At 37.6% G+C, this 61,325-nt stretch overlaps 1 protein-coding gene across 1 annotated transcript; it reads right to left on the reverse strand.

Annotated features, from left to right (window-relative positions):
* Positions 1 to 21,465: 21,465 nt before the first annotated feature.
* Positions 21,466 to 60,651, reverse strand: LOC137274533 (protocadherin gamma-A3-like). The gene is made up of 5 exons (XM_067807774.1): positions 60,429 to 60,651; positions 34,490 to 34,631; positions 24,153 to 26,926; positions 23,795 to 23,993; positions 21,466 to 23,653 (listed from the first exon to the last, which is right to left on the reverse strand). Exons 3-5 carry the CDS (start codon positions 26,850 to 26,852, stop codon positions 23,058 to 23,060), a joined length of 3,495 nt encoding a protein of 1,164 aa, XP_067663875.1. The 5' UTR covers positions 26,853 to 26,926; positions 34,490 to 34,631; positions 60,429 to 60,651; the 3' UTR covers positions 21,466 to 23,057.
* Between the last annotated feature and the right edge of the window lie 674 nt (positions 60,652 to 61,325).

The raw sequence follows: 61,325 nt of genomic DNA on the forward strand, positions 1-61,325 counted from the left end.
GATGTCCCAAGTGATTTCCGACTGCACTAGGTTATAAGACAATAACAAACAATAATAATTATGATAGTGGTAATGTGACATAATCTAGTGTGGCCTGACCAATGGTATTAAATACTTAATATAATCACGAGATCCCGCTTTTCCATTTACGTAGGTAGGCACTGAATAAGACAAAAAGATGACATATCAGATTTCTCGTTGACACATAGAGCATTCTGTCTTGACAATACATTTCCACTTCTTACAAAGTATATGGAAGACCGTCTTCACAGTAAGAAGTTCTAGCCTCATAACATTTCCACACTTTAAACCAATGCTCGGACATCAAAAGTTCGTTGAACTTATTCAAATTCATAAACATTTGAAACACATATCATTGGAGAAAAATCTTTCCCTACACTGCTATGGATTATTAAGGAGGTGGTGAGACGTTTCACGTAAGAGTCTTCCTGACCTTGACCCTAACATTTGTCATATAACTCCGTCACTGAGTGGTGCCTTTCTGTCAGAGATCGGTCTTCTGAATACCCAGTAGACTATAAGAAAATGTGGCTTTGGCTAGAGACAAATGAGTTGTTGATATTCAAAGACAAAGCTGCCTTTCAAGTGACACGTATTCTCCAAAGGTTTCAGGTTTTGCTGTCATTAATAGAAAAGCAATAAGCTCCAGTTAGTTGAATGTTGTATTACAATACACAATTTAGATCTAATCTTCGCGCGGCGATGACGTATGCGACGTCTGTGGGAACACAGTTGACGAACGCTTTGACCTCGTCTCATGTTGAAAAACGTTTAAAAGAAAAGTAAACACAGTTTTCATCAAATCATTTATAACTGGTATATCTCTGCGAGTTATCTCGGTATCAGGCCTGGAATTGGCTAAAGGGGAACGGGTTATAGGTTTATGCACATTTGGGCAAACGTGCACTGTATCGCGTTGAAATGTTAATTCGTTTTATGTCTGTTTAAAGACTTGGAACAGCGTCACAGAAATACTGCATTTTTAAGATAAAACAAAACCAAATGTCACTTGTATGAGGGTTGTTCTTTTTAAAAGTGAAAATGTGTTCTATTGTTTGTGAAACCCGGGACCAGAAGACAGGCTTAAAGACTCTGTCAGTGCTAGAACTACCAGATCATTACGGTCACTATCCATGAAATATTAGTAATGTTACGAGCTGTCGTAACTCTATAGCTTATTAGGGGCCCGGCGAATGACGTAGTTCTACGAACGGACCTCTCGGTCCCATTGCACAATGCGTTAGCAGCCTAACGGAATTCGTAAACCTATGATAAATTATGGTGTTACGACAGGTCGTAACCTTATGAATGTTCACTGGATGGCGACACTACTTCCTACTGGATCTGTTTTCAAGGCGAATTGAGTCTATTTATTTATTTAAGCTACTGGTCTGTATGTACAGGGTATATTTATCATAAACCTGGTCTATGAGCGGAGGGCGAGTTTGTTTCTACGCCGCTTTTGTAATATCCCAGCGATATCACGGCGTTGAGAGATTAGTAATGGGCTTCACACATGTATCCATATGCGGAATCGAACCTGGGTCTTCGCTGTGACGAGAGGAAGTTTTAACAATTAAGCTATCGCACCGCCCTGAACCTGTTAAATCGCTCTTCCGTTACTTAGGTACATTTTACATGACAGGGAAACAGTCCGACATTGCTGGCCAGTAACTGGGTGACTGTCCTCGTTTACAGTGAATTACTTGGGTTTACCTCGCTCAGACTCGATTCCGTACATTACAGTCACTCAGGTGGGATATTGCCTTGTGCGATATGGACATTGTAGATACAAAAAAGACCCAAGACAATTCATTGGAATGTCGGTCTTTTTGCGTATTCCAGGACAGGTTGAAGGCGATAGTGTAAGAACACGTGGCTTCAAAACGACTTTCCTTGCACATGACTCAGCTGATATAAATGTCAGCGGGGAACACTCGTGAGCAGTTACCAAAATTCCTCATTTGTAGCCAGGGAAAGACTTCAAGCATAAAATAAAGAAATAAATAAATATTTCTTTAAATACGAATCCTGGGACTTATAACATATGCATTCAGTCGAATATGTTTACCGAGAACATTTGTAACTAATAACGGAAATGAGTGTTCTAAAAACTTTTCAAACTTGCAATTTGTAATAAAATTTAATAACTTATCAATTTCACCGTTTCAACTTCAAAATCATGACAAGACAAGGTAAGATAAGATATTTCATTGCATAGCATTACATAAAGGAACAGTGGCAATATTCTATAAAATACAAATATAAACATAAAAGGTACAAAGATATAGACTGAAATACACATAGTTGATCTTTGTCATAGCAATTAGACGCTAAACGCTACATAAGCAAGATATATAATGAATCACAGTAGCAAGACATGTGGTATAATGTGGCCTAGGACAATCAAGAAATCTTCTATATTTGCCTGAAGTTACACCAGTGGTAAGAAATTACTTATATACTATTTGGTTGATTATTTCTAAGCATGGGGATAATCTTTCCTCTTGTAGTGAGACTTTGAAATTTATTATTTTGAGATGAAATGGATTCAAACACCTTACTTCTGAATATTTGGTACAATACATGAAATAGTGCTCTTCATTCTCAAGGACGGAGAACTGACTACCGACACGGTCTTCCAAAGGTGACCGGTCTTGTTCTCCTACCTAGTTCAATTTGTAGCCTGTGATCACTCAGTCTGAACTTTGCGACGTGGACACGGTGCTTGGGTTTGTTTGGCTGGTTTTTTGTTTGTTTTTTGTTGTTGTTTTTTGTTTTAGGGTGTTTTTGTTTTGTTTGTGTGTGTGTGTGTGTGTTTGGGTTTTTGGGTTTTTTTTGTTAATCTTGCAGTGGTCAGTGTATGGTTCGCACGTAGGTCTCAGCAGAGCAAAGTCAATTCCCAGTGTTATACAGAATGATAACAGATTCAACAATTGCTTTGAAGGTTTTGCCGCATATTGATGGATCTAAATTATCTCCAAACAAATAAGAAGAGAGAACATAGTATGCCCTTTGACCTTTTTTCACAAGTGATTCCTCACAATGTTCAAATTTAGAATTTTGATGAAACGTAACACTTACGTAATTGCATCTGTCTAAGACATTAATATTCTCCCCTGCCACTGACCATTTGAATATTGGATATTTGGTTTTTGTGTCAAATACGACTACAATAGTTTTTTTTCAATGTTGATAGTTAATGCATTGTCAGTGCAGAGGTTACCGAGAAGCTCTTGGAGTCTACCTGGTGAGTCAGACAGAAGGACCATATCATCAATAAACAGTAAATGGCATATCTTGAGACTAGCTAGTGTTAGGGTTCATATCATGCATACACATATTACCAAAGAAGGATGCACATGTTCAATATCGAGTTGTTGACATTAAACTTGTGTAAGATTGTTTATGTTGGACTTTTGAGTAAGGAGACTTAGCCCTGATGTAGCAGAGTGAGAGAGTGAGTTTTACACCCCACTCAGCAATGTTCCAACGATATGACGACTGTCTGTAAATAATCGAGTCTGGGCCAGACAATCCAGTGATCAACAACATCAGCATTAATTTGCACACTTGGGAACCGATGACACGTGTCATCCAAGTCAGCGAGCCTGACCACCTGACCCCGTTAGTCGCCTTCTGTGGCAAGCATGGGTTGCTGAAGACCTATCCTATCCCGGATCTTCACGGACACAACGTAGCAGAGAGGGATAGCGATGCTCTTTTTGTTTGTTTATCGGCTTGTTTGTTTGTTTGTTTGTTTAATGTCTGTAAATAAACAAGATATCGATGTCATGCATCTACGATGTCAGCAACCACCAGATCACGGTCGAAGGACGTATCTGATCGCCAAGCCAATATTTGTAAAATTCCAATTAAGCCACACCGGTATTACTAAGCTAATTTCGACAGTAACAAACAAAACTGTTAAAATTGAGTGAGTGAGTTGGGGAAATCAAGCCATTAAGGGTTTTAGCATTGCAAGGAGCGCAAGGGACGGTAGGGAAAATAATGCGATCCAAAGAGTGCATGTGAGATTATGATATCACTACTGTCTAGGCGCCGAAAAGATAAGCTTTCTTTTCTGCAATACCAGCTAGTATATACGTTTACTTGATGTGGGTATTGTGATGTTTTATATATGTGTTCTTATATTTTGTCTTATCTATGGTGTAGGTTTACCTTTCTAAGTGTCTTACTAAGCATTTGATGTCTCATGGGCTGGGTGTATGTATAATGTACATCGACTTTCTCCACATGACCTTTATAAACAGCGCATGTGAAATCTAAATAATTTCTTCTTCTTCTTCTTCTTCTTCTTCTTCGTCGTCGTCGTCGTCGTCGTCGTCGTCACGGCGAGTTCCAGCATGTGACCGAGGAAACCACCACCACAGAAGTGAGTGTGTTCTTATATACGTTGCCGTTAGCAATATTCCAACAACATCAAGGAGGGGGACACCAGAATGGGCTTTTCACATTGCACCCATGGTGGAAATCGAACCGGGGTTTTCGGCCTGAAGAGCGAACTACTACTTTAACTACTAGACTACCTCACTGTCCAAACATACCATATGACGAAACGTTTCAGGAATAAAGTGGCACTACCAGTCAATGTGCGAGGACCTGAAACGCTGACTCGCGTCACCCCGTTGAGACCCCGAACCCCAAACCTGCAGATGTAGATCACTTGAGGACAAGTTGAACTCCGTGAGTCCTATCGTGGGGGACTTGGAACTTCTTTTCAGTTTTAATGTAACTGTTCTTTTTCTGTCAAAATTATATATTTTCAGAGACAAAGCGTTCGTCAAGTGGTACAAATATGAGCGACAAATGTGATAAACAGATCAGCATTGTTTAGTTCTGTTGTTTTCTTGAAAAGAATTATAGGAACCTTTGAAATGAAACATGCTGAAACATTCCGATATCGGTATCAACAAATATTTTCACATATTACACATGTGCGTAAATAAACAAAACGTGTATGAAAATCTTTAACGAAGGAATGTGGATCCTTTAACAAAAACTGCACAACTAAACCCGCAAAAAAATACACAACTAAAATATAAACTGGTAAAAAAATACACAACTGAACTCGCCAGGTATTGAAAGATAGAGAAATTAAACGCGTGAGACTCCGATCCTGTCAATCAACGTGGTAATTCGGAGATGCAATTTAAATATGCTCATTTAACAAACAACGATAAACTTATTTAGCCCTGAACATGAATAGCAATGCACCTGTATAAGTCGAGCTGAGAGTTTTGGATTTCAGTGACAGAGGATGTAAATTATTTCTGAAATGAGTTTTCTTTCGCTAGCAGATTGCCTGTCGACGCTCGGTGTTTTTGCCTGTCGTTTATCTGGGTTCGCGTGAAATGTACAACGCGTTGAAGGAAATGTACAAATGTAGATAGCATCAGCTGTGGAAATGAACCAGCAAAAACACACAAATATTAACGGCGTTTTCGGACAAGTACATGTGCAGAAACGGACTTTTACACTTGTCAGTGACATATCGCTTCAAAACATGACGCTGATACATATGATTCAGAGCCCATCAAAGAGCCAAAAGTGATCAATAGCTTGTCGGTTTATGTTTCCCAGTTGTAAACAACTCGCCCTAGAATGAACATCATACATACCTTTCAGCTTCTCTGTAGAAATTCACAATAGCCGTATTTAAAGTTTGTTACCAAAGACACACATTGAAATCCATATGTCATGCTGCCATTCACATGGGTTTTGGCAATTCGCTCCAGATTTTAACGATGTTTTTTTTTTTTGCTCCGTGTTGGCCATTTAAATTTCGTGGTTCTGTTGCAAAACAAAACTGACCAACGGAAACTGACCAGGGTGGTGATGTGAAAGATATACTGGAAGTGACCGCATAGTTTAGAGATTCCTTATATTTCTGTTCCAGAAGAGAGTAAATGGAGTTCTGGGCCCGTATTCTCGAAACGTTCGTAGCCCTAAGAATTCTTAACTTTGGTCGTAACCAATGTGTTAAGAATGGGCTTATGAACTTCGAAGGGCTACGAACGTTTCGAGAATAGCTAGCCTGGAACAGAAATAGGTGCGTCACTTGGGGTGAACCGAAAAAAAACACGGTGTACAACACCGTTATGAAGACCTCGCGTACATACCTGACACTGGTCAGTGCACGTTATTTTCAAAAGTGAAAAAGACCGAGCACATTTCTAATTCCCTAACCCTTCCACCTTCCCCCTCAGTCACGCGGAGGATCGTTGGATTTTCCCGTGAGAGTACAAAGCTCTGTATAGTGCGAAAACCATCAGCTAGCCGTAGTACAAGGTTGTACTGAATACATAACCAAAGAGTGCAGAGTATGTCTATCCCTTGAGGACGCAAGTTGAGACACGCGGATATAAATCTGTTATTTAGATATCTATTCTATAAATCATCATTTAAACTATTACTTATTACCTTAGAGACTTGTGCAAGTGGTAGCGTTAACCTACGGTTGAAGACATCAAGAGTTGTTAAAGAGTGGTGTCAAGACGATATGAATGGGTGTATGCATGGTTTTGCAGTCAAATCTGCTGACTTGCTAAATGTCCTGTAGTGACGGGTATACGTGCAGCGTAACAGAATGTGCTGCATATCTACACCTGAGCACACTATTTACCGTTAGATTCCTGTCTAGCATCACAGGCGGCGGTATGTATTACATGCTGACTTGACGAAAAATGGCTTTATCTTTGCTTGTCGAAGAAGAGTCATCTTGTATATTTCAGTCTCGTCTATATAATTAGAACTCGCTAGACACCTTGACCGTCTGGTATTCCGAAAAGGTGGAACTGAATCTCGCCTTAATCTGTTTGTAACCTTTCGGTATCACAATAATCGAATTTCACCGAGGCCATTTCCGGAAGTGACATAATGTAACACAAGAAATGACGTCATAGTCTCGCCGTTCCCCGGTAAGATGCGTACAAGCGCGAGACGACTCCTACGTAGACGTGTTAATTGCCCGTGACGTAATGATATATACATGATTGTAATCTACAGCATTCGCTTAGTGATAGATAGCAGGATGAGTGAGGTATTTCATCGGACCCATCAGCTGTCTGATGTGTTTATCTCAGAATACATCAATGTCAATGTCATTAGCTAAGTGGCACAGAAAAATAGGTCTAAACACGATGGGTGATAACTATCAGTATACAATAGAGTTTATGTTGTCATGTATGGCATGTAACTTACAGAGGGTGTCAGTAACTACATGACCTAGATTGCTTGACCGGAGACATTATTTACAACGTCATGACCGTCAAGTTGCTCAAGACGTCAGTGCAGTGATGTACAGTGGAATTACAAATCTGCCTCGTTATTCTAGACCTTTTGGGTGTGTACAGCTATCGCACGAGACATTACAGTAGAAAATATCTGTATGAACACACGGGGAACCATAATCCGAAATCTGATTCCTTCACATGAAAATGGACCTGTGAAAGTCCTGTTTAGACTGTATCCTCAGTAACCCACGCTTGTCGTAGGAAGCGACGAACGAGACTTCCTCGCTGACTTGATTCACACATATCATCGGTTTCCTTTACGTCAGATCGATGCTCATGACCATGATCACTGGATTATCTGGTTCAGACGCGATTACTTACAAACCGCAGAAATATAGTTGGAATATTGCTGATTGCGGCGTAAAACCAAACTCACTCATTCATTCGCAAATGTGTTGACCTGGACTTCACTCTTAACGACGCTGCCCGGTTTTACATTTTTTTTCCAGTGACTTTTTCTCGTGACTTTTTTTGTGAATCTTTCCTACATTCACATGATCAGTGCTAATGGAGCTGTCTCGTCTGAGGGAAAAATTATATTTTTCATTTTCTTGTTTTCATAACCCATATACCTTTCAAATGTCAAGGCTTCTGTCGTCATCTGGAGGACTTTTTCTAACTTGACACTAATATGTTTTCCAATAAAAAATATTGCTAACAAAACCCTGTACAGACTAATCTTTAAATGTACTTTGACGTGATAGCACTGGAACCGTTCATCTGGAAGAGATTTTCTATGAACATTTACAGGTTTTTGCATCAACATTTTATTGTGTTATTAATTCACTCAAAAGAAATATTAAATAGAAAAGTTAAAACTTATCATTCCATTTGATGGACGGCTGGACAGCACTAAAAGATGACTAAAAAAGAAAACTACAGCAAAATATGCACAGTAAAGCAAGCAAGACAGCAAAGCACGTACCATTGTAATCAAAGCTTGTATGTGTGGGCTTCTTAGGGGTAAATTCACAATTCATATTTCCACATACAAACATCATATGTTTATCAAACCCACAATGTATATGAGAGATTATGCGTATCAAATCCATTATGCACGAAACCCATAAATGTCAAATAGTTTTCTTCTTACGAAATATCGTTTATTATGAATGCGAAAGCTTACATAAAACTTACAGATATATATTTTCTAGGACGATGGCGGGCGCGATGTTGCTTTGGGAAACACGAGCGAGAACAAAGACCGCCCTTCAATGCAGGTGGTGGGACTCTGCGTCAGTACATACTGACAGACTCGGAAAGTGAACTCAGCTGATTGAGATAAAAAAGAAGTATTTCACTATCTGTGTGCCAGAACTGTATGTTTGCTGATAACAGTAAATGGGTTTATACTTTAGCAGCTAAAGACCGTCCCAATGGGGAAATACAAGGCATGTGCTATCAGTTAAAACTGTTGCTTGTGGGTGATGTTAATGAGGTCTCATTTGTGTACTTCAACTACCCCTTAAAACTTCACGGAAGTATTTAAATGATGTTGTCGTTTTCTTGGTGTACAAATGTGTATTTTTTCGTGTGGTTGTTTTGGTTTTTTTGGTTTTGGGTTGTTTTTTTGTTGTTGTTGTTGTTGTTGTTGTTGTTTAGGTGGGGGGGGGTATCTTTTGCTTTTGTCTTTTGCTTTTTGGGCTTTTGTTTTTTGTTCTTTGTTTTGGATTTGGGTTATTTTGTTTAACAGAGGAGCAAGTAATGGAAGTCAGAGAAAATTATACTTGATATTGTTTATAAGTATATTATTTCAGTGAGGAGTTCGTAATGAACTACGTGAAACTGTTGTAACTGACAAAACTGTCTTCGCCTAACGGTTTACCATCAAATAAGATATTTAGTCTAGATAATACTTTTACTTATCTACTGCGGTAATGCTGCAAGTAATATTATAAGCTGCACATCGTACATCGACTCTCCCTCCCTCTCTCTCTCTCTCTCTCTCTCTCTCATACACACACACACACATAGAGAGACAGAGTGAGTGAGTGAGTACGATCACCATGACCATTATAACCATCGAATCCACAAAGGGACAATTTACGGAGGTAAGTGTTGCATTATGCAAAGAACTCATTTGAAGTGAAATGAACACCTCCACCTAATACATCAATAACCTAACATCCTAGTTCAGTAAGGTATCATCATGATCAAATATAAATGGCATGAACTATTTCCCACGAGGTGTTCTTTAACACTTAAAGTTAACCTTTTCCAGTTCGATTTGTGTATAAGAACGGTAAATGTTGTGACAATTCAGTTAACCGTTCTATGGGGAAATCATACACTGCATAAGAGCTCTGCAGAACATAATTACAAGGATAGCTGGAGACCGGCAGTCGGACGTACCCTTCTCATCATTGCATGTCAGCACCTCGGGATACCCCCATGTATATTTCAGTCCAATCCATATTGAAATAAGATGAAGGGTTCTTTTTTTGCATTTTAATATTGCGTCGGATTTTTTAACGGGTCTCCTCATCTCGGAATATTTATTATTTATTTCTCGTATCCCCTGTTGGATTTTACTGGGATTGTGTTGAAAAAAATGTAAATTTTCACACGCTCTCTCGCTCGCTCGCTCACTCACTCACCAGTATTACATGATCTATCGGCTTTTTGTAGTGAAAACGTACTGACTATTGCTGGTTTGTAATACAAGGGGGTATGCACATTAAAAGAAACACCGAAAACACTTACATAGCTGGTCAACGCTATAACGCTCATCACGTGTTCGTCTTGCTGTTCCAGTTACTGCGCTTATTATTATTTCACTTTATTTAATTTGCTTATATGTTTAAAGTTATATTCATCGGTACCTTTTTACTGCAAACAGACCGTAAGAGGAGTATTGTATATAGTGATGTTACACCAGGCATACTGTCAAAAAAAACTACAACGAATATAGGGATCATCCACCTGTTTTGCATTTTGTGTGTACATTTTGGCGCATTAACTACCCACACCAGATACGACCGTGTTAAAATATGTCTCAACAACCCATACTTACAGCAAGAGGCGAATATTGGTTCCCAGCTGCATTGGTCGCTGTTCATGATATCAGTCACTAGATCTGGACTAGCCCGGACTCAGTAATCACAGAACTTAAATACAACATTTAACTGGTACACCACACAACATGAGAGGTAGGGTAGCCTCGTGGTTAAAGTATGTGGAACGACCCGTTGGAGTTAGAATCCACACAAGGTGTTATTGTGATCTCTCCTTACCAGCCTCCCCCCACCACCACCATCCCTCCACCAGCACACGCACATTCCTTTGTCCTTAGAGTCTTTTAAATGACCATTGAAACTCTCCTCGTATAAGTGGGTGAAATTAATAATCCACCCCCACCCCTCTTTCTCAAAAAAGATATATACAGTCCTTCACTTTTCTTCATGGGAGAGTATTCCCCGTCTTGTCACGTACTCACTCCTACATTCACGTCTAGGTCACAAACACTTTAATATATTCCAAAAATGTGTTATTATACCGTTTGACTAAAGCTGCATGATCCCATTAAGTCGTGTGGTCATCGATCACCACCAAACAACATTCTTTACCATGGAATTCGGTACGTAAATAAGGCACCGTTTATCTCCAGTAACCTGTAGCATAGCAACACATTTGTAACAATAACCGATGCTTGCAATCGACACTGAAACAATAGAAATCAGGATTGTTTAAATTTAAAAAAAGATTAGTCCAGACTTTAAAACTTGAGATCAAAGGATTTAATCGGCTTCTGATTGGATCAGGTGAGTCGACGAGACGACAGGCCCGCAAGTCGTGACGTTTGCTATCGGATTTTCGTGAGGGCGCCGACATTGAAAGCCTCTGTGTCAATGTTGAACCAGAATCTTGATGGCTTGTTGTTGATCAGTCCCCGAATAAACAAGTGGGCATGTTTGTTTACTTTGTTATAACAACTGTGGTCAAGGAGAGGTGTCCGTGACAAAGTGGACATGATCTTGAACACGTTGAGCCATCCGTTTGGTCATGCTGATAGTCATACGATGACCAGAGGTTTCAATTTCCTTGGTCAAGGAGATAACAAGCTCTGCAAAGGGTTTGAACCGTGAATTGCCATGTCTTCTCGATATTCTGACTCAAACACGTAACATGTGATAAAGTGAAAATGTTATCAGATATTTTAGCAGTTCCCATACAGAAATGTTGATGTTTTCGGGGATTTTTGTAGAATTAGTCCCCATATATTAGGCGGTAACAGCTGCAACAATGCACAGCAGATATTCATGCAAAACATTATATGTAGACGTGTGTATGGTTAAGAGACATCTGTAAACATAGCCAATCACTGGGCTGTTTCTAAACGGCGCATGAAACCGTAATCACTCACAGTAGAAGCATAACAGCTGAGTTGGGTTTTATGCCACAACTACTACTGGTAGTAGTAACATTTAAGACCAAAGATATTTTTAACTCAACAAAAATACAACTTGCAACTTGCAAGTTCCCCCTCACTGGAAATGTTCATTGATCATGCGTCAGTTTAGTGAGAGTAATCAATTGCCATACAGACCCTGAGACAAATATTTTCAAGTAAGCCCATGCACGTCTAGATAATGTGGCAAGTTTAGATAATGTAGCAAGTGTAGTTTTCCAAAGTTTCCTGAAGGTTTCTGGACCCGTTTTCATTATATTTTATGACTTTGTTTCTGAGAAGTAAAATATGACCATTTCAGAGACTATATGCTAGTGGATCAATTGTATTGTGTATTCGGATCTGCGTTTTAACCTGGAATGTTTTGCCTGTTTTACTTTACACTTTTACCTTACATACATAAATTCACCTATTTAATAACGAACGAAGACGTGTGTGTCAACGTTGCCCAAACCTTATATTATATGTTATCTCGATTTTGGGGTTTCGGGGTTTTTTTTCATCAGTGATGGAATTTTATATAGGTTGTGTCTTGCCTGATGTCGTTATGAAGCTTCTTGGGAAGAAGGGTATTGTATAAATTCATTTAACATAGTCTCCCATGACTCTACAATAATGAGTCTTTGAATGTCAATAATGGCTTGTGTAATATGTACTTGCTTAGGTTTTACTTGCTTATAATATTGCTGTATATAAGGTTAGACTTAAATAAACTGTCTGTCTGGAAGACTTCTGATTACGTTATTCTGTTGCTATTGTATACTGACAGCAAAAGAAACACATCTCTGTTTTTTTGTCAAGTTGTTTAATAGAAGACATAACACGAACGCTTATGTTTATGAGATTTTTTTTTAATCTTGCGTTTCTTTTGCTGTTCAGTATATTTAGGAAGAATCGAACCGAACAAATTTCTTTCATAAACTTTGTTTCTATAACAGGAAACACGTGTCAGTTACGTAAAGATCACATTTAACTCTTTTCTTTTAGATTTCACAAATATCTATCTGTCTATAGGCTTCATTGTGCAGAGTCAGCTTCGAGGGAAACGTTCAGCAGATGTTCAAGAACCACTGGAGACAATGGGTGGTTTACAATCTCTCAATTTGATGGGATCATAATCTGATAGAAAAATAACCATTATCTGTCAGCGAAAGTTGTCGGTTTCTTTGAATGTATATACTTACCAAACAGCCCATCAGAAACACAAATAAAAGTTAGCGAACAATCAAACGCCTCGTCAGTTTACACGTTTCCTAGTTTAAAAGCCCCAACCGTTCCCAAACCGAAACCCAAATACACAGGTGATAGACAATGGCGTGAAACTGATGGGCACTTATTGCACGGACGCCTTGTTTATTTTCACGCCATTCTATTGTACAGTATGAAAATAACATCACTTAACATCGATAATCCGCAAAATTGATCTTAATCCTTGATAGTTTTGTGTTTGGTAACAAAAGGCAACTATTCTCCTTTTCTCTTTCATGTCAACCGACGTACTTCGGTGAAAACTTCTGTGTAATCTAATCACTCTGTGAGGGGTCAGCGAGGTATAATATCAGCTGTACATGCGCCAGTGCAGGTCTAGTTTGTGTAGCCTCAAGGCTATGTATGTGTGAACGTATGTGAAACAGCAAATTAGCCCTGCGTACTTTGGTTACATCAAACGTAACCCGCAGCATTGTTAATGGGGCGTGGTCACGCTATGGCCAACTGTCCGCTCTAATATTTAACTCTGTCTTTCCTAATTTGTACAACTCGACCATGCTAAGACCATCAAATGTGCAACATCTTTGGACAATCTTCAGAACGATGTACATGTGTACATTAAAGGGTTAATGGGTTAATATGAATCAAATGGTTTCCAGTTCAAGTAAAGTGATAGTGTTGATTTCAAATGTACATTTCAAGAATGTGTTTCATCGTTGATGGACAATCGATCACTTGAAGTGAGGCGCCACTAGAGAATATGAGATGCGTCTCGACGCTTCTCCTTGAAATTTGAATAACTTTAGAAATTGATGAATCTGAATCAGTTTAACGAGTGGTGAAATTTGCACCAATTTAGGAATTTTTGAAAGAGATCATTTTCTTTTCTCTTCTCTCTATATTAGATATTTACACTAACTGTGACTTCATTTCCCGATAAATCGGATATTTACAGTGGTAGTGTCTGTGCAAGATGATAACGTATTTCCGATGTGCATTTCACCAACGTGACACCGGTGACTTTGCACATGGTCATATTGACATATTGAAACAGGTCCCGTTTGTCTTACATATATCTACATATCGAGTAAGTCTTCACTGAAATGTGCACCGTGCTTAGTTTACCTTGCCAAAACACGACTCCGTTCCTACTCTAAATTCGCTGAACTAGAATAACTATCTATTATGTATTGGTTCATTAATATGTCGGTTAAGTAATGACTGACATCCCGTGAGTTACAACTACAGACAGTTACGGACGGGAAACTGTTATCGTTTCATCTTTCAGCATCATAGGAAGATGTTCTGTGAGGAGACGAAGATGTATTCTGCAGGCACCCAGAAGCATATACATGTACACTGTGACAAACCAAACATCTCAGTGGAGCCCGCTGTAACATAAACATAGACTCAACAAGCAACCCACCGTTACTGACAAGGATATGAAGCATTGTTGAGATCTTTAAAAAATCGGTAAAAAATCAACCTCAGTGTGTAGGTATTTTTTAATTTGCAAACTATGGAATTCATGTTTGTTGTCTTAACAATGGCACCAGCATCTGCCTCGTTTCGTGTACTTATACATGCACACCAGCCAAGCAAAAACTGTCTTCAGATTCATAGTCTCCATATCTCGGATATTTATGATGATGTCTTGTTATTGTTCTTCCAGCTGGGGGGCGGTGGGGTAGCCTAGTGGTTCGCTCGTCACGCCGAAGACCCGGGTTCGGTTCCTCACATGGGCACAATGTGTGAAGCCTATTTTCTGGTGTTCCCCGCCATGACATTGCTGGAACATTGCTAAAAGCGGCGTAAAACTAAACTAACTCACTCACTCTTCCAGCTGACTGAGCCAGTAATCCACAAAGAACGTGCAGTATAAAGATTTAAAAACGACGTGACCAAAGGCCACTTTTCACAATTAAGGAGGACCAAGGGCTTCTTTCAGAAAGCAACCTTTACTAAGTTTAACCTTAACTCACACTCTTTAACATTGCACTACCTTTACCTTAGTGACTTAGGATCTCCTTAGTGTTTTGTGATAGGAGGCACTACCTTTACCTTAGTGACTTAAGATCTCCTTAGTGTTTTGTGGTAGGTGGCACTACCTTTACCTTAGTGACTTAAGATCTGCTTAGTGTTTTGTGGTAGGAGGCACTACCTTTACCTTAGTGACTTAAGATCTGCTTAGTGTTTTGTGGTAGGTGGCACTACCTTTACCTTAGTGACTTAAGATCTCCACAGAGCTTTGTGATAGGAGGCCTTATACATTCAAAGAATTGATTCTTTGATACGTATTCCGTTTTCTAAGATTCCAGTGAATTCTACAGCAGTGCAGAGGGCAAGTACTGTAGAATTCATTGGAATCTGTTAGATCCAGAATAAACACCAACGCACTTCGAATCGACAGATTCCAATCAACTGGAGTGTACAGATGCATGTGATAAAACACACATACAGTTTAATTATATGCCGATGGGATATAGTACATTGTATATTTTTGCATTAATTGCTTCCTTCCTTTGTGTTTTACAGTCTGTGGTTTAAATTCTTCACGCTTGCAACTAAATATATTTAAGATTTGTTGCATTCGAGAACTTAAGACCCATTTTGCCAATATTACATTTTGTTTCAAGGAATTCGTCAGTAATGGCAGGTGAGTAACATGCTGGACATAATCTTTCATCCAGCAGGTCGTAAAAAGTTTTTTAACTTCGATTACTCAGATGAGTTAGGAAGGGTGATTAAAGTGTCCGAAACTTGAATTGGACATGGGATAACTCGAAGTGATGGTAAAGTATGAGTTAATGAATATGGCTTTTCACCGCATCAACGCCTTGCAGCTATCCACAGCTGAAGGGAGCATGAGGGCATCTGGCATGAGTGAATGATTTGTATATACCACTGTCTACATTTCACAAAATTGTAATTATCTTTATCATTTGTATCACTATCAGAAAAAGTGACATCAGATGATGGTTATTTTCAAATAACTGGACAGATATTGTTTTGGTTAACAAATCAACAAACAGTTTAATCATGTACGGGGGGGAGGACAAGATGTAAAATCTTAATCTTTCCATATTCCGTTCTCAATCTTTCTAAACCTATGTACCCTGCAATAAATATCTCTCAAAATGGGACAAATGAACTCGTCTCGACATTTGTCAGAGGGCGAGGTTGTATATTTCAACATATCGGGATTAGTGTCAAACCTGTCTGTATTTGAGTGTGATATAACCATATGATCTGGACATAAATCGCCAGAGAAGCGAATGAAATACGAAGTACTATGGTAAAGACATGTTGAAGTATTACTCAGATCGGGTTGTAAATAGCGTGACACGTCCGTGACACAAATTACCTATTGTAGCGAATCTGGAAACCCACAACGCTCGAATTAAATCAAACAGTTTAAACCCTGCGTGCACGTGGAACGGTAATGAACTCCTTTGTTTGTCAATTTCACGGCGACGCGTGTACATTTCATGAACTTGATGATGCATTGTTACGGGTGATTTTTAATCTGTGGTCAGAGATTGAATCTAAGTCCCCATAGCTCATACATCACTGTATATTCGAACTTATGCGATAATCTTGTACAAAGTATCACAGGTGCAGATATTTTCTTTAAGTTGACAAATTTTACCCGTGCAGCTAGGCGGATTAAGGTTTTCAAACAAACCTTTTCACGAAACCTAAAACCATCTTAAACTATAGAAGTGATTTATGGGTGGTTTGTAAGACTGTGAGGATTAAATTTTATAACACTTTACCATCAATGTCAGGTATTCTATGTAACGGTGTAGCAATGTATTCATAGCAGAGATATTTACTTTGGCGTTTTCCGAAATGCACTGAGACCGTATAATACCTTTGAACCGTTATGATATAGTCCCTGCTGAAAAAAAACGAATAATTTATACTGGAGGCCGCCTGCATAATGTTAAGCATTTACACAAAGGTTAATGTGCTGTTGATTCCCAATGTGGCTGTCGTGGTTTTTTATTCGTTCCACCTTCTGTAATCTTTCATCATACTTTCCTCGCTATGGCAGATTCGAGACATTTTTCAATCGACATTAGAATTTACCACACACTAATTGGGATCTAACTACTAAGTGAGATCTTCATGACTACAGTATGAACATGTATCACCATCACTGATTCATCACGTAGCTATATGGTGTTAACCTATAAAAATAGTAATAGTCTCTACCCTCATTTCCATTCATTCTGTGGGAATTTCTCTTCCTGCTCTTTATAAATTGAGATATTACTCACAGCAGTCAATATCCATCGCGGAACAAGTGTCACACTGACGCATCTCTCTCTCTCTCTCTCTCTCTCTCTCTCTCTCTCTCTCTCTGTCTCTCTCCCTCTCTCTCTCCCTCTCTCTCTCTCTCCCTCTCTCTCTCTCTCCCTCTCTCTCTCTCTGTCTCTCTCTCCCTCTCTCTCTCTCCCTCTCTCTCTCTCTCCCTCTCTCTCTCTCTCTCTCTCTCTGCTTATTACTGATGTAAGAAGCATTTATCTTCATCACTGATTGAACACTCAGAAGCACATCCGGTGAGGAATTTTGCATATCTGCCGAGTTCTATATTCAATTTATGCATAATCTATTTCAATTCAGAGAAATAAATTTTCTTTTAAGACGCCTCTGTAACACAAATTGCGATTTCAGAATCTCCATACTTGCAACTGCGTACCATCTACAAACCCATTTGTACATATCGTCTTAATGTACACGTATGTCGATCACTGTGACAATCAGTATATATGTACAGTACAAACGAATCGAGCATCTCTCGTCAAGGTCTACCTCGTAAACAACACTTTCTGGACCTTCTGCAGCTGATAATGGTCATTCCTGTAGGTTTTACAGCTGCAATCCATTTCAAAATGTGATTTAATAAGACCCCCTTTTGATCGTGCTCTGAAGTCAAGTATTTGAGAACCATATCGCGACAGTAGGTTTCAAGGGAGTATTGATAACATGGGGGTGATGAAGCCCCGTTCAAGTGCTCCTCCAGAGACAAAGGCAATAACCTTTATCAAATATTTGTGCCAGTTGATAGCAATAGGCAATATGTCCTTCCACTAAATTCACAATCTGCCCCTCAAACCTTTGAGGCAAAGGAATTTGAATCCATCGCGCAGATGTTTGTCGATTTCTGAAAGGTAACCACCAAACACCTACCCCTGCCCTTACAGAGTTTACACGTTAGACCATTCTCTCTAATTGCCGTTATCTCAGTTTACTAGCATCACTGGGCATTTCCCACAATGAAATTGACAAATGAGGATGTGAAACTTACACTGGTCAATCTCTCCCTCCTCCGTAATGGCTACAGTTGATAAACACAAAGGAATAGGGTTGATAAGCGTTGATACGCCATGGAGATTACGTCATCCTTCAGTGACGTCACGCTAATGACATCATACATCAATTGTGTGACAGGCATTCGTTTGAAAGGTTATCACAACGAGGGTGGTGTTATTGACAAAGAAACATACATCACTGTCCAACACGTGAGTCTGTCATGTACATATTGCCATCAAGGGAGTTGTAAAATACAATTGTAATCAAGACATCGACATTCGCCTTGATGTGAAGTGCAATGATGACGCTATTTGTTGCAGTTTATGAACATTCACGGCCACTCTATTAAATAGAAATTATCATTAACATAGAGATCAATCGAACGTAAAGCATATGAGACGTATGAATGACACGTCATGCGGACCCTGAAACATGCGGCAAATCTAGATTACCAGTTTCATTCTGAAAATGATGAAAGTCACTGGTCTATTTTTCATTATGTTGAATGATTATCACGTACGAATAGTTTGGGCTTTTTAATATATCTGTTTTACAGACGTGATGTTTGTCTAATGACACGTGTGCGAAGGTAAATTTCATAATCTGTTTGTAAATGACAAACCAACAAAGCACGTTGAATTAACGTCGTAAGTTTCTTTAGCACATTAACATATTGTATTGTTTCCTACGTAAAGCAAATCCCCGTGGTTCTAATATAACAATTACTCGACAGACAGCACTCTGTTACAAATACTACCTGAATATGAGTATGTTGTAAATATGAAATCAATATAACATTAATATTCACTTGATTGTTATTTTCTAATAAATGTATTGTAATCTCTATAAATGTATCTGGTGGCATAAGTCTACCAAGGACTTTGACTAATACGGACATTCCATAAGAATGTTTTCAAGTGAAACCTGCCTAACCGAATATATTCACTGTGTATTGTACGAAACAAAGAAATGATTTATACAGTAACTGACACTCATCTAACATATGGAACATTAGAACAGGCTATTTGTAGTCATGTATTGCCCGTAGTGGGATAATCTAAGTATTAACGTACATGTTGATGATGCTATAAGACATTCATATTCATAACTAATACATGATGACATTTAGAATCACAATTAGTTCAAGCGTTATTGCTACACGCAAACACAGAGCAGGAACACTTTCAAACATAAAACCGATTTTCTAAGATAATTGCTGTTATTTGCCACGAAACTGCAACATTAACTATTTATTCGGGAAATTAAGAAAACGGAAATCAGTTTTGTAACAAAAGTTGTAATATCTGCGTTGACGCAATTGTGAAGACAGCCATCCACAGAACACAAACCTATTTCCTCAGAACATATGTATGAGACCTCGTTATTAACCACCCTATGTACAGTGCAGACGTATGCTCGGTTATGTGAGAAAAATGCGCCCCTGATCAATGTGGATGTAAGACCAACATCTAGACTCTAAAATAAGCTGTTCATAAAAAAATAATCAAATAGTATGAAAAGAAACCCAGATATGTCTTCATTTCTGAGGAAATCTAGACTTATCACATGTTCTAAACTAGCATCTGTTTTCTTAAACTAACATCCATTCTCTGAATTGAACATATTCTACTGAGCAATTCTACTGTTCATATCAAATATATACAGTATATATAATGAAAAGGAGCCCTGAGACTTTCTTTATTTTCAGAAACAGTGGAAATCTAGACTAGCCGCATAATCTAGACTTACATGTGCTTTCTTGAATAATTTTTTACGTGTATACGTATTTGTTTCAGGGTCTGTATGACAGACTGGTATACAGACGTAGGTCGGACTGTAGGACGTCAGGGAACTGATGTGTAAGTTTTCATTCAATCCTAATACCAGACAAAAGTTGGTTCCGTTTCCAAACAGAGCGACACTGGTGTGAGATGGCCTTACGCATCAATTGTTTAGACAAGGAGGCCTTCTACTACACTGTCTGGTGAGACGGTGCCAAGATGGTGTTTAACCAAGTGTCTGTTTATCAAGATTCTTTTGCACTGCGTGTGACATTTATCTGTTACGTAGCTGTGTTCCAGATTCAGTAGCAATGTATACATCGAGTGCAGATGACCCTTTGAAGATCCGGGATAGAATTGATCTTCAGCAATCCATGCTTGTCGTAAGAGGCGACTAGCGGGTCTGTGGTCTGGTTCTCTGACGGCTGATGTACGTCGTTGTATCACGATCGCTTGGATCGATCTTAATGATGCCAGTGACCGAATTATCTGGTCAAGATATTTCTGTCAAATACTGTGATAATGCTGAATGCAACGTTAAACAATAGACTAATAACTTGCAAAGTATAAGAGAACTTTGAACGAAATGTATTTGCATTTTTTTCCAATTTGTTCATGTCAACTTTACAAAACCGACACAATTAGAGAATATATCTCGTAAATGATCGGTTATGTAAATATTTGAAATAAAAAACATTATGGTTTTAAAATAAAACCATCCCCAGAAGTATTCATTTGTGTTTCACTTTTTACCAGGGCAGTCAGTTAAGTAACACTATTTCTCCATAATCCAGTGAATAACATCTACATTCGTCAGGACAATTACCAAGGGCAACTGGAACTTTATTATAAGTCAGATAAATAGAAGTAGCTGCCCAATCAAAATACTTTCATGAATCTTTGAGACGTTAGTTGTTAGCCCAGATTTCTTATGCATGTGGAAAAGGTTTTGTTGCTTCTGTCTATAAGAAAACAAAGCTGTGAGCTAAGGATATTTGTGCAAGCAGATGTGTGATAAAACACAATGCATATATAGATGGATGGAAAACATGGGTTTGGCTGCCTAACTGTACTTTATCATTCAAGTGGGCCCTTCCATAGTACTTGAGAATGAACCCACACTGGTCCCTGATTCAATGACAATTTAAAAATAATACAAAAAAGACAATTTGAACATTCACTGCATGTAGTGTATTTTACTTGGGGACTGAAATATAGCCTGACTCTACAATATGGTCCTGTGGAAGTTGTTCACGTGAACCCAGCCCCTCACCGTCAACCCTTTCCCTACACCCACCAAAACAGTTCAACCTCCCTGCACTAGGACAAATTGTGGACTTCTGAACACATTCATTGATTCATTGAATGACTATATCAAAGAATCCACATGAAATTAAAACAAATTCTCAAATTTGTTTATAATAATTTAGCATTTATTTGGAAAATAGTAAAAAATATATATTTACACAATGTACAAAACATACATTTTTGCAATGTAATCAAACACAATACACATAGCAACTAACAATGAGGCATGATCAACAAGTCACAGAAGTCAACATGTTTTACAAGTCAAATCAAATGTGTCCTTTTCAGAAAACATTCATCTGATCGTTTTCAAAAGCGCAATACTTTTAATAATTGTGTGTCATGAGAACAGAACATAAAACAGATTCAAAGTGACGTTTGTCATTCTAATAAGCCAACTTTAAGTTTTAACAAAAATATGAAAAACACATTGAGATTTAGGATAAAACAATTCAAACAATAACTAGAAATTTTCTTTTAATATCATGTAATTTGATGTGACATTTTTTGTGTAAAATTCAGACACTTATTACAAGAGCCATACGCCAAATGGTGTATTTTACTTAAGCATCCATTTTAAACAACACTGTTTTTTGCTATTCTTCTAACCATTTACCTGAGGCACTTAATTATGACTCAGTCATGTATATGACACATAGTCTAACATGTCTATCAAAGGACAAACATTTCCTGGGTCAGAGCAATAACATGAAATGAACACCAGACACCGAGTGACATTGACAAGAATATGACAGCAATGAAACACGGATATGGGACTGGTAAATGAACAGGCAAATGATTCATGTCAGGATAGTCCTAAAACGCGTCCTATTTAGAAAGGATTTCATTCACTTTAGTCTATTTTGTTCTATGTTTATCATAGTGGACAAGATTCATGGGAAGGTGGAATGGAAGTATGTTGATAATCAATATGAATCTTGACAGTAAAGCTTTGAAAATGACTAGATGTTTATCATGAATTTGTACTAGTTGTTTTATGTTTTGGAATGAATTTGACATGAAACAGACAAACACTATAGGCTGAAACAATCATTGTTTTCAAGCACACAAAAATATTGTATTTGAAGATGTTTACATTTTATTTCTTTTTTAAGAAAAGCATAAAAAATACACTTTGATCAAATGTTGCCTAAGAATCAAAAATTGTTCATTCTTCAGCCTAAAATATTTGTTGATTGGCATTAAATCAATGTCCATTTCATGCTGGAAGTTTTGACTGACATACAGACATCACATACAAGTAGCACCATCATTGCATAATTTGATATAATTTTGCGTTGATTTAATCATAAAACATGACAATTCTCTATGAAGTCCTCATGAGATTTGATCTCTGTGTTCCATAAAATGTTTGAGAAAGCTCATGTCTTTGAAATCAGTTCATTTAACACTTCAACATAACAACAATAACAAGTCTTAACACTGACATGAAGCTATCGCAAATCACGTTCATGTGTGTCTCTATCACATGCATGTATGGCAAACACCACAATGGGAACACAGACTCTCAGTACTGTGCAGGATGTCCGAATACTGATATGCCATGGAAATTGTCATGTGGGAGAAAGTTCTCACAAGGCTGAGACAATGTATTTCAAATAAAGAGAAAATGAACATAGCTCAAGCAAAGACACATTTCGCACGCTGCATGTCAAAAAGAACTGCTCCCATGTTTCACACAATTATATCCTTGTTCATGTTTTGTTTGAAAAACAATCGATCTATTTCATCACAAAGTTCTTCTGGATCGACAGTATAGCTGCCGGAGGTTGTCGTGTCATTGTCCCATGCAGAAGTATTCATTTCACTCACAGTGTCATCAACATGATGCATGCGTGACATCTTGTGTCCATTCATGTCCATATACTCTCCCTCAATCATGGGATGTTTTAAATGCACATATGCCCCAGAATCCTGTTGTCCTTTGTGTCTTCCTCCATTCTGAGATAACTGTCCATAAGAAGCACTATAATTACCACGAGGAGGTACACCATGATTTGTATGTGAATTGTTTTTCATTCTTGGGGGTATCGAGAGTCTTTGGGTAGGAGGTGCAGAGTTATTTGCCCTTGCCCTGTAGGGGACGGCACCATTGTGAAGATGATTATCAGGAATCTGTTTGGACTGTACAGAACCTGACAAAGAGGAATTATCATAGCTTGTGCCATGTGGATCACTTCCATAGAATGTGGAGAAACTTGCAGCTGGTGAAGCCGACTGGTGGTCAACAGGATTTTTTGGATGCCGAGGATGACCAGAAAAGGACATATCTGCAATCGTAAACCATGAAAGCATTATAATACTTACAATTATGTATCATAAAATAACAATAATGGCAAAAGTAAAGCTAAACAATATTTTAACATATTTACTATTTTTGCATGATGCCTGCAAGTGATATTAATTCTTACCTGATTCCAAAACATTTGAAGATCCTCCGTGACTCTGAAGTTCAATGTCACTGCCTCCTCTGCCACTATCACTGATACTGACATCACCAGACAAATCGCTGCCACTGTCGTCATGGAAACGGATATGGGTATGGTTCTTCTCACTGTCATCCTTGAAAGTGGAAAACTTCTGCTGTTTTGACATGTGATGTTTCTTGTTCTGCAACAATGAACATACCACTGTATAAAAATATATGGAAATACGATCCAAAAACAATGGAAGTGTTACCTATGAATAATTTCAAAACAGTAAATAATGTTTAATTTTTGTATGTCCATAAAAGAAAGACTATTATGGCAATAAAGTTTTCACACTTACATCATTCTCTGTGTCTTCTGGAATAGTGAAGAGGCATTCATTGTTGCGAGCGTTGAACCCAACAGATCCAGATGACAGGGAGACATTGTTTTCCTCATCCAAAGAAAAGCTGACTTCCTTCTCCTTCTTCTCGCCATCCTTCTCAGCTAGAGGTGTTGTTGAGTTTTTTGACGAGGAGGAGATGCTACTTCCGTGTCTCCTCATGCTTGAGATGACTTTTTCTTCCTCTGCCTTTGCACGATACAGCCTCTTCTTCTTATCTGAACTTCGCAGAAGGCATATGGTTGCGACGACAATGACTGCAAGAAGGATGGTGACTCCAACCAAAACCATTGCTGTGATGATGTTGATGGATCCTTGGTTGGAGACAGATAAAGTAGTATTTCCTAAAATAACTTCGATAAAGAGTTCCGACTGAGTGGACCTCTGAGGAGAACCATGGTCCTGAGCAACCACCATCAGACTGTACACAGTGGTGACATGTTTGGACTCAAGTTGTTTCCTCAGGCGAACAATACCAGTTTTGTGGTCAATGACAAACACTGCACTCCCATTGCCACCTTCAATAAAATAGGAAATTTCAGCATTACGTTCAACATCCATATCAACAGCAGTAATTTCTATGACGGGAGACTCAATTCGTTGGGTGTGTGGCATCGTCACTGTGTTGTTAGCCTGGGTAGGGAAGATGATGACTGGGGTGTGGTCATTGATGTCATCCAACGTCACCACTACTCTGGCTGTACTGCTCAGTGGTGGTTGTCCTAGGTCAGTTGCAACCACAACAAATTCATAATGATCTCTGACCTCTCTGTCCAGAATACGATTTGTCTTGATTACACCATCAGCATAGACGATGAAGGGAAAGTCACTTCTTGTAGAACTATGGAGCTGGTACATGATAATTGCATTTTCATCCAAATCAGAGTCTGATGCAGTGATCTGCCCAACGCTGGTGTAACTTTTTGATTCTTCAGGAACAGAGAGTTGGAACTTATTCATGTCAAAGACTGGGGCTTGATCATTGACGTCATCAACGGTGATGATCACTGTAGTGGTAGCTGTCATGGGTGGGTTACCTTGGTCAACAGCTAGAATCTTGGCTACCACTTCAGGGTATTCTTCTCGGTCAAACTCCATCGCTGTCACCAGAGTTCCATTCCTGAAGATGTTGAACCTGTGGCCATGGTCATCCTGAACTTTGTAAATGAGTTCAGCATTTGTACCATTATCAATATCTGTAGCAGTGAATGTCATGATAGAAGTTCCAATTTTCTTGTTCTCAACAATATTTGCATAGTAAACATCTTCTGGAAATTCCGGTGCATTGTCATTTTCATCAATTACTCTTACCAGGAAATTCTCCTGGACGGAAAGGGCAGGGGAGCCTCCATCATGACATATTACAGACACATTGTGAAAGGCCTCAGTTTCACGATCAAGAGGATTCACAAGGATGACTTTGAACTCATTCTTGTCAAGGGCACGGAGCTCAAATGAGGAGTTTGGCATAGAACACTGAACATTCCCATTAGAACCTGAGTCTGGATCTTCCACAGCAATATGTGCAACAACACGACCAACCTCAGAAAATTCAGATATCTCTGCAATGCCACTGTCATGAAACACATTGATGTGCATCTCTGGAGCATCATTGTGAGTGTCAATGATCGTGATGATTACTACAGCTTGGGTAGTCTTTGATGGAACGCCATGGTCATGAGCTTCCACGATAACCTGATGCATCTTTCCTGCTTCATACTCCAAGGATCCTGCTGTTCGGAGTTCTCCAGTGACTTGATCAAGCTTGAAGAGGTTGAGGACACTCTCAGGTTGTCGAGGCATGAAGTGGTAACTGATGTTGGCATTGTTTCCACTATCCTTGTCAGAGGCTGACAGACGAATGATGACACTGCCAGCTGCGGTTGTCTCAGAAATGTTCAAGGTGTATTTCGAATTGTCAAACACAGGTGGGTTGTCATTAACATCTGCTACGTTGATGTGAAGAGTGAGAGTTCCAGTTCTCTGAGGAGATCCACCATCACGAGCAAACACAAAGAGTTCATAAAAATCTGTTGTCTCGCGGTCAAGTCTCTGTACAAGCTCCAATGAAATAGACATGATTCCTGATACTCCAGCAGTAGTGATGAGAATGAAAGGAGTGTCCTTTGGTTGAAGATCATAACTCTTCACAGAGTTATTAAAACCAGTATCTCTGTCCACTGCACTGACCAATGGGAAGTTAGAACCAGAATTGGCTCCTTCAGAAATCTGCAGAACATAAGTTGACGTTGTAAACTCAGGTGCATTGTCATTAATGTCCCTCACATTAACTTCCAACTGGATCTTCTTGAAGAAGGAACCAAGATTTGATTGAGCAACAGCCTCGAAGGAGAGTTTACAAGTGTTGAGGAAATTGCATAAAGTTTCTCTATCAAGTTCTCGAGCTGTTGTAAAGGCTCCAGATGTGCTGTCTATGGAAAAGTTTGAGGTGTGTGGATTGCCTTGAGTCAAAAAGCTGTATCGGAGTCGATAAAACTCTTCCTCACTAACGTAGTCTCGGAGGTTTGCATCACTAGCAATGTTCCCCAGGAAACTTCCGGCTGGTTGTTGTTCATCTATGGTGTAAGTGAGAGTGATGCAGAGTGTAAGTTGAAAGCTGGTCAACAGAAGAAATCCTAGGATGATAGTGTTCGACATCGTGGATGGATGGTCAGAACTTGTAGTGTTGTTAACTTTATAGCTTCATGTACAGGGATCTTTCAAAGAAAATTCTGAAAAAGAAGAAAGAAATATTAGCAATATGCCAACTGACATCTTCACCATTGAAAAAACACCCATAAACATAAGCAACAAAAACCATTTCCATATCATAAACATGACCTTTTTCATTTTGTTTCATAACAAAACTGATAATGTTTATGACAATTTTCAAAACTACAGATCTGGAAAAAGAGATATTACTAACACTGGCATGTCCAACCACTATGTTGAGCATAGCATAATATCAACAGGTACCTGGAGAATGTTGCAAGTCAGAACTGACTCAAGAAGAACATATGATGTGTTCTATTCACCCAATCTAGCAACGAATATGAACACATGGAGAACAGCTGAATGTCAGAGTAAAGGAATGGGTCATATATATACACACAGTTTTTACAAAAGATTTAAATCCTGCAATTGATTTAAATCCCAAAAGCTTTGAAGTTAATAAGAAACACATACACAAGATCTATAATTCAAAAGATCTAAGGGAAAACACTAAGAAAGTAAAACACAAAATCAGACAAATCCTATGATAATCAACTTGTGTCTACCTATGTTAAAATTGTGTTACTTCCATAGCTCTATGATCATAACTGACTGACTGGCTGACCAGCTGGCTGACCGACTAACTAGATGGCTGGTGGATCAGGTACTGACCATCCCCAGGCTGTCTGGCAATATAAGTCTCACATGGCCTGTGAAATCTACACCTGTGCTGGGGATTAGTTACAGAGGATTAACGAGGATTAGGAGTTGACGATGGATTAAATCTGTAGGTACATAGGTAACACCTGAGGACCCATTGTTCCACTGCATGAAGCTGCCTGCATTGTGTGTAAGGTATAATGATTGGGTAAAATGATGTTAAGTGTTTGGCCAATGAGTCTTCCCATGAACCAGCTGTTGGGATGTGATTCTAAGCTACTTGTGGTAACATTAGGATCTTAACACTTGCTGGAAAGAAGTGGTTGATTGACTACACAACGTATCACTGAAAGACTATATATTTTGAGACTGTCTATGAAATTTCAAAAATAAAATAACAGTGGCTGAAAGAGATACACATTCAGTTACCAACTGTTTTCAATACATATTTTGAGACTGTTAATGAAATCAAAAAAATAAATAACAGTGACTCAATCAGATACACATTCATTCAGTTTCCAATGTTTTTTCAACTGACAGTTCTATGGATGAACAACTTCTTTGTTACAGGGCATGTGATATTTCAGGGTAGCTAACACTGTCAGCTAGCAAGAGATCTAGTGACATACATAAATAATACTACTGTACAAATGACTTTAATTCAAAGAAATTTACTAACAAACTACCTTACTTGATGTTAAAAATAAATTTTGACCCTATAAATTTCCCATTTTACATACATGTTAACATATTGAAATATCAGGTATAAAGTAAAGACATGTTTTTTTATAAATACAAATCAAAAAGTCGGCACGAGTTTCAGTCAATCTCATGTGAGAAAACCTGCTTACCTCTTATAACAGAAATGTGCACCATATATTCCTATATCAATGAACTCCACACATGTCAGTACTAGTTTATCTGGTATATCCACTCAAGAAGTATCACCACACTGTTGTCTATATCAAACACCTTCCTCATGTCTCAGCTCCCTACAAGCATGTCCCCACTCCCTGACACCAGGAGTAATACTGACAGGCTTGACCTCTTCCCGTTTCACCCAGCTCATGGACTAGGATATCACATGTTAATTGCTGGCTCTGTCATGCCTGCCTTTCAGAAGCATTTGATTGACAGCTAAGAATCACCCTGTGATTGGCAAGTGGCTGCACAGTGCTAAGCTAACTGGCAATTACTCTTGCATCACAGTTGCGTGACCCCTGACCTCCCACTGAGAATGCCTGGGCCTATCAGAGCTGACCACTATCAATAGCCTGAGTGGACATTAAGTGGCCATTAGGTAACCAATCACCTGGGATCATTAACTTGTTTGTATGCCTTCAGCCAATCACTGGACAGGCCTTTCAGGGTGGGACAAGCTTATGGCCAGTTGGTACCTGTCATATATTTTTTACATTTCCTTTTTCCCCTTATTTCAAATTTGATATAAAGAACTTTTTATCGAAAACCTTTAATCAAAATTGCTAAAAACCTACTATACAAGACCTAAAAACAACACTATTCTATACAAAGAGATAAACATATTTCTTTGTTTCTTCCAACTTCCTGCGGCCATCATCATCTGCTCAATGGAAGTTAAGAACATGTGATTCTTTCAAATGACTAAAGTTCATTCAACATATTGGAAAAACAAAAGTAATGTGATAATCATTCTATTCAGTAGCATCTTGAGTAGTATTTTTTTCTTTTTGAATGTTATTCAAATGAAAAAATCTTGTATGAAAACAGACATACATACTGAAGTTAATTAACAATTTCACAACATTTATTAGAATCTTCTAAAAATACAATTATATAACAGATGAAATGTACACTAATCCCTCTGATTATCATTTGAATAATACATTGATTGTCTACAAAATGTGAAAGTTTTGGGATCTCTGCAATGACCACACAAGTTTAGAGATACTTCCTCCATCTTTTCATCTTTTATAAGCAATTCCCCACCCTTGTATCTTTCAAACCCTATTATTTCCCCCCACCTTTCTACCACCCTCTTTCAAATGGCCCCATTACCTGTGCAACCCTCTGTTAATGTAACTTTGTTGACCAATCTCGATCACCAAGAAAGCCATTAAAAGACAGTTACAGATCAACTACACACTGCCCAAGCCTTGTACTAGCACCCTACAATTGGACTACCTTCACCCCCACTAGCCTACCCTGTACTTAGAAACAGCAATAAACCTCTACAATAGCCTGCCACAATAAACTCTGACACATTCCATTTCATAACATCATGTACATTTAGTGTAAGTGAAAAGATCCCTGATATTTACAAGTCATTAGAGTGAGGTTTGATTTGTGCTAACTACATACCACAAATTTGGTTACAACCATGATTGCACATTCTGTTTGTTATATTGAGTAAAATAATTCAGTTGTATAACTTTCTTACTGAGATTACATTTGCATACATGACATTTTTATTTACTCAAAAATGCTCCATCCATGATGATGTAATACAAAATACACAATAGTAAAGGTATCTTATCATTTCTTGATTACAGTAATTAAGGTAAATCAGTTTTCCCTCAGCATAGAAGATGTTAAACAAAAAAGTCAACCATTCAAAACTAATCTTGCATGAGATGATTATCTGCAAGAGTAGCTCTATTTTTGTTTCTTTTAACAATGCAGTTATAAAAAAGGATGTAATGTTGACATTACCACTCTCTTAAACATGCAACAAAACTTTTTTTCAGGATAAACAACAATAGCATAATCAATAAATTCGAAATGTCACTATAAAACATGATTATTTCAAAGAGTTGCATGAAATGTCACATATATTTCATTGGCACTGTCATCCATAGCACTTTGAAATGTTCATGGCATGTGATACAGATGTGTAATACATGCTGTGATGTGTGATATATTTCATGTCAGGTGCAGCAAATCTGGTGTGCTGGACCTGTCCAGCCCTGCCACAGTGTTGAATCACTGTGTGCAACTGTAAGGAGTTTTTAATCACCTCACTGGCATGATGAAATGAACAATGTCATTGTCTTAAGTGGGATGTATTTCACTGTTGATAACCTTCGTATCACCACATGGCGACTATGACCACTGATTTATCATGTCAGGGTTAATTAGGACAACTTCAAGGATGGGATAAAGTCTGCATTAATTCAATCAAGGATGGGATAAAGTTTGTATTAATTCAGTCTAACGAATTCTTTAGGATTGCCATACTATTGATTTTCAATTATGCTCATTCTTTATTAGATTTATTCTCAAATAAATCATACATGTGGTTAAATGGAAATGTGTTTTTGTTTAAAATACATTCCTCCAAAGCAAGTCAATTTTGCACTGTACTGAAAAAAATTGTTATTGTTAAAAAAATATTTTCTGAGTATTAAGAGTAGACCATTAAAGATAATATTTACATTCCACAAATGAAAGTATTTACTTAAACAACATATGGCAAATTACAAGGCATGACATATGTTTAAGAGCACGATCATTCATCACTATTTCAGCTGTGAACAACATCAGCAAATCCCACATCCCCTCTCACAGAATGCAACCCATTCAAATCAATTTCATGGACATGAAAGTGGGTGTCATGCACATTTCATGGATACCAGGGGATTAGCCATATCCTAACCATATGCCAGACTTCACCGACTCTTAATCCCCATGAAAATTAATTATCATCTAACTGAGTCAACATTACTTGAACATGTTTAGTCCATCATAATGGACCACTGAGACCTGAAAAGTCAGCTTTATCTTTACCTCGCTACTAAAAAGACTGCTATCAACATGTTAATCTAAGTGTCAATTTCATTTATATCAGCATCTTGTAATTTTTATCTTATCATGTCGTAGTGTTATAAGATTACTTGACTCTTATCCATGGTGTTTTGTTTGGTGTAAGATTCTGACAGTACTATCACTAGTGTCTTGGACCCTGTGAATATGTCATTAGCTGGTCTGTCTGTAATATACATGCATATATTGTATCAACAGCTCAAAATTGGAGAGAGAAATCTGAAGTATAGCTGTGTCAGTTTCAGTGTGGTTTTTCAATTTAATGACAATAATACAATAGAGGGATTTTAAGACCACAACACTCCTTTTTGTATCTTACAATGTGAAGAATATATAATCTGTTACCCATTATATTTTTCACTACAATGTGCTCAAGTGCAGTGCATTATCTTAGAATTCCTGTAAAATTATTTATTTAGAAGAATTTCAATTCTTGTACATTAATGGGTTTATAATAACTTCTTTAGACACACTGGCCTTTTAAGTGAAAGAATCATTTATGGGAGGAATTTACAAATGACTATACTTGTCTGTCAGGTACATTATCTTTATACAGGTATCCTTATACAGTAGAATACTAAAAACTGTCACAGAGCAGTTAAGCTGATTTGAAACCTCTTGAGTCAGGTAACACATCACTTTCAGGTAACTGAGAAACACACCTTCAGTCACAGGCTTCAGGATTACACGTTAATTCAGGCTATTGACAACTCTCAGCACCAACTGGGGTTAATGCTATGTGACAAGTCGCTTATATCCTCCTCCAGCTTAAACAACTAACTTAAAAGAGACAAGCACTTTGCACAGTCATATCTGAAATCAACATTCTTCAAAACGAAATTGACAGGTTACTGCTGTTGCTAAGACAGATAACCCTGCATGGGAATGTCGTATGTTTACGTAAAGGATATGTAAAGTGGAAGTCATAAATTACTTAAGTTTCTTGTGGTATTTTACTTGAAACCATTGAAGGGCTGAATGTTTTTGTATGAATGTAACAAAATCAATATGTTATCCGAAGCAAGAGGGAACTAATGACATCAGCTTGAACATTGACGTTGGTTGTAAACAATAGTGTATGTTGAATGACTAGCGCTATTGACATGCTTTTATATAATAGGCTTTAGTGAAGTTGACTTTTTACCTCTGATGAGTTGCTAACAATGACAGATCAATTGTCTAAGATTCCTTAGAAATATTGACTGACACTGTCTGATAGATTTTAATGTGGGATGTAACGTATGATTAAGTACGTTATCAACTAATTGATATTTCACATTCAGTTCTAGACAACAGTTAATCAATGATAGCCTAGTTCAATACGCAACGTCAACCTCTTTCATGTTATGTGCAACAATGCAAGCTGATCATATTAAGAAATACATCATCACTCAAGAGAACCTAACCATATTCTTTGAAACTTTTATTGACAAATTTAAAGTGAAATTTCTCTTGCATCAATATTTTATACAGTGTTCTGTAACCCTTTATACTCTGTGTATAATTTCACTGGGAATTGTTTATTCAAGTGAATTTGACTGAAATGTACAACATATGCCGTAAATCACTAATCAAACAGATACCCATTTCACCATAAAGGTCAACTGTTATCTTCTGGGAAATATAATGTTAAAGATAAAAGAAAAGCAAAATAAACATTGATTTTTTTCTTTTTTTGAGACAAGCTTTGAACTACACGTGCATTGGGTCTCTGAGTAAATATTTGAATAACCTTACAATTTCAGGTTCTTTAATTTAAGTACTACTTTCACAAGTGTCCACTGTCTATTAAAACAGATAGCCTGAGACTATCACTAATGCAAATCTACAATGTAAATATATCTGTTCACTCCTTTGAAAACAGTCAGTCCCTCCAGAATATAATCAATCAGGCTTTGTCTCTGAAATCATCTAACAAGTCCCTTTGGTGTAAAACACAGTCTCAAAGGTAACAGCTTTGTGTTCCCTTTGATCTTATTTAAATAGCCAATCAAGACAAGTGGGGTCATTCAAGGTAAGTAATTTATCCTCATTTGATGAAGGAACATGTTTTCACTACAGATTACAGAATCAATTGCTTTTGATTGTCCATGTTACGGAACCATGATCTTAGCATGGGGCCCAGAACATGGCTGGTGTAGGTAGAAGAGTGTCATAAACAGGTATGAAAACATGTGTAGATTTGCAGGTAGAAACAATGCATAGGTAGAAAATCTGTTAAGGCATGAGAGGGGTGCCTCTACCCCCAGGGGTAAAATGTCTGGAACACTTGACTTGGATATAAGATTAGAAAGTTTACATTGAAATGTTACTTTTATAGTCTCCCTGATTCTGTGGGAACATTAACAGTCATGAAATCCCATGCTGGGCTTCATGTAGAAAAGAGAACTGAATACAGCTGTATTTCTATATTGTATTAAAACTACCTAAGCTACTACAAAACAATAAAAAACATTACACACAAAAAAAACCAATAAAACAAACACTTTCACTTTAAAGTGCATCATAAAGGAAGCAAAATAATTTCATTATAATTTAGATGTGATGAAATTGATGATTTGCAGACCGTAACATCATAAAAATACAAAATATATCTGAAGGATTTTTCATCATATTTAGATAAATCTAATATGCCGGAAATTTTCCATATCAACTGTCAAATAGAACTGACATAAATTAATAGCTTCTGTATATTACAGATGCAAATACAGGAAATAATTTCATTAAATCCATTCTGGTTTGTTGAAAAAAGTATGCCTGTCATTGTGAATTTGTCTGATGCATTCTACAGGCTTCTGTCTCAATAAAAGTATAACCATCTCACTGTATGAGACAAATGAAATATCATACCACAATACTCTCTAAATATGATTTACGAAAAGAAAAATCTCCTAAATTAAATTAACCAAAAATCATCGCACTATGTTAAGAAGCAAATATGCATGAAATATTGGCTAAATCAAATTACCTGAAAGCAGAATGATAAGAGGAAGCCCTACCTTCACATTTCAAACAGATTACAGTTCTTGATCCGTGCATTTGTCAAACCCTGACTACCCTTCCCATGCAATGACTGTTAAACATTCAACACTGCATACCTTTATATGCAAAGTCTGTCTTACCTTAGTAGTTACTGTCGATGAAGAGTAATACTCCAGGTAACTTTTACTCGTTAAGGCAGGTGTCAGCATTTGATGCTGTCGTGATCAAGTCAGCTCTGCTTGGACACTGGCCACTCAGTGGTCAGGCATTGCTCACAAAGGCCTGGAAGACAAGAAACCAGAATAAATAAAAAACACTACTCCTTGTCCATGCCTGTCAAGGGATGAAATTGATTACTATGTTTACGAAATTGATTTAATCTTGTCAATCATGTTTTAACATGTTTATTTCATTTGTTGAGTACAGATAAATTTGACAAAAAACCTGACACGCAACATGTACATATGGATAAGCAGACCTACCATTAGATTAACTTGTAGGTCTGCTGTACAGTTACAGTACAGTCTACAGTAAGGTTATCCTGAGCACAAGCAGATCCTTCAGTGACCACTGGTCAAGTGATTACTGGTCAAATTTATATGAGAAGACATTCAGCAACGACAATGAATGTACATCCTTCCTAACACCTGTAGCATCAAAAACACTACCCAGGTATTAATCCATTGTCTTTTACTCAGATCAAACAACTAAATCCCTCTCCTTTTGACAAGATGACCGGAAGCCTCAGGCATCAATATCTTCACATGCAACCTAGAGCCGAGTTTCACCTTGGGACACTGGTCAGACGCTTGTCTCATTTTACATTTACCTGGGGTGAAGTGTGAGTTCAGGCCTATTGTTAAAACTCAGTGAGGCAATTAAAGTCTGGGGAAAAAAAACAACAAGGGGGATGCATCTGAGGGAGCAGTCATTGTATGTAAACATGTTCAGAATAATTACTCTCTTAATCCTCTTGATCCTGGTAATCTGACTTGTTTAATCAAGGAACAATGGTGGTGGGTTGGAAACTGGAGGTGGGAATAATTGGGGGTGGGGTTGGACTTTGTACAGGAGAGATGGGTGGAGTGTGGGTATTGATGAAGGAGAAATGGGTGGGGAGGGGTATTGATGTAGGGGACATGGGTGGTGAGGGGTATTGATGTAGGGGAAATGGGTGGGGTGGGGGTTCAGAGGGTACCTGGACTAGAAATGATGGAATGTGGAGATGTGGGATTTGAAGTGTAAGGATGCAGTCAGAGAGTTCTTGGGGTGAAGCTGGGTGAAACAAGGTCAACATAAGTCTCTGTTCTGGGTGAGGATAAGAAATCAGGGTATGGTTCTGAGGGTGGAGATATGGACGTGGACTGAGATATGAAGGGTAGTGAAGCTGAATATAAAGAGGTGAAGGTCTGAGGGTGGAGGGACTCAGAGGTGAGATATGAAGGGATGGGGGTCTGAGGGTGGAGGGTGGTGAGATTAAGGGGTAGGGTCAGAGGGTAGAGGGTCTCAGCATTGAGATATGAAGGAGAGAGGGTATGAGGGTGGAGGGTCTCTGGGGCGAGATTATGAAGGGTGAGGGTCTGAGGGTCTCATGGGTGAGATTATGAAGGTGTGAGGGTCTAAGGGTAGAGGATCTCTGGGGTGCGATATTAAGGGGTGAGGGTCTGAGGGTGCAGTGTCTCAGGGGTGCGATATTAAGGAGTGAGGGTCTGAGGGTAGGAGGTCTCTGGGGTGAAATGTGAAGGGGTGAGGGGCTGTGGGTAGGGGGTCTCATGGGTGAGATATGAAGGGGGTGAGGGTCTGTGGTGACGGCCACACAGAACATGCTTGGGATGTGGGAGACAGAAAGAGTTAGGTGCACACATGGAAGATGTTAAGTAACAGAGGAAGTGGGTGTAACACAGACAATACAAGAACTACACCTCACAGATTAGGATCATGTCTGCAAAACACAGACAAGTGACACAGATATGTGTTAGATAAGACACATGGAGCCATACAGAATATATTAACCTTTCCCTTGAGAAACAAGAGTACCCGCCAGAAAGACGAGGTCTGAAAGGAACTTCAAACTCCAGATGATGGAAATATATATTTAATACTAATTGAGAGAATGAGTAAATCTAATGATGCACCATTGATTTAGCAGTCAAACATACTGCATTACTAATGCAATTAAAACTGTACAAGAAAGTTTGAAAATCTAATTAATTTAATTCTTACATAAACGTCTTCCATCATAAATGATATATTTATAGGGTGTTCAAAAGCAATATCATCTCAGTTAGCATCACATTAGTGAACTGCTTTAATTTCCAAACCATCTTGCAAATTCAACAAAACAAAAATGCAAAGCAGTATTTTCACCTAAATATCTTTTCTGATCGCTGTAAACCTGTGACCAAAGTGTGCGCATCTAAGGTAAATATCCTCAGGTGTAGATTAATCATGCACACCTGTATTAATTAATCCAGGTAAGTCCTTTGTAAAGAGATACTTTCCCTTCCATTTATCTCTTTATGCTTTGTATCAATGAGCCCATCTGTCAACACAGCACAATAGCCAAAGCAATTACAACACCCTGGGTTGTTACAATACATAGATATTGTCCTATGTATTATACATCCCATCTCTACATCACAATAATAAAACCCAATGCAGTATTCTGAGATACAGGAACTAATTATTGGATTTCCATTAGTTAGGAATGTTAGTATTTGTTCAGTTTTACAAAAGGATAAATAAGCCCCCAATTGAATGGATACAAGATACTATTTAGTATATCTGCAGTGACTGCAGGCACTTTTCACAATCATCTCATGTTGTAGTTTTCCGAGTCACTGACTGCAACTGTGACTCTTTAGTCACTGGGCAGATAACATCTTTGTTTCAAGGTACATGCATTATGAAAAGATATTATCAAAGAGGGTTTGGGAAAATTTATGTGATAATGGTTGTATAATAGTTATAGTGAGATGAAAAGAATTTATTTCTTGGAATTTCTTATATGACTTTCTATTCAATGATTCTTTAGTGTAGGGAAACCATTATCTAATTCACTGAATCTAAAAAGGGTCAGATGTACACTCCTCAGGGAGCTGAAAATGTGATATGACTGTACTCTGATCTGTTGAGTTGTAATGCTATTATTATCTCAGTCAGTGGACATCCTTTTGTGTGTCTTCATCACCTCTATAAGTATACATGGTACTGATGAGGTTTTGATCTGTGGACATATCATCATCGTCATCGTCATCGTCATTGTCACAATAGTTCAGAATCCACAACAGAATTCTCTGAGCTTATGAAAGTGTTCTTAAATTGTGTAAAGTAAATGACATGTCAAACAAACAGATTATAGTACAGAACCTTATGGTCATTCATGAGGAGGAGACTAGAGAAAAGGTTACAAATATTGCTGGCCAGAAAGTGCCTACACTTGTTAAAAAACTTACTCACACTACCAGTTTCGTTTTTGCCATCAATTTACCTGTTTCTTATTCTTGAAAATTGCTTTATTGGTGAAACTTACTTAAAAATGTGAAAAAAAACAAAACCAGTTCTGTATAAGCCTGTGTCACGTAGAGGGTATGCCTATACCTCACATCCAGTTAACAGACAAATGAATATGAGATGAATGTGTAGGTCCTTGTTCAGTCACAACAATGAAACATCCAATATGTCAACATGCAAACACTGTTTATCAATATGAATCTCAAACAGCCAGGCGTTATAAAAGCTCCAAGCTAAAACAGTTGTGACTATGTCACCACAAACTATTGATAATACTGTGTTAAACTTTTATGCCATAGTCATCCTTCTTATGCCTCACCTGACCTCAGACATTTTCATTTAACCTTGAGATCAATTTCTCACGACACTTTTCAAGACTTACTATCCCAGGACTAATGCTAGACACATCTTCATGAGCTATGACAAATAACGCACATATCTTCAAATGATATAGACATGTTTTGAGACATGACAATGTCAGATGATGTCTAATGGGTCATTAAACGTTAATTTCATTCTGCCTGGCTGACTCGGTGGGACATGCTGTGTACATGGGATACCTACGATAATGTGCATAGTCAAGCTATGTTACTGGCAACCTCCAGTGTTTCATTATCAGCATGTTGATACAGATATGTTTTATTGACACTTTGGGTTCTGAGACTCTTACAAAAATGTGTCCAGCATCTCTGATCTTTCACAACGAAGAAGATATATCACCATACTTCACAGATGACTCAGTAAACTGCTGACTTAGCACATTAAGTAGATCATTGTTGTGATACTCATCTACATGCTTTTCAAACAACAAGACTACATTCTTTAAGTACACTTAGTTTAATGATCCATCTAGAAATCAACAACTAACTTTAAAAACTGCCTCCCTTATATATGCTGGGTAATTATTAAATGATAATCCTCATTTCATCCTGAGTATCCTTGTCAGCATCTTACTGACGCTGATGTTGCTGGAAGTGAACTATGTCTACATGTTGTATCAGGGTTTTCATCCCACTGGCACACAAGCTATTTTAGACTCAGGCAAACGATGGAAGCTTAGAAAATTAGATTCATCATATTTATCTGTCAACTGTGATGATGATGATGATGATGATGATGATGATGATGATGATGATGATGATGACCATAATTGTCGTCCTCCTCATCATCAATATTATCGAAACAAGAATTATGTCTCAGTTTCAAATAAGACATTTTCATGAGACACTGATGTCTTATTGGCACCAGACAATAAAGGATCATCCCCATTCACCACTTGGTGATCAAAGCACCATATAACCAAAATCTTGCTCAAAGACATTCATACTGACTGGTTGTCACCCAATACTTCATCAGTAAAGCTGAATTATTACCATACATTCTAATATGATACAGGTGCAAACAACACTGACACACAAATGGACATATGATATGTGGCTGTGATCAATTGTGATCAAGCATATCAGTTAAAGAATGAGTAAGAAATCAGTCATGGACGGAGATTGTACCTACATTTTCTCATTCATCTTCCTATCTTGGTTCAGTCTGTGGCGGTATATCAAATGACATGTGACTGACTCAGTCTTTATCCTGAACTGGCACCTGTGAAACTAAGCAACCATCACCAAGGAATATAATAACTAAATTATCAAAATCATATCTGAACTCTACAAGGATCATTTTCGTAAAACCTAATATTCCACACAATTATATCTCCCAAAAAGGAATCCCCTAGATTAAGATGTTGTTCCTGTCTCAGAAAATCAAACCAACCATTACTAAAAACTTTGTTGATTTCGAACTCGTCACTCATAACACTTGTCAATTTCAAGTCTCACGTTACCAGGAGGGGTACACACATTGATCCACGCTGTAGCTAGGGATCATGCCTGGGTATTAAACTATATTTAACCAAATGATATAGATCAAGAATAATCTACATGTATAAATTCAGCCTGTGATGATTAGGTGAACGGTGCATTCATGTGAAATAGACACTAGACTGATCACATTTCACAAACAGCTGACTGATGTGTAGGTTTGCTTATACAGCCATAAATCAACCTCTCCTAGAGACACCTGAAACTGGAAGGCTTACATGGATCTTCGGCAGAGTCTCAAGCCCAGCTCCTCTGCCACTATACTTAATGTTATCATAACTAAGGCTTCTGCATAAATCCCTACCTTTATCACAGCTCAGTTCATACAAGCATGTTCTGCAAGCGATTAATAATTTTAACCATTTCACTTCAGCTCATGCTATCGTCATACTGTGTGAGTAAACTTGTGAGTTCAGTTCCCTACATGGGTACAATGTGTGAAGCCATTTCTGATGTCGCTTGCTGTGATATTGCTGGAATATTGCTAAACTAAACTCACTCTTGCCAGCATGAAATACCCATGCATATTTTCCTTTTCCTATATGACAGTATATATCATGAATATAATAACATCTTTGTTGCTAGGAAACAGCAGAATATAGACCAAGGTACTGCAATTTGCAATTTAGAGTTGCATCCCTGCCTCATGCAGGATTCATTGATCATGGGTTAAAAAGTCAAATGTGGCCAAATAATGGTCCCTGCTCTGCGACAACACTACAACCATGCTCTTGGTGTTGCCACATATGTAGCGCCTACAGCGTCACTTTCAGTTTGTCTATCACATGGCCAGTCTTCTGATGCAGGGTTCAATCTAAGGAACTTAATGAAAATAACATACTATGTGCGCGATGACATTAAAACCTGATTACACAAACCAGTTTGCACTCAGGTTCCATAAATTCATAAACTTCTAAATATAATCTGATTATACGTTTTCAGCATCATATATTTTTGCACATCAGCATTTACTCTCACTATTATGAGGAAGGCTGAGTCATAAAGACATTGTAAACACTCAGCTGATGACTTGTGTTTAAGATAAGGTTGTCTAAAATAACTTCGTGACATGTTTTACAGTTGTTCATGAAATAACTTAAACATCTCAAGACCAATAACACAAGGGTATATGTATTGATATATTGATATATAAAAACTTGAGTATCAGAATGCCCATAACACAAGGATATATATTTATATGCCTTGATATACTTCTTAATTTCACTTACATTACAAATATTTAGCTGTAAAATGTGAAAGGACCATTGATGTACACACAGTTGGATGAAGCCAAATTATGACAAATTATGTGGAACATAGTGACTAAGAGATATGGTAATGTGCTACATATAATTTGTCCCACTTCGCAGATCATTGTTGTGACAAGAAGTATTGGTGAGTAATGCATTTGAAATTTTTACATGCACTTGGTGCAAGTAGACACTATTATTAGGTTCAGTATCAGTACAGACTAACAACTAGTCTCTGAAATGAACATATTTTGCTGAAAAAATTTCACAATTAAAGACAAGTAATATAATGAAATTCTCCATTTTCCTGAAGCTAATGAAATCTAGACTTGCCACATGTTCTAGACTTGCATGGGCGTTCTTGGATATATTTGCTTCAGGGTCTGTATGACAGACTATTATCAGTAATGTTATGCTTGACAGCCTAATTAATGTGGTGTTCAAGTAAGAAGATATTCTATGGGGCATTTATGCATAAAGTAAGTGTATGTAATATTTATGTATTATTTATTGTATGTGCACAAAATTGAAGACCCCCTTATGAACAAAATGGATGACACACACGCACGCACGCACGCACGCACGCACGCACGCACGCACGCACGCACGCACGCACGCACGCACGCACGCACGCACGCACACAGAGGTGTTTTTTAAAAACACATAATCTCTTTCCCTCACCCCCAACCCCACCCCCACCCCCACCACCCAAACCTGAAGCAATACAATATGAACATTCCCCAATTTGATAAATGCCTTATAATGATAGAGTTAAAACACAGTAAAAAAATCAAATAGTCACAGATTCAGTTCACTTTTTCTGTGCTCGACAACCAGAACACTCCAGTTTTCAAGATCCGTACGTCTGCATTAACTCTGACATGTGTAAACTGGAGAATTTAACAAACTGGGAAATAGTGACTTTTTTTTTTAAAAAAACATATCCGACTTTGCATCTCTCAGGATTCTGTCAATACTTGTCAAGGAAAAAAGTTAAATACTTTTGATACAGATGAGTATGTTCATGTCCCTTATGGATGAACGTTGTTAAAATCTTCACTATAAGAGCTGTAATACACAACATGGTATGAGTCCAATGTCCTCATTTCTACTGAGATATTAACAGAGCAAGACTTTTATCATCTTCTTATTGCTGTTATTTTTTGACTGATTTCTCCCTGTGCACATATCAAAAACACACACTCACTCATGCCATCGTATCACCGTCATTCCCTTAAAAAAATAATTCGAAAATAAGAGTCACTCATTAAAAATGATTTCCCAGTATAATCTCAAAGGAGTAGAAGCTGAATGCCCTGTCAAAAATATTGACAGTCTGTCATGTCAGTGAGATATCCTTGATGATATCCTTTTCAATTTCTTCAAAATTTTCCATAAAAGCTTTAAGTTTTCACATCTGTAAGAAATACTTTCACAGGCAAGTTCTTCAATATTCCTGGAGGGATGGTAGTTATATTGACCGTAACCATGGTAACATTTGAAATGATGTTTATGCAATACATCAAATAATAATTATGCTCATATCTGTGTAAAAGATGATGTAGTGTCTTACAAAGATAATTAGAGTTCACAGCTAGTCACTAGTAATACCTACAGTTCTTGCCAGTTGTAACCAAATCATGAAATGTCATGATGATTAATAAATGAAGTTCGCTGCACGTGAGATGATATATCTAAAGTTTAAACAAGTCATTCTGGAGATAAAGGATATTACATACAGTGATGACAAAAAACTGCACAGTGTACACTTTTCAAGAAATATCCATCTTGCCAGAAATCAACCCCATCACTGAGTGGAAAGCAGACTGTGGGAGGCAGTCATGAGTGCATATGGTCATATCAGCAATAAATTTGAAATATACATCTGCATGCCTATTTTATTTAGTTCAGTAATGTACACTGAATATGATGCTAATTGAAGCTGCGCCTGGTCACCTGACTGTCAAATATCTGATTGTTACCTCATCATCTTGTTGCAATGATTATAATACAGAATTGGGTTAAGATATGTTTGTTTGCATATTGTTTAATGCACGCATCAATTATTCCAGCTTTAAGGAAAATCCTGATGGTCAGTAAATAACGGAATCTGTACATGACAATCTAGTGATTGACAACACGAGCACATCTGAGGAGCTGATAGTCAAGAAGCATGGGCCTGTTTGTATACATGCTGGACTTGACCATGTTGTTTCCATGATATGAAATTGATTAGGGTGGGGAGTTCAAAGAGTTACGAAATTATGCAGAGCATAAAAGTGTTTTTAAAAATTTGTACAATCAGTTAACTACTTTGGTTTAACTCAGAAATCAAATTTGAAAATAATGACCATATCAATGTTTAGATGCTTGTTCTCAACCATTTCTCAAAATGGGAACTATAATATAATCAGTCCATATTTCATCATCTTATTGTCACACTGACATATGCATTTGTAAAACATTATCGCCATCATCATCATCATCATCATCATCATCATCATCATCATCATCATCACCACCACCACCACCACCACCACATCATCATCATCATCATCATCATCATCATCACCACCACCACATCATCATCATCATCACCACCATCATCATCATCATCATCATCATCATCATCACCACCACCACCACCACCACCACATCATCACCATCATCATCATCATCATCATCATCATCACCACCACCACATCATCATCATCACCATCACCACATCATCATCATCATCATCATCACCACATCATCATCATCATCATCATCACCATCATCACCACATCATCATCATCATCATCATCATCATCATCATCATCATCATCACCACATCATCATCATCATCATCATCATCATCATCACCACCACCACCACCACCACCACCACATCATCATCATCATCATCATCATCATCATCATCATCATCATCATCATCATCATTATTCATCTCACAATACTCATTACCATCAGTTTCCTCACTCTGACAACAACAAACGTTCCTATCTAAAACTCTATCAGTTATCAAACCGAGTTGCCACTGACCAAAGCAACTGAAATCCATTATAGTTCCACGAGGTAATCCAACACGTAAAACAATGCCAATCATTCCCCTCTCTCTCAAGTAAAGTGTTTCATTATTCAGTCTCGTTAAGCTACATCAGCCAGGTGGTCCAAGACTTTTTTCACCTCCCTCTCAACACTTCAAGGATTACTTTAATGGTAAAAAACACTCCCAAGTGTCTTAGACGAAAATCAAACATCAGCGTAAAACCTCTGTAGTAATGAACCAAGTACTATCTCCCAAATCTCATGTGCACTTGCCATTTTCTTTGCAATCCGATCTCTACACAAGATCTCTGCCGAATCTATCCTCATTTCATGTTCCTAAACTTTCAACTCTTGTTTGTACACAGTAATTTATCACCTACAGTTGAAAGTGACGTGGAAGAGACAGTTCCGCTTGAATGACTTTCACAAGCACTGAACATCATACCAGCTTAGGGGTCAAAATAGCATCTATAACATATGTTAGGCTTGTATTAACTAAATATGCTTTTCAGACGGTAATGGATACAGCTGAGCTCAAGTGGCAATGCTTAACTCACTTTCTTAGGCAAACATCTTGCTTTGCTTGAGCAAATTTTCAATTTTCAAATGGCGAAACAAAATTTAAAAAGATTGATTGTTTTTTCTGCTTTCTGGAAAAGATGTTGATGATAAGCGAAAGAGGTTTGTCATTTTATTACACAAGGAGGAAAAAGGGTTAGTTATTTACACAAATTGAAAAAAGTTTTAAATTTCTTTTCAAGACTTGTGTGCTTTAGAAAGCATAATATTTAGTTAATGTATCTTTGCAAGGCTCAGTTTACCTTGTAAATTGAATTTGGTTTGGCTTGTAACTTAACACATTTGACACTCATGTGAAAGTTTTTCAAGCACACATTTCTCCTCTACAGTCTGTTTGATTAACCTTTAAGCCCCTACACTGTTTTAATGATCCAGATGATGTCAATATCATGATAATTGTAATAGTGTACGTCTGTTAATGACACATGCCATAAAAACAGATCCAACAGGCAGCTACAATGTTTTGAAAAGTAAAATGTAAAATAGATTAATATATTTTTGCAATTCTCTGCTCATGTTCTATTTTTGAATCAGTTTCATTCATTAAGAGGTCAAAAGGTAACACTCATAAATCATACAGCAAAAAATAGATTGTTTATATTTGAAAATGGATACTTGTTCTCCAAAGAAAATATTTGTGTATACCCTGCACCACCCACATGAAATTGACAAGACACCAACCACCAGTGTATATCACTCTATTTCAACCATTGTCAATTTCACCCAACATATTTCATCTCACCCTACCTTTATCACTGGTAGCAGGATACCTCGTAAATAACATCATCAATCAATGTCTGTGACCTGTCATTCTTGTAATTGCCAATCATAACCCTGTCACGGTTCCCATCATGAAGCATGTTCCTGACCTGCCTGTTGTATAAACACTGATATCTACAGCTCATACATTGCACTTAGTCTCTGGAATGATTAGCTGGATAGTCTTTCCCAATTAAATTGGGAGTGAAAGCTTGTTTGTTCTGCCAAAGGAAACGCCCTGGCTATCAGATATGTCATTCAAAAAAAAAAGAAAAAAAAAAACAGTCTGCAGGTAAACTTCAGGAAAAGTGTTGTTTTTTTTCAAATGATGAACAGGAAGGTTACATTGTTCAAGATAATAATCAAGAGTCGATGTCATTTACAGTAAAATTCCACATCAGACTTGAAGGGAGCCTGCTAAAATAGATACTTTTGTTATTAATGATTCATAGTATTTCATCAGGTGACTGTGATCATAAATGTAATGTAACATTGGGAGAGTTGGGGACTAACATGTTTTACTTCCATATGAAGTAGCTTAGACTCTTATTCTGCCTTCCTTCATCAAGGAGGTGAAGTTTCTAGAACTATAACTTCTGCATACAGTTATGCCCCAAGAACTAGCAGTATCAATGGATAAATGCTGCAGCAAGCATCAGGTTGTCAGTCAATGACTTGTAAACAATGAAACCCTTACTAGAGAAACAAGCAACTAAAATTCTGAGCAACTATCTCCACAACTAGCTAATCACCACCAAATCCACTTTGGTTGACTTTAATGACAACCTTAAGTTTCTTGGCCAAATGAAAATATAATTCCCCTTGGATCAGACAGGAGAAAACTACAACCCCATGGCTTAGTGAAACATGAATATCAATATTTCAGAAACAGCTTTCCAAATACTTTGAAAAAAAAAATCATCTGTTTTTTCAAGAACGGAAGATGTATTTTTTTAAATCAGGACAGTGGAATGTCCAGAAAAGTTATCACCAATGAGTAGGGCATAAACAAGAACCAATCTGTGTTGTTCATGTTAAATATTATCTTCAACATAAACATAATTCAGTTGACTGATTGCAGCTTGCTATCAAGCCCATATTTAAACTGCTAAAATACGCCAAATAGCATCTTGATACTCATCACTATTAACAAAGAAGACAGATTTCTATGGTAATAACACTCCACTTCAAGAACATATAACAGATGTTTTAAACAGGACGTGAAAAAGACTAAGTGGATGATATCAGATTATCAATTCCTCCTTGATATAATTTCTACATTGCCATCCAGAGATGAAAGATATCAGTATTCAAAGGCTCTGGCCACTAGAGCATACCGGAATGTTATCATGTTATCGACCAATAAAGGACAGTTGGGATACCCTCACAATGCTATGTTCCCATCTTTGTAGATGTTCATAGCTGTCAGTCAAGACGGTGACAGGGATGGAACATAAACACATGTTGTTTGTCAGGGCATTGATATCGTGTTCATTCCCAATCTGTTAGGACTCAGTAACCTTCAACTTATATCAGTGTACGTCTCAGCATACTTATCTTACTATGCTAAGGATTACTGCCTTTCAGAATTATTCTCTAACTTCTTGGCATGATGTCCATTTAAATCTAAGAATCACAAAGAGATTTTAAAAGGAGTTCCGATGTGAAGGCACTGTATGTCACTTGTAATGTGTCATGGCTGAATGAAAGAAGGTAGAAAAAGATACAGATCAATGTTTCTATGATAGGAATGGGTTTAGTAACTGTCATACCACTGGGGGAAATGGATCAGTTCAGAAACTGTTCACCTGAAGTCAAATCTTATTTTACTTGCTCTAAGTATTTTTTGCACCCGTCAGATGATATATATATTTTTTATACTTTTTCTTCAATCACCACAGGTTGGCTGGTTAAAAAATATTTACACAATTTTGTTGGTATGTTAATCAAACATTGATACACAGTTACCATTCTTTAGAAAAATATGTTCTGTATCAGTAAGCTCATCATGACATCATCATCATCATGAACAAATTTAGGATAAATTCAGAATTATATCATATTTCCATTTGAACAAGTGTTACAAGTGCTGCCTCTGTAAAGAAGTGAAAATTTCTGAATTCTAGATTTATCAAAAATGTAATGTCTGATCAACCACTGGAATTGTCCATGCAAGGCGTATCACATGAAACCCATGTAAACCTTGAAAAACCTCATGAAGGAATAATGACTGAGTGATATAACTTGCAAGTCTTCATTTAGATCTACTACAGAGTATAAAATTGAAATTTAAAAGATATATAATGAAATTTACAAGTGTTATCTAAACGAATAATTCATGACAGTTAAATGCATAGAGATCTTGATTAAAATGTGTACACATATAATAAATCATGAATCACTACTTTCCCCATTCGGTACAATTGTAGTACATATGGTTATAACTGGAATATTAATTGAAAACTATATGAAAGTTTAATGGATGGAAGTTATTGATTAAAATATGTACAAATTTAATAAATAATGATGCACTATTTTCCAGTTCAGTGCAGTGCATTCAACCCTGAACTCCAATAACTGAGAGGAAGACACAAAAGTAAACAGTGTTAGTAGGTAGGTACTGCTGTGACAGGTGTATAGCGTGAGCGTCACACTTCGAGAACACAAAAAGCACACTTCAAGTGCAGGTACCCCATGAGAGATGATCTTTTTCTTAATACCCCCACAGTTTGAAGGAAATGTTGCACAACATGTGGTGTGTCAGTGTAACAATGACCCACGGAAACTGTCAAGAACCTCCTTTGTTGAAATTGACAACACACTGTGAGCTAAACAGATGCTAAATACAAGCACGACTCTTGTCCATTAAATGCTTCACAATAAAACAGACCAAACATTAAGAGATACAGTCCACTGATGCTCAGCTTGGAATAAAAGGAACATCATAAAGAATAGAATAGGACCAAGACATCTTCCTTGGTGACCTCCTATTCCCTATATGCAATATGGCCAAATACTGGAAGTGAAGGCATGGGTCAATCTTTGTTTGTACAAGCTCACATAAAGATTGATATGTGCTATGTTAATGGAAAACAGGAAGACCTCATGGATATGGTCATATCCCTAAAGTTCCTTATGCGTTGAACTACTCCTGTGAAAGCATATATATGGTTGAGTGGGCTTGTTCACATATGGCTCAGACACAGTGGGAGCCAGTTCTATGTGTCACATTCTCCACACATCATAACTGTTAACAGCAGCGGCACTCCGTACTGCATACCCTCACAGATATACTTCACAAAGGCCCTGAAGCAGCATTCTCTCCCTAACATAATGTCCTGATGATAAATTTGAAATAGTTTTATGCAAGCTCATGTTAATAATGACTACATTTTTTCATTACATTTGCTGATATAATGGAATTCATAAAGCCAGGTTTGTTTGTGTCTGTGAACATGCAGTAACTGATGACAACAAATGTTATTATTTTGAAGGTGTGCAGTAGATGTTATAGACATCATGAACTAACTATCTATCCCTACTGTGGCTCAGTCATCAGGCAGGACAATACCAATATTCCCAATGGTACTGTCGTCCGTTGTGACGGGGAAACGAAAGCTGTGTCAAGCTGTGTGAGTGAGCTGAAGTTTTACACAGCATTGAACAGTATTTCTGTCACATCACAGTTTGACATCTTAATTTCAGCAAAATCAATTTCAGTGTAAATCACAAAGAATCATTTAGTGTTGACATCAGTCCGAGATTCACCCAGGTCTCCAGGCTTAGTGACATGATGGGCAAATTTTTGAAAACAACATATTTCGTTCAAAACTGGGATTCGTATTTCCAGAGGAATTATGACATTGCATTGTAACAGTGTACTCATTGTATCATGTCAATATGGTCTCTTTCCCTTTCTTTAGAGGAATGGTGTGACAGTATAGTGGATAAAGCATTTGCTCATCACGCTCAAGACCCAGGTTCAATTTCCCACATGGGCTATATATGTGAAACCCATTACTGTTGTCCCCCGCCCATGCTATTGCTGGGCTATTGGTACAAACAGAGTAAAACCACTCACTCACTCACTCACTCACTCACTCACTCACTCACTCACTCACTCACTCACTCACTCACTCACTCACTCACTCACCCACTCACCCACTCACTCACCCACTCACTCACCCACCCAAACACCCACCCACCCACCCACCCACCATTAGTGGGATGCAGGTCAATTCCACAAAACAATTCAAACAGATTACTTCATCCATGCATACAGCATAAAAATATATGATTCAAACGAGAGGATCAGTGGATCCTGAAAAGACTAAGAGATGTATGTCCATACAACAATTTCCACACATCTGACTAATGGGGGTGTTGGTATGGAATAGGACAGGCATCCATGGTGGTCTTATTGGTTTGTCTCCATCATAGATGAAACTTTCTCAGTAATTTATGACAACCATAAACTTCAGCAAATGTTGTTCCAGTCATAAAGTTGGTCAAAGTATAACACCAGGCACTTGGAGGGTGTGACCAACAGCGTTCCAAAATATTTGTCTTGGAGCACTGTAGGTCACAAGGAAGACACAACTTAATGGACCAATGTTGTTTTTGTTGGCACTGTTTCAGTGCAGCTTGTGGTGGCTAAGCTAACTGAAAATGGGTTCATTGCAGCTTTTGAAGCCATGCATTTTTATCTCTTAACATTCTGTTTATGGTAGAAAGAATCCAGCAATATGGATGATTGACTTCATGCGCCCAGTGTTCGACTGTTCATGAAAAAGCTTCACACACTGGTCTGATATCGGTCAACCATATAATGGATTAATAATCTGAACCAGTTTACCTGTAGTTTTTTAAACCCCTGAATCTACTCATCTGGGATGGTGGGGTGGCCTAATGGTCAAATCAAATCTACTCATCTGGGATGGTGGGGTGGCCTAATGGTCAAAGCTGTCGCTTGTCACCCTGAAGATGCAGGTTTGATTCTCCACATGGGTGCAAAGTGTAAAGCTGATTTCTGGCGTTGCCCTACTCGGATGTTGCTGGAATATTGCTAAACGCAGCGTAAAACCAAACTCATCTTAGCAGGAAATAGAAGTTTCCCTTGCAATTCTGTTGTTTAACCACTGGAATCTTGTGCCCTTTCATTATACAGGGAAGTTTTGGTCACATACAGTACCAGTTGCTGAACAACAAACAACATTCATGGCATCACGGTTTGAGGGAAATGGCCGCATTTCATTTGCATAAATCTGATAAATGGTAAATGATTTGAGACCTGTCACTCCTTTTCATGAATGTGTATGATAAGATGTTTTTAAATTTGACTTTTCAATGATACACCCTAAGGATTAATATGTACAATTATTTCTTATTCCGACATATGTTTCTCGTGTAAAGAATGTTATGCGAGTGAATTTCTGTAAGGTCATCTAATGCCTTGTTCCTGATATGCTGATGTCATAAATAATCTTTGCAGGATATTTTGATATTATCATGAGTTTCCAATGAATCGATATTATCCCGATTTCAAAAGCAATCAAAGCAGGGTTGTAGAATGATATTTTGATTGTATGCCCCAAATACCTCATATTACTTTAAGCAAGAACATATTAACATTTACTATAAACATCTTCTACGATGATGTATCACATTAACTTGTCATGTGGAAACACATGACGATGAGTTTTACATCTTGTGATGTCTACATTAAATTCGAAAAGCTTGACAACATGTGAAATCAGACCCTGTCACCTTTACCCCGTGACACATGCTATAGACGTGATATGAACCATTGTCAATTTCACCTATGGAGACATTGAACCGTGAATTGAAGGAATGAAAATGAGCTATCATGCTGGCGAATATTCACAGCAGGTTTTTATGATAAGTACTGCCTCACACTAGGACTAGTTTATGGTTCAGAAAGTTTGCTATATATAAAAATGAAAAGTAGCTTTTGATTTGACCGACAGCTGTGAAATGTCCTCCACTCTTATAACTGATCAGTGGTGGCCATGAAAAACTGACTGGAAATGGACAAGAGGTAATTTGGGAGAAATCGGTGGCAAAACAGACCCTAGGGTTCCTAATGTACTCAAAGTGGCTATGAACATCAGATATGATCAATTTCTCATTAATACAGCAGTAACACTTAAATATGTCCCTACCATGTGGTGTCTATTTCAGACATGAGTTAACAGGATCAATTTCAAAACTTTTATACTTAGAGGAAAAAACTGACTATGCTGACCATGATTAAAGGCACTGATGTGAAGAACATTCTAATTTCATATATATGTAGCTTTACTGTAGGAATGTTTCTTAAAATAATTAAATTAAATGCGAGTATTGAATCCTGTTTATCACATTTGCACCACACCAGCTCAAATTTATCACTTTCGTAGCAGACTAGAATAGTAGAATAGTTGGTAAATGTAGCGCAAGGCTTAATTCAGCAACTTGCAGTGTAATTATGAAAATTAACAACACATATTCCTTAATGAGCTTAATTTTGTGAATGTAATCTATAATGTTTTAATGAAAACCTGATTTTTAAAATATTGTAGGTAGTATTTCTTCTGAGAACATAGATCACATCAAATAGTCAGTCTTGCCTAACAACTGTAGTGAAATCAGATTCTGCTGCCTAGTATTGATGTTGCGAGCTCAGAGATGTTCAAAGAATCACAAACTACACTGTGAACACCATTCCAAAAGACTCTGAACATCGGGGCCACAGATGCCTCGGAGGGTAGGTCTTCCCATATGCAACAATCATATACAAACAAAAAGAGCCTAAAAACAAATCTGTATATCCTTTTGAAACTTGCTCAACAGTGAAATGTATTCATTTCTATACCCAGCAGAAACATCGAGATACCAATTCTTTGATTCCATCCAAAATGTATACCAAATGGCATTTCACAATTTCCTTTTTACTTTAGAGCCAAAACACGCTTATTATTATTATAGGCGTTACAAAGCTATTAGAACATCGTGAACCCAGGCAGATGGCGTATTTGAAAAGACTTCAAAGCTACCTCTCGATCCATTTATCCTAAAATGTTCCTAGAGGATATAGCCTTCCAAAAATACATATTGCAACACAAACATTCCTGTCTTGGTGCCAAAGTCTGCCTTTCCCAACCATTCCGGCTAAGTCTTTTGGGGCTTTGATTGTATTGCACGGTTAATTACCACTAGTGTATAAGCAGGTTTAAGATAATGATTGTTTTGTTGCTGCCATGCTAGAATAATATTCTGAGGAAGCATTTGCTGTTTTAACTTTTTTCAAGTGGACTCACAACGGATCTAGACATGTAACTTGACCAGTTTGTAAGATGCTTAGATGTCAGGGGTATAAAGAGGCCGAAGACTTGTTGGAGGAGGGAAAGGAGATCTGAGATGGATATATGGCTTCCAGGGGATCATGTTCCGCTGACCATGAGGAATCTCAGGAACTTATTTTAGTGTTCTAGCTATATGTTTACATATGCATCTATGCTTGGCCAGTGCCCTGACCTGTGGTGGTGGGGGGGGGGGTTTAATCTGTTCTGAACTTAGTCAGCCAGTCTGGATGCTATACTTAGACATACCTTCCAGCCTTCTTGTCACCATATGAAATCAGTGTCAGATTTCTTTCTTGCATTTCCCTATTCATTTGAACAGAGAAATTTATTACTGAAATAGAACTTTCATAGACAATGTGTAAGTCTAATGTTTTATCCTCTGATGAACCAATGATGAAGCTAATGTGAAACCTGTGCTGTTTTTTACATGACAAATTGGACTTTTTACCATCTTGTTGGGTAAAAATAGTTTTTGCTCTGAACTTTAATCTTGGTAGTATTCATATCTGCATCAAACTCAAACTTTACAAGGAAAGCAAAGTGACGCAGCTTCACTCAAAGAGTTGCCCCCCTTATGTAAGCCAGGATGTCAAAGGAATATAACCATCCTTTTTCCACACAACACAGACGAATCAAGGGACCATAGAGTATGTTCCTCATGTGGCAATTTCAGTAAACATCCTGCAACTGTTGCGTAGGTTTTGGATTTCCATTTGAGATAAAATCAGGGCTATGAAGAGGTTTTCTGAAGGTTTTGTAGTCGGTGCATGGGAAAATTTCCTGATTATGAATAATCAAATGCATTCAGATGATTTGTATCATATTTTCCGCTGCTGTACAGGCGAACAATATATTTCCCTGGCAATTGTTTGTGATGTATATCTCTGTTGGGAAGGATATGCCATCTTTTCAGGAAGATCTGGTGTCACCAGAGTTGAACAGTGATTTAAAACACATGCTGACAATATAGTTGCATACACAAAAAATTCTTATCATTGAGGATATGATCAAAGTTTTGTCACTTATATTCAAAATTAATTGCATATCATTCCATACTGCCTGTTTCAAATTCCAGAAGCAAAACATTCATCAAAAATTTTCAGATTTTCCTGAAGTCACTGCAAATTGGAACTCCCCTCCTCACTTTTCTGCTTGACTCAGTTTGAAGAATTTCAAGACAAATGACAGAATTCCTTGGAGGGACAAAAGTCAATTAAACAGGGCTACTGCCGTCTTGTCCATTTCAAACACTGACAAGAAAATGACAGGTGAAAAGGTCACCTGTCATTTTTCGGTATACATATGCCTGAAGCTGTCATTTACAGAAACTGCAATATATTTCATCAGTGTTCACATGCCTATTGTGTGCATATCAAATTATGACATGTCAAAGCAAGTAAAGAAACAATTTCAAAGTTTTGTTTCTTACAAGAGACAACGTTTTCCAGAAGACTGCTCTTGACCTTAGACATTTTTACACTTGGATGGTTCTCACGTGCCAAACACAAAACACCATTAGAATAAGTTTTGTTACAATTTGACATGTCCTTTGATTTCCGCCACACAGGTGCTTGTCAATTACAGCTATAGAACGAATGACCACAAGTCTCAAAGAGGGCTGATGACTTTGGGGAGAAGTGATAGAACTGGCTGACCTCTGAAGTTTATGACTTTCCAGATCTGAAGATTTTTATTGACCAATAACTGACCAACAACTACCTGTAATTCTTAACAAACTGACGGTAGTTGGAGAGACATTATGGTGAAAGGTGTCTCTTCTCATAAAAAGACCATCAAACAGACATTTGCTTTGAACGACGACTAATGCCTGGTTGGTTATTAATGCTAATGGTCTTCAAGTTTTTCTGTTATGACTTATACCAGAAAGCTCTGACAACTCTACCACATGGGAATGTAATAAATTTTCATTCCATCATAAATTTTCCTTAGCTGTCAAATTTCCTTAAAAAATAAACACAAACTAAATTTAATTACATGAGTCCATCATTTAAGCAAATTCAATCTTCATCTAGTAAAAGGAAGCAATTGCCAGTCTCCAGTTCAAGTGAAGTGGTAATGTACAAAGATTACCAACAATGAAACATCTTCTTTAAACCAGTAATTGTTTTCGCACAGTTTTTTAATATAAGACAAAAAATACCCATAACAGCATAAAAGCAAAAATATTGAAATAGGTTCTATACCTGTTGCCAGAGCTCCTTAATAAATTACTGAACAAATATTCCTAAATTCCTTTGTCTGCATGTAAATTCCCTTAAGTCTACCAAATCAATTTGCCAAAGTTTTATCCCGACTTGTCCAGTATCCTTGAAGCTTGTATGCATTGGAATCTCCTGGGTTTCTGCCAGAGGAAAGGTTCTTGCCTGACTGATCCTCAAAGTAACATTACACATAATTATCAATAATTAAAACCTTCTTGGTGCTTGGGCTAAAAATCCATTTCCTAGGTGATCTTAATGAGTTCCTTGAGTGGAGATACAAAATGCGGGATTGTAATGTTCAAACAGAAATCTGGATGTTTTTTGTGTTATTGAGAGATAATTGTCACACATGGGATATTATGGACAAATTTGTTAGAATTTGCTGTATGCCACATGGATGAAATTAGAGATCAAATTGAATTTGTTGAAAAATTTGTGTTTAAGGATTGCAACAAATGAAATTAAAACTAATTTTTAAATGTTTTAAAGCAACATAAACACAAGCTTTGATCATCACATTATAAGGCTTTGATATAGTACATGTTTGCTAACTTCAGGCATTCCTGGTGATTAATGAAAAGAGTTCTATACTCTAATCAAGAATTTAAGAATGAATGTTTGACTCCCAAACAATTTATTCTTTAGATTACCTTTAAATTTGTATGAATTACAACTGAAAAAAGTATGAAAATTTAAATCATTTTCACACATGTTACAAAATTACAGATACCCAATCATGTGCACTTGACAATTTCAATTTCAGGAAAGGTAAAGACATTTCTTGACAGCTTTTGAAAATGAGAAAAGAGTCAAACAAAAAAAACATCTGTTATTGATGTAAGGCTTCATCCAAATAGTTGAGAGTAAACTGAAACATATGTCGAACCCTTATACAAACACCTGAAATGGCTTGCTCCCAGTGCTATACATTATGTTCCTGTGGTGCTAACTTGTGTAATGCATACACACTAATATTCGTACATACCTTTCAAAATTGTGACATTTCTAATTAAACCTACATACTCTTTGGCATGCATTTCATGTTCCTTCATTCTTTGATTTATGTGCATGAACCTGAGTCCTCCATGGAACATATAATCTTAAAATTTCAAATCATTTGATATTTTTGTTATTTAAATGGAAGCTCATGTGTTACATTATCTTGATGGCTTGACAAGAATTTATATTATGCAAGTTATTTCATATTCTCAGCAGTCTTGCAAATTGATGTTCATTTCACTGATGCTGAGAAAATGTCAAGGAAGCTAGTCCTGATTTAACGATTTTTTTTCTGAAAAAAAACAGATACAGCATATCTGTAGAAGCATATTTCAAAAGTTACACTGTTTTTCTAGGAAAGCAAACATAGAAGTTATTTCAGTGATTCAAAACATATCAATCAGAGGAGCCGTGAAACCAACAACATCACCTATCTGAGTGTACATTTCACTTCCCACACATGTTGTCAGCGATGCATGACACAGCACCATAGCATGACTAAATATACTTCCCTGCCTTTTGCCTTCCTTGTTTCTACACACATGCAATGGACACATTGGCTTTGTGAAATATACATATATGAAGACATTAAAATATAAACCTTTGTTCGGTGAGCATTGGAAATCAATATGTGACATTGTTGAACCAATCGATGACCTTCAAAATGTGTTTGCAATGAACCTTTCATTGTTACAGAATAACTTTGAGGATCTACATGAAAAAACCAAACACGAGAATATGACATGCATGAGGTTTGAAGAGTTGGAAATGTGAAGTTTTCAAAAGACCTATGGTTCTAAAAGCAAAGATTTAAATTTCTGACGAGCTGATGGTGAAAGTGTTGTGATGTGTTTTCCAGTATTTGGAACTAAACTATTTCAGAAATTACACTAATGAATATAATGAAATTGTGAAAATTTGTTTTATTATCCTATAAGGTCTTTGTTCATCAGAAATATATATATGTATATTGATTGTTGTTTGCATGAGGCATTAGATATGAACAGACATCATGTTTTGCAAACCATGCTTTGACCAACCCTTCATATTTGAGTCCAACATGTGAATAAAGGCAACCAAATACAATCACCTTCAACATGGTGCTAAGCTCAAATACAGGTTAAAGCCCAATTTGATAACACAACACTAAATATCTGTAACATGATTAATGTTCACTCAGAGCACTTAAGCATATGATATGGATTAATGTAAGATTGGGTTACACCAAGTTACATGTTGTGGTTACATGTAAAGGATTTCCTATCATATGGGCCCTCTAGACAGAAGAGAGTATTAACCCCAAACCTCAGAGGATTGAGTCTTCCATAACAAGCTTGAAGGCATTTATTGAAAAAAAGTGTATCACCATAATCTAGTTCTGATACTATTATGAAATAGCTCAAATATTGCTGAATGTGTAAGTAAAGTTACATCAACGCACTCACTTTCAATGTAAAGCTGAGGTAGAGATAGAATATTGTTGAATATGGACAAAGAAATTCTGTTTGTTTGTTGCTTAATGCCACACTCCTGCTCTGTGGTGGCAGTCCTAAATCGATCTTCACAAGGTATATATAGCAAACACATTTAAAACTGTCGAAGATTCAAGATAACTGCACAACGTGGGTGGGGTAAAACAACACCTGTCACTCACTCACTTTCCATGTATTGCTGTGATAGAGTTAGATTATTGCACAGTGAGCAGTAAAACTATATTCCCTTACTTCCACTAAAACACTATAAGATTAACTTCATAACTAATTCCTCAGAAAGACCCTTTTGTTTCTACTGATCCTTTCACATTACAAACACCTTACAGTCTTCCCCTGAAGCTTTCCCACAACCATCTTCTTAATCCCTACTAAATACTTTGACCTCACATTCTGTACAGTCTCTAACATGTTCCTCCTGGTATGACCATTTTCACAACACTCTGAGGCATCTCTCATAACACTTTCCCACAATCATTTCCTCAACCCTCTACCTTATACTCAGACAGAACATTCAGAGGCGTCTCTCTTAACACTTTCCAACAACCATTTCCTCAACCTCTACGTCATACTAAGACAGAACATTCTGAGGCGTCTCTCTTAACACTTTCCTACAATCATTTCCTCAACCCTCTACCTTATACTCAGACAGAACATTCAGAGGCGTCTCTCTTAACACTTTCCTACAACCATTTCCTCAACCTCTACGTCATACTAAGACAGAACATTCTGAGGCGTCTCTCTTAACACTTTCCTACAATCATTTCCTCAACCCTCTACCTTATACTCAGACAGAACATTCAGAGGCGTCTCTCTTAACACTTTCCTACAACCATTTCCTCAACCTCTACGTCATACTAAGACAGAACATTCTGAGGCGTCTCTCTTAACACTTTCCTACAATCATTTCCCCAACCCTCTACCTTATACTCAGACAGAACATTCAGAGGCATCTCTCTTAACACTTTCCTACACCCATTTCCTCAACCCTCTACCTTATACTCAGACAGAACATTCTGAGGCATCTCTCTTAACACTTTCTTACAACCATTTCCTCAACCTCTACCTTATACTCAGACAGAACATTCGGAGGCGTCTCTCTTAACACTTTCCAACAACCATCTCCTCAACCTCTACGTCATACTAAGACAGAACATTCGGAGGCGTCTCTCTTAACACTTTCCTACAATCATTTCCTCAACCCTCTACCTTATACTCAGACACAACATTCTGAAGCATCTCTCATAACACTTTCCCACAACCATTTCCTCAACCTCTACCTTATACTCTGACATACCATTCTGGGTTGTCTCTCTTAACACTCTTCCTACAATCATTTTAACAATCTCTAACTTATACCTTAACATAACATTCTGAGTTGTCTCTCCTAACACTTTCTCACAACCATTTCCTGAATCCGTAGCCAATACCTGGAAACATCAATTCCTAATTGCGCATATTGATGCTCATCTTGTTGATCATTGGAATGTCTGGTCCAGACTCAATTATTTATACAGCTGGAATATTCTTGAGTGTGGGATAAACCTTAACTCACTCACTTTGATATAACATTCTGTGCAGTCTTCCTCAAACATTGTCACCCTGCCTTTGCAAAATATTTTCACATCCAACAGTGATATCCTCTTTCTCAAATCACTTTTCCTCATAGTTCTGGCATCCCATCCACACACCTTTCTACAAATACTTTCGGTATTTCCTCAAAACTTCCTCCAAAACTTTCAACAAATGATGCCTTAAAGGAACCTGGAGCATATTCATAACTCACCATGTGCATTTTCACATGATCCCTACATCATCTCTCATTACAATGCTTCCGAAACCTCCTTCACCTACATGTTCTGTCTCTTATAACCTGATGCTGCCACTCCTTGTCTCACACCAATCTTTTTTTTGATGTTCCTATTTCTCTTTACCCATATACCCTTACAACTGTTCTCCACCCCTCACCCTCATCCCCGACCCAACCAATCCGATTTATCTCTCAAAATGCCCAAATCTGAAGATACTTCCTTTCCCAAACCAAATATCTCTGACCAAAACACAAACAAAACCACACCCTTCAAGACCAAAAAGTCAAACTCTCAACTCGCATCATATATTTTTATTCATAACTTCAAGAATATACTATATATTCCTGTCAAAGAATACCTTTCAGGTCCACCTATCATCTCTTTCCCACAAGCTTACTTGTAGAGATGTTCAGACTAGCATTTGGCCTCCGCACAGACCTTGCATTCAGGGTTGTTTGTTTTACCAAATAATCTTACAGTAGCATCTCTGTTTATATTTCTAAATATTTTTCATGGGTATAAGACCTGTCAGATCAGCGTGTCACATTTCATATACAACATGTTTTTACGTAAATTGCTGCTCTGTGTAGAAAGTTGCTCCTGATAAGACATAAGTCAAAGGATCCATTGAGAGTTCAGTTACCAAACCAGTGGTATATCTTTCTTTAGAACGGAGTTCAAGATGATATCTTTTAAAGTAAACTAGTGGTGAAAACTACAACCACGATTTTTGATTGAAATCAACAATTAACCGTTGTGACATAAAGCGGTTGTGTTGAATACGATAAATTTGGTTAAGAAAAACAAGTATTTTCTATTTGGCTCTCACAAGCGACGATTAAAATGGATTACATGTCTTCATTCAAATAAATTGCTTAAGGCATATTATATTAACACCTTTTAATAAAATTTGTCTTATCATACCCCTTGTACATTCATTGATGCTAGATCGAATCATTTCTTTGATGAGTATTGATAAGCAGCTATCAAAAAGCCTTCGGATATTTCTCACGTTAGCTTACATTAGCTAACTAATCTCGTCATCTAGTTAATTAAGTGTAAAAACAAAACGCTGATTAGCAACTCGGTGTCAGAATGCAACAGCCGCTCTCCCCTTTGCGCGCAGGGATTTAATCCAAATTTGTCGCCACTATCAACTTACCGTTCACGCTCCAACCAAACTGTCACTGGAGTCCTGCATGTACTCCACGTGCTGAAATATACAAGTCGACGACACAGTCCACACGTGCAACTGTCACTGCCACTGTGCAGTGTATTCCACTGATAGTGTCACTCCGTAGCGTCCAGCCTCGATAAAGTCTAATCCCATAAGAGACACAGCACAATATCCTACTACACTACGTTCGATCCTGTATCCGTGCCACGAAGATCGGATTTGACGCAGAGTCAGTCCTCACCGCTTCCGACTGTTTGGGGATAAGACCCCCTCACGCCTATCCCGTTGAAACGTCAATCACCCGTCGTAGCTCCGCCCCTCAGCCAATCACGTTCCACCTTTTTCTTACAAGCTTTGTGGGTTTGCGGTAGAGCGCTGTGCACCCTGTACCCAACTGCACAGAAATAGATTCCGCTGACTGGCAAACGCTATTGATTGGTCTGAGTATGGTGAAGTATACTTGTCATATGCACGATGCAGTTCATGTTATTGTGATTTAATAAACAACTGCAGTTTGTCACGATGATTTTACAAACCTAACATTTCCTTGTTCAGTTTCTATATAGTTTTCCTTGTACATGTCACCTGCCTATCAAAACGGAACCCGGGCTTAAGTGAAATACATTCTGACAATGTTATTGGTTAATATCAAACATTACTTTGGAGTTTTATTTTCATCACATGGAAATCCCTGGTCCTGTGATGGTGACAAGTGTATTATGACATGACATTGCATGGTTCCTGTTTAGATTGTCAAGTCATTTACAATTAGTCGACACAGTATAAATACATATGGTGCCACTTAAGTTAACACGATGACAGTCTCGTGACATGACGAGTTGTTGTGTTATGCAAAATGTTTAACAACCTGTCAAACATTTC

Source organism: Haliotis asinina, chromosome 2 (genome assembly GCF_037392515.1).
Source record: "Haliotis asinina isolate JCU_RB_2024 chromosome 2, JCU_Hal_asi_v2, whole genome shotgun sequence".
Taxonomy (NCBI): Eukaryota; Metazoa; Mollusca; class Gastropoda; order Lepetellida; family Haliotidae; genus Haliotis; species Haliotis asinina.

Excerpts from the sequence above, each read along its gene's own strand:
- LOC137274533 (XM_067807774.1), bottom strand. The coding sequence starts at position 26,852 with ATGTCGAACACTATCATCCTAGGATTTCTTCTGTTGACCAGCTTTCAA. Across the intron at positions 23,994-24,152 it reads CAGAAGACACAGAGAATGAT|AACAAGAAACATCACATGTC; the intron begins GTAAGTGTGAAA and ends TCATTGTTGCAG. Across the intron at positions 23,654-23,794 it reads TTCAAATGTTTTGGAATCAG|ATATGTCCTTTTCTGGTCAT; the intron begins GTAAGAATTAAT and ends TTACGATTGCAG.